At 37.5% G+C, this 54,313-nt stretch overlaps 1 protein-coding gene across 1 annotated transcript; it reads right to left on the minus strand.

The window, feature by feature from the left end:
• Positions 1 to 989: 989 nt before the first annotated feature.
• Positions 990 to 53,648, minus strand: GDPD1 (glycerophosphodiester phosphodiesterase domain containing 1). The gene is made up of 10 exons (XM_032871915.1): positions 53,252 to 53,648; positions 40,432 to 40,474; positions 24,680 to 24,815; positions 21,727 to 21,772; positions 15,055 to 15,173; positions 14,442 to 14,531; positions 8,091 to 8,224; positions 3,542 to 3,601; positions 2,117 to 2,168; positions 990 to 1,707 (listed from the first exon to the last, which is right to left on the minus strand). The coding sequence occupies exons 1-10, from the start codon at positions 53,646 to 53,648 to the stop codon at positions 1,585 to 1,587; spliced, it is 1,200 nt and encodes a 399-aa protein (XP_032727806.1). The 3' UTR covers positions 990 to 1,584.
• Between the last annotated feature and the right edge of the window lie 665 nt (positions 53,649 to 54,313).

The raw sequence follows: 54,313 nt of genomic DNA on the forward strand, positions 1-54,313 counted from the left end.
ATCATAACAAAGCAAAATTCAAAAAGAAATAACAAAAAAGAATCATATTAAAGTGATCAAAATAATCCCTAGCAACTATAACCATAAATTATAGTACATGAAAGTAAAAATGACTGATTTAATGGATCACCTGCCCAAGTTATTTGTTCAAATGCCAAGAAGCCACTTCCGGGCCATAAGAGTGTTTCCATATTTTCTTTTGCTTTTCGTACTCTAGAGAGAAATCTCAGGTGTACTTACGCACATTATCAATTTATCACCTCATTAAATTCTGCAGCCCCAAATCTATAAGGCACATTTGGAATTACAACTGCAAAAAAGCAATGAAGAAACCTTATTTTGTTCTTGTAAAACTTTATTTCAGTTTAGATAAACAAACAAACAAAAAGCAAATGTTATTTATGTCATCAAGGGATAGGTAGGTGTATGATCATCCTTCTTAGCTGTGAGCTGGCAAACTCCAAATGAGAGATGTAATCTAGGTAAAAGACCCTTATTATCCCAGAGTATATTTACCTCCCAAAGAGATCATGAAAATTAGTCAAAAAGATTAGAAAAAGATTTACATGGAGTCATATCAGAAAAGGAGAGGAAGTGATGCCTAATGCTTTGAGAAATTCTGCTTCCATTTAATAGTCAGAAGAATTAAACCTTAAAGATCAGGAATAGGTGGTTTATACCATATGTATTGGAAACAATGATATGTACTTTCGTCAGTTTCATATGATTACTAGGATTTAAGACGTTATTTATAATCTAGATGTAGGCCCAAACAGTTATTAGTCAGTGCCAAAAATTGGAAAATTTTGTTTAGAGGAAACATAATGTTTAGAGGAAACATAAATATATGACTATTTGGGTCTTGTCTTAATTTACATTTAAGAAGTCCAATTTTAATGTCTACCAGAAAGAAAGGACATGGTAACAATTTTACACCTGAAGGAGATTCCAAACAGAATGTCCCCATTAACAGCAACAACCAAGAAATCTAATTGTCTACAGTTTTTATTTCTGATCAAGTATTAGTTTCAGTTTTTATGGAGACTGCCTTCTGTTAACAAAGTTAACAGAGCCTGTCAGATTAACTGTATCACTGATTTCTAAGCTCTCCTCCCACTGTATTTTCTTTCCTTTTAAACTAAGATGTACTAGAAATAACAAGACAACTCAGCATAGCTGTAGTGGCCCTCAATAATTTGCTTTACTAATTAGTTGATCTTATTCCAGTGAAGGCTAGTATCAAATCTATTCAAAAGTCTTTGATTTTATAATTACTTATAATAGTAGAATACTGCATAATATACAGAACTCTTGATCAATAATCTTCTACTTATATCTCATAACCAGTTATCATTCTAAACAAACTATTTACACATGTAAAATATGCAATATTCTTTAAAATAAATATACAATATATAGTTTCTACATTCTCAGACAAGCTTAAAAATGAGGTAATTAAAACTTAAATGATTAAACCTTTACCATTCTGGAAATGGCTTAGGGAAATGATGGCAAACTTGTTTTGTTTTTTTTTTTCTTTAGTTCTTTTCATCTTTCTTTGAGTGCTTCTGAGTACCTCCTTTTCTAAGCTGAAAAATTATGTAAAAAGTCCTTAAGCTTTGTTGGATAGTCTGTCATTACCCCAGTTGCTCCCAAATCAAAAGCTCGTTTGTATTCTTGTTCTTCATTCAAAACCCAAATATACACCTGAAAATTAGAAGCATGAGAAGTATGAGATGAAAGGTTAAAAGTAGAAAATTATTTTTTAATAGCCTACACTATTTATACACTACAATCTCAGCATACTTAGAAACAACATTTTAAGCCTGTAATTTTAAGAAATCATTGAACCGTTTAAAATTTTTTTTACTTTACTCATTAAACATACACTGTCCCACCCTCTGGCTTCAGTTACTCTCACCTATACATATGTGGACTCCAGTTACTAAAATGCCAGTGCTTTCTTGTTAAGTTTAAGGCAGAGCTTAAGGTCTTCATAGGTGAACCAGTAAAGCAGCAGCATCAGAGCTGGAACCAAATCAAGTTCCTGCCCTTTACACTACTGTTAAACTGGTGAGCTATACTATCTCCAAAATGCGTCATTCCAGAAACTTACCTGAATGCCTCTGGCAGTGAGGTGGTCAAACAAGGCTTTTCTCATTAGTAAGCTAGAAAAGAAAAGCAGAACAGATTTAGATACTCTTACCTCTTAGTTCTTAGTCCTAATTTAGTCCATTTAGAGTTTATCCCAGTGCTTTAGCGGCAGTAAAGCAATCACCTCAAGTCATAACTGCGGTGGATATTTATGTTCTAACTGCTCAATCTCCTTTCACTGCTGGCTGCTTGCTGGTGGACCACCAGAACCTCCTTTCTATTTCTTCTGTAACTAGATCCTCAGGAGACCCAATCTTACCAAACCTGCTCTGTAGACAAGAGGCTTCCTTGCTTTCCCTGTTGACACCGTTAACAAGTGAGAAAGAGCTGAGAAGTCTGTTTCTAACTTTCCAAGTTAAAATAAGGCCATGAACTTGGGCCAGGTTCTATAATACAGTTCATTTACATCATGGATTAGTCTTTCCTGTGTTATCTTAGAAACCTAATGTCCATTAATTACACTATAAATAGGAAACCTGCGCTTTTTAAAAGTGCTAAATAATTGACTTAAAAGTGAACTCTTAGACTATAAATCACTTGAGCAGGATGGGAACGAACTCTACTGGCAAGTTAAACATATTGTTTCTATTCTGTTTATGTCTGTTAAAATGATGAAATAACAGAGACTAAAAACCACATGTACTTAATACCAATTAAAAATGCAACCCTGAAAACCAGAAATTGAATCAGGAATAAAGCAAAAAAGAATAAACAGAGAAAAGATAAAAACTAGTTTTCCAACTCTGCAAGAGGAGCTAAGTAATTTAAAAGGTTGTGATTTAGGACTATTATTTAAGCATTCCGGGTTCCATTTTAAAGCAAAATATAAAAAATAAAATAAAATAAAGCAAAATATAGCACAGCAACATCGTGGTATTTACCTAAAATTAAACACAACATGTCTGAGAAGGGAAAGTATTTTCTTTAAAGTTGATCTCCACCCTAAAGGTGGGGCTTCCTGTCTGCTGTTAAGTCTTCGTGCAGCAGATTTTTCATAGGAATATGCCACTAGTCAGTATACACTTTTACATACAGTTGTACGGTTATATACACACTTCTTTCCACCACGTCTTTGACTGTGGTTTAGTGCAGAGAGCAAATGCCATGCCACCTCTTCTACTAACTAGCTAGAGAGCCCGAAGTTAATCATCTGCCTTTGGTTGCCCCTGAAGCTGGAGGAGATTATCTCTCAAGATTCCTCTTAAGGTTTTGAGACTAGTAATTAGTGTAGTTCTAAATGATTCATATACATCCACCCATGGAGTACATGCTCATCGTGTCCTTGTTACAAACCCCATGTAGAAAGCTTGCTCTAAAATTACAAACACGGTATTTAACAGATACAGCTAAAACAATAACTCGTATATCAAGAAACTAAAATTCTTACATATCGGAAAGCCAGATGAGAAACTTTTGACTTCTGGACATTGTGTGGGGTTCTTTTAGCCTGAGGCAAAATAAAATTTGAATCATAAATCAGAAACACAGAAAGATATCAGTGTGATAAAATAAAATGAGTTCAAAAACAAACAGTTGCCTTGCATTTAGTATGTGCTCAAAAAATATTTGTTAAAAAAAAAAGTAAATTAAAACCTACTTGGGTTCTCTGACTCTATTGATTTTGAGATAACTTTTTGCTACCACTACTAAAAGGTTAAAAAAATAATCAAAGTTCTCTTTCTAGACCCTGGGTGCCTGGGGCTCGTGTCTCTTCTCTTTTTTGGTGAAGCTTCTTTCTCTCACTTTGTCTGGTATAACTTAGTAGTAGTAGATTTAGTACATTTGCTGCTGAAGTGAGCACTGGTATTTAGTAAACTTAAACATACAACCAAACTTTACTACAAATGAAAAGATATATGGGGCAAAAATGTGACTAAAAAACCTTAGAAGCATGTTTTTTCTTCTCCTTTCAATAATTGAAGACATGGGCCATGTTCTTTCTTTTTTTCTGTTCGGGTTTTTTTTTTTTTTTTTAATTCCGGTTAGTTAACATGCAGCATAATATTAGTTTCAGGTGTACAATATAGTGATTCAACAACTCCATACGTCACTCAGTGATCATCATAATAGGTGCACTCCTTAATCCCCATCACCTGTTTAACCCATCCCCACCACCCACCTTCCTTCTGGTAACCATCATAGTTGATGGTTACCAGTCTGATGGTTACCTTGACTCTAGTTAAGAGTCTGTTTTTTGGTTTGCCTCTCTTTTTCTTTTGCTCATTTTTTTGTTTTTGGAATTCCACATAGAAGTGAAATCATATAGTATTTGTCTTTCTTTGACTTAACTTTGCTTAGCATAATACTCTCTAGCTCCATCCATGTCATTGCAAATACCAAGGTTTCATTTGTTTTTATGGCTCAGTAATATTCCATAGTATATGTATATATACTATATCTTCTTTATCCATTCATCTATTGATGAACACTTGGGCTGTTTTCAATAACTTGATCATTGTAAATAATCTGTTATAAACATCGAGATGCCTATATCCCTTTGAATTAGTATTTTTATATTCTTTGGGTAAATACCTAGTAGTATGATTGCTCGATTGTAGGATGGTTCTATTTTTACCTTTTTGAGGAACCTCATTACTGTTTTCTGCAGTGGCTGCACCAGTTTTCATTCCCTCCAACAGTGCATGAGGATTCACCCATTTCTCCACATCCTTGCCAACACGTGTTGTTTCTTAAGTTGTGTTGTTTTTTTTTTAAAGATTTTATTAACTTATTTGACAGAGAGAGAGAATACAAGCAGGCAGAGAAGTAGGCAGAAGGAGAGGGAGAGGGAGAAGCAGGCTCCCAACAGAGCAGGGAGATAAATGTGGGCTCAATCCCAGGACCCTGGAATCATGACCTGAGCTGAAGGCAGCCACTTAATCATCTGAGCTTCCCAGGCACCCTCTTGAGTTATTTTAGCCATTGTGTCTTCTGCCCATTTTAAATTAGATTATTCATTTTGGGGGTACTGCATTTATAAGAACTTATATATTTTGGATACTAACCCTTTCCCAAATACCTTCTTTCATTCTGTGGGTTCCTTTTAGTTTCATTAGATTGTTTCCTTTGCTGTGTTTTTTTATTTTGATGTAGTCTCAATATTTTATTATTGATTTTGTTTCCCTTGTTTCAGGAGATGTATGTAGAAAAAAGATACTGCTTGTGTTCTCTTCTAGGATTTTTATGGTTTCAGGTCTCACATTTAGGTCTTTAATCCATTTTTAATTTATTCTTTCTGTATGGTGTAAGAAAATGGTCTAGTTTCATTCTTTTCCATGTTGCTGTCCAGTTTTCCCAACACCATTTGTTGAAGAGACATTCTTTTTCCCATTGGATATTCTTCCCTGCTTTGTCGAAGATTATTGACCATATAATGGTGGGTTCATTTCTGGATTTTCTATTCCATTCCATTAATCTGTGTGTCTGTCTTTGTGCCGGTATTACACTGTTTTGATTACTACAGCTTTGCAATATAACTTGAAGTGCAGAATTGTGATGCCTCCAGCTGTGTTTTTCTTTTTCAAGGTTGCTTTGGCTCTTTTGGGTCTTTTGTGGTTCCATACAAATTTTAGGACTGTTTGTTCAGCTCTGTGAAATATGCTGTTGGTATTTTGATAGAGACTGCATTAAATGATTGCTTTGGGCAGTATAGACATTTTCACAGTATTTGTTCTTCCAATCCATGACCATGGAATCTCTTTCCATTTCTTTGTGTCATTTTTAATTTCTTTCACCAGTGTTTTATGGTTTTCAGAGTATATTCTTTCACCTCTTTGGTTAGATTTATTCCAAGTATCTGAGTGTTTCTGGTACAATTGTAAATGGGAGTGATTCCTTAATTTCTCTTTCTGCTTCGTTATTGGTTTATAGAAATGCAACAGATTTCTATAGGTTGATTTCGTATCCTCCGACTTTGCTGAATTTATCAGTTCTAGCAGTTTTTTGGTGGAGTCTTTTTGGTTTTCTATATGTAGTATCATATGCAAATAGTTAACATTTTACTTCTTCCTTGCCTCTTTGGATGACTTTTATTTCCTTTTGTTGTCTGATTGCTGTGGCTAGGACTTCCAGTACCATGTTGAATAAAACTAGTAAGAGTAGATATCCCTGTCTTGTTCCTGATTACAGAGGAAAAGCTCTTAGTTTTTCCGCATTTAGGATATTAGCTGTGAGTTTTTCATATATGGCCTTTATTTTAATGTTGAGGGTTTTTATTATGTGTGGATGTTGTACTTTGTCTTTTCCCTATGCTTTTTTTGCATCTATTGAAATGATCATATGGTTCTTATCCTTTCTTTTATTAATGTGATATAGCATGATTGATTTGCAAATATTGAACCTAGGACCTGTTCTTTTCAATTATCTTTTCTATACTTGACCTTTGGACTTATACTGAGTTTCGTCAGTTTCCTCAGCTTCCTGGAGTAGCACAACTACCTGTATCATTAAAGTTGGATTGTACCCAGAGCATATCTCTGGTTAGCCTCTCTCTACTCTGAAAACTTTTAAGTTTAACAGCATACGGCGATTTCCATTCCCCCTGGATCTTCACTTCTTGTTTCCTTTCTAGTGCCTCTTGTCCGTACTCTTGGAATAATTCTGAGTCTCCGCACTTAAATTCCTTTTTTTCCCCTTTCTCTCTGAATTCAGTTTTTCTTCAAAGCTCTCTAAATAAAATCCTCTTTTTCCTAACTGTAGCCCAGATTGAAAATACTGGTTGCAACCTCTGGAATCTCAGGGATTTAGTGTATCAAACACTACCTCATTAAAGAAATTATTATGTTGTCTTAGGAAGTACCCACCTTCATCTATTAAAAAAAAAAGTTAAAACACACACCATATTCTACCTTGTCTTAATCCATGATTACTTTTTAGAGAAAAGATTAATCTATGAAGTTTGTTCATTTGTATTTCAGTAATACCTGCTCCTAAAAGAAACACATGGGAGATAATCTAGAGAGGACAACAGTTCATGCCAAGCCATAGGAAGCTTAAGTATTTCAGGAGTAAATGGTCAGGAATCATTTTAATCCAGCAAATGAAAATGGTTTCTTTGTAGGCAAGAAGTGATTTCTGTTTTGTCTGAGAAATAGCTACAAAGGCTGCCCATAAATATAATTGGGAATAGATAAAATAAACATGCTCATCACGAAGAAACTCAAATTGGAAAACAAGCATGAAACATAAATGCTGAATACAACGATACCGACCAAATTGTTTTTCTTACCAATATTTCCTAATGACTGCTGCACTAATGTTCAGCTTGATCTTTTAAAGTTCTGTTTGGGGATGAAAAAAGTTTCCATGCAGGTGAGATCACATTTAATGTAATTTTTTTTTTTAAAGTAATCTCTAGGCCCAACGTGGAGCTTGAACTCACAACCCTGAGATCAAGAGTTCCATGCTCTTAGCCAGCCAGGTGCCCCACAAATTTGGAGTTTAATGGAATTTCAGCTGCATATTGTGACTGAGGTATAAATAAGTTAGGGCAGTTGGAGGGCAACTGCTATTACGTGTTAGAATAAAGGAAGTATTAAGCTTCAACATTTAAGGTCAATTCTTTGTACCTGACTTCTGAGTACACAGGCACAGAAAGTCATTGTTACCTGAAATGGGTCCAGATGAAATATTTACAATATTATTCATTTTAGAAAAATGTGTCTTAATTATATCAAAAAGCATTATTAATACAGGTCAGTTAACCCAACATGTAAATAACTATAGCAATCTATTCTTTTTTTTTTTAAGATTGTATTTTTAAACCCCCATGTGGGGCTCAAACTTAAAACCCCGAGATCAAGAGTCACATGCTCTACTGACTGAGCCAGCCAGGTGCCCCTATAGCTACCTATTCTTTATCATTTACATTGATATTAGTGAGACTTGATCTTAGTCCCCCTGTAATGATAACTGATGAAAACAGAGTAACCACTTACTTCAGTATGATGGAAGGCATTGGGATTTCAAAAAACTGTTCTCGAATGGGCACAAAGGGCAAGAGGCCAGTGAAGAAAAGGCCAAGAATGAGCAGAACACGTTGTAGACTGAAGAGAATAGGAATATCTGAATTCTAAAAGACACAAGCAATATTATGTTACTTCACAACTGCTCAAATAAAGAGGATTATTTCACATCCTCAAAATTTCCAAGACTGTATCTGGACATTTGTTAAGAGTACTCCCTGAATTATCAATATCCATTTCTAAACCTACCACACTTAAAAATGGCTAGTCCCTGCCAAATGGGTCAGGATCTGTCGTGGAGCCCTATACTGTTAATTGATGATACTTGAGTTTCTGTATTCCCTATTCTCTGCTTGCTACACCACTTCTGTCTGTTGGTGATAGTGCTTATCATTAGAGAACCAAATGGAATAAGATAAGGAAATGAATAAATGAAATATTCAGTAACCTTACTCCCATTTAAAAAAATATTAACTAAAGATCGATATATATTCATATATACCATATAGAGATATATATAGGTGTTCCTATCTATAGATATAGTTATATATTAGTTAAGCAGGATATGATATTGATACATCTATAGATAAAATATAAACACTGTTGCAAATATGTCATCTTTCAACTATATTACGCATCAAATATAAATAGGATTTTGTAAGCTAGTCCAAGAATCTAGCCATCATTTTAGATTTCTATTGCAAAATGTGTTCAAGGTCCCAAAACCCTTAGAATGCAAGCCATATATATATATATATATATATATATATATACATGAACTCTCTTCATCTTGTAAAACTGAAATTCTGTGCTCAGTAAATGGCCCCTCATATCCCCATCTCCCTAGCCCCTCCTATATTTGTCTTTAAAACAAACAGAAATTATGGTAAAGTTGATTTTTCTTTTTTTTAATATTTTATTTATTTATTTGAGAAAGAGCATGAGAGAAAGAGAGATCCCGAGCAGGAGGGAGGGGCAGAGGGAGAAGCAGACTCCCTGCTGAGCAGGGGGCACTCCATTCCAGGACCCTGAGAGCATGACCTGAGCTAAAGGCAGACACTCAACAGCCTGAGCCACCCATGAGCCCTACAGTTTATTTTTTTCTACACAAAAGTAATATATTGAAAAAGTCATGCAGAAAAGTAATTTATTTTAAATATTACCTCTAAATTACCCACTTCTTTATTTAAAAAAAAAAAAAACAGAGTAAGTAAGTTTGAGGATTTCTTCTGCACCTATGTTCACATGCTGCTTTGTAACATTTTAGGCTAATTTATATACAGGTGTTTCAGCTGTAACACAGTGTACAAGTCCCTGAAAAACTTGACTTCTGCAAATTCATGCACTAAGAATAAGAGCTTATGGGAAAAACTGGGTTGGGGTCAACCCTCAAAACTTAAACAGCTTTGGACCCAGAGAACTAAAAACAGTAACCGGTACTTCCGGAAAGCCATGCCAGGCTGCCCAGGGTGGGAGAGGGCGGGCTTTGGTATGCTGACCCACCAGTGACGTAACCGGGGCCACTCCATATCTTCTAAAGTAGAACATCTGGGAATCTTGCCATTTACAACTTGGATGGACTGAGAGGGTATTATACTAACGAAATAAGGCAGACAGAGAAAGACAAATGCCATAATGATTTCCCTTATGTGTGGAATCTAAAAAGCAAAACAAACAAAAAGCAGAGACTGACCCATAAATACAGAAAACAAACTGATGGTTGCCAGATGGGAGGGGAGGGGGGTGGGGGAGGGAAGAGGGGGAGTTGGGGGAGGGGAGAGGGGGAGGGGGGAGGGGGGGTGGGTGAAGGGGAGGGAGAGACACAGGCTTCCAGGTATGGAATGAATAGGTCATGGGGGTAAAAAGGGACAGTACAGGGAATGCAGTCAATGGTATTGTAATACTGTTACATGATGACTGGTGCTAGCTCCACTCGTGAGCACAGCATAAATATAATTTGTGGAATCACTAGTATCACATCGTGTTTCAATTATACTTGAATAAATAGAATTTATGAAATGGCACCCAGGCATTTGTAGTTTTTTGAGACTTTTCAGGTGATTCTAACACACAGCCAAGGTTAAGAACTACTCCATTGAGTAAGAGTGAATTAAAAGTCATTATGTGGGACTAAGGGCCCCATGTTTTCCCCTACCCACTGTGTGCCCCATTTTTCTTTTTATACATTTTTTAAAATTTAAATTCAATTAGCCAAGTTATCTTTGTATTTTTAGTTTCTAGCATTTGGGAATTAAAGGGCTAATGTAGAATTCTTATAAATCATACTTTTAGAATTATAAAAGATGCATGACTTAATTATATGACATGTTCATTATATGAATAACAAATATGATTGAGATTTTTTTTTTAAAGATTTATTTATTTATTTGACAGAGATCACAAGTAGAGAGGCAGGCAGAGAAAGAGAGAGAGGGAGAGGGAAGCAGGCTCCCTGCTGAGCAGAGAGCCCAATGTGGGACTCAATCCCAGGACCCTGAGATCATGACCTGAGCCAAAGGCAGCAGCTTAACCCACTGAGCCACCCAGGCGCCCCTGATTGAGACATTTTTACTGCCCTGTTCAAAAATTACTGCTGGAACTTTTGGGAGTTCTTTTTTTTTTTTTTTTAAGATTTTATTTATTTGACAGACAGAGAACACAAGTAGGCAGAGAGGCAGGCAGAGAGAGAGGAAGGAAAGCAGGCTCCCTGCTGAGCAGAGAGCCCGATGTGGGGCTTGATCCCAGAACCCTGGGATCATGACCTGAGCCGAAAGCAGAGGCTTTAACCCACTGAGCCACCCAGGCGCCCCCTTTTGGGAGTTTTTAAATTCTAAAATGACAAAAAGCCAGAGTCTTCAAGAAAAACATGTGAATCAAGGGAAAAGTTCTCTGATTCTGGGTCAAAAGTGGACTTTTTATTTTGAAACACTAGAGTCACAAAAACTTGTAAAAACAGAGTCCTATGAACCCTTAACCTAAGGTTCTCCAAATGGTAACATTTGTTGTAACTGTCATACATCAAAACCAGGACTTGACACTGGTTTATCGCTGGGGTTTTTTGTTGCTGTTTTCCCCTTTCTTTTCTTCTTTTCTTTAAGTCCCTCCTGGCCCAGCATATCACTGTTAATTAGACTATAGACCTTACTCAGTTTCACTTTTAAAATCTGCATTCATTTGTGCATGTGTTTGGGTTAATGCAGTTTTTTTTATTTGAAAGAGAGTGAGAGAGGGATCAGGAGGGACAGGAAGAGGGAGAAGCAGACTCCCCACTGAGTGGAGAGCCTGATGCAGGTCTCAATCCCGGGAACCCAAGATCATGACCTGAGCCAATGGCAAATGCTTAACCAACTGAGCCACCCAGGCACCCTGGTTTAGTGCAGTTTTAACAGTGTATCAATTTCTTTAACCACCACCACAAGCAAGATACAGAACAGTTCCATCACACACAACTCCCTCCTCCTACCTTTTGGTATTTGCCCTCACTCTCTACCTGACCCTCAGTCTCTATCCCTTGGTAGCCACTTATCTGCTCTTCAATGTGTACAGTTTTGAGAATGTTACATAAATGGAATCATATAGTATGTAACCTTTTTGTTTTTTGGTTTTTCTTTGTTAAGTTTTTTTTTTCTTTTTTAAAAAATTCCACTTAGTTAACATACAGTGTTATATTAGTTTCAGGTGTATAATATAGAGATTCCAGTGTGCCTGGGTGGCTCAGTCTTTAAGCATCTGCCTTCTGCTCAGGTCATGAACCCAGGGTCCTGGGATGGAGTCCTGCATCAGGCTCCCTGTTCAGTGGGAAGCCTGCTTCTCCTTCTCCCACTCCCCTTGCTTGTGTTACTTCTCTTGCTATGTCTCTATCAAATAAATAAATAAAATCCTTAAATAATCATAATCATAATCATAATCATATAGAGATTCCAGTATGTAATCTTTTGAGGTTAATTTTTTTCACCAAGCAAAATGTCTTTGAGTATTAGGACAGCCCAAGTTGTTACAGGTATCAATAGTTCATTTCCTTTCATGACTGAATAGTATTGTATCATGTGGATATGTCAGTTTGTTTAGTCATCTACCTGTTGAAGGGCATTTTGGTTGGTTTCCAGTATTTTGCTATAATAAACAAAGCTGCTATTAACATTCATATACAGGTTTTTATGTGCATACGTTTTCATTTTTCTGAGGTAAATGCCCAAGAGTGAGACTGCTGGTTAATATGGGAAGTTTATGTTTAGTCTGGTCAGAAACCACCCAGTGAATGAAGAGAGTGGCTGTACTATTTTACATTCTCACAGGCAAGCTAGAGAGATCCGGCTTCTCCTCATCTTCTCCAGCATTTGCTGTTATCACTATTTTTTATTTTTTAAAAACATTCGAGTTATGTAAAACAACCAGCAGGCGACAAGACCTCCAGTACAGTCACTTTTAATGATACGTGAAAATACCATTAGACAACAATTAGTTAGGGAAAAGTCTTAACACTAAATTCTTAGCAATCTGAAGCCATTCATCCCAATGATCGCTGTTTTCTTCTTTTGTACACAAGCAACCTTGGAATCTCAGAGGGCCTGTGGCACATACATAAAAATTACCTGCTTTAATGAGGGCTTTAACTGTACTTTTAATTATAATGGTGCATTCTGGATCTATATTTTTACCTTCTTTGCTAGGAAGGAAGGCCTTCCCAAAAGAAATCTTTGTATTTTGAATTACTATTTGTGTCACAGTATTTCTTCTGCCCTATCACCACTATCATTTGTATTCTGAAAGAGAGTCTTTCATGCTTAAGGTTTTTTAACATTTTGAATTTCATATTCTCCTAGCTATACTTGCTATAGCATATAAGCCATACTTATAATACATATAGTATATAGCTAAACTTGCTTAGAGAGGCTTAGCATACCATGTCAAAATATATCAAATTGGGGCAACTGGGTGGCTCAGTGGTTTAAGTCTCTGCCTTCAGGTCAGGTCATGATCTCCGAATCCTAGGATCGAGCCCTGCATCAGGCTCTCTGCTCAGCGGGGAGACTGCCTCCCCCTTTCTCTCTGCCTGCCTCTCTGCCTACTTGTGATCTCTCTCTCTCTGTCAAGTGAATGGATAAAATCTTAAAAAAAAAATAGAAAAGAAAAATTCACAGAAAATTATCAGAAACTAGAATAAAAATTCATTTAAAAAAATATATCGGGATGCCTGGGTGGCTCAGACGGTTAAGTGTCTGCCTTCAGCTCAGGTCATGGTCCCAGGATTCTAGGATCGAGTCCCGCATCAGGCTCCCTGCTCAGCGGAGTCTGCTTCTCCCTCTCCCTCTGCCTCTCCCCTTGCTTGTGAGCTCTCTCTCAAATGAATAAATAAAATATCTTAAAAAAACTTTTTAAAGTATATCAAATTAATTTTTATAGATATATTTTCTTCAAACAGAAAAATTTCAGCGGGTAGATGGCCCTACTTTTATATACCACCTGATAACTATGATCCTGGCTTAATTTGATTAATTCTGATTGGGAGGTAGGGAACAGAGAAGCTTGAACTCTAGAGTCAAAGGACTAAAATCTTTTCCTCAATTTAAAATTACACAAAAATTTCTATAACCTAACAAAAAACAGACATTAAAAAACAGGAATCATATTTTGTCTCATAATGTACATAATAAAATGTTGGCAAGCAACAATATTAGCATGTGAAAATAAGAATTCTGTAAGCCAGCCCCAAGTACATTTCTTTTCTTTTCTTGTTTTTTTTTGGGGGGGGGGATTTTATCTGACAGAGAGATAACAAGCAGGGGGAGTGGCCGGCAGGGGGTAAAAGAAAAGCAGGCTCCCCGCAGAGTGGGGGGAGCCCAATGCAGGACTCGAACCCAGGACCCTGGGATCATGACCTGAGCTGAAGGCAGTTTCTTAACCAACCGAGGCCCCTAGGCACCCCTAAGTACATGATTTCTATTAAATCCATTACCTCTGGGCACCTAGGTGGCTCAGTGGGTTAAGCCTCTGCCTTCAGCTCAGGTCATGATCTCAGGGTCCTGGGATCAAGACCCGAATCGGGCTCTCTGCTCAGCAGAGAGCCTGCTTTCCCCTCTCTCTCTGCCTGCCTCTCTGCCTATTTGTGATCTCTCTCTCTGTCAAATAAGTAAATAAAATCTTAAAAAAAAAAAATCCATTACCTCTATTATTAAACTTCTGGTTAGGTGCTTCTACCCAGTACCATCTGTCTTTATATCAAGGATTTGAAATAAGATACTTTTAAAAATTATTACTGTGGTGACATTTATAGATCTACAACAGCAGCAAGAAAGATCATTCTGTATCATTTTGGAAGCTTACCTCTCTGTAGCACTTTTCTACAATTTCATAACTGGCATTACCCCACACCGTTATGTGTTCTCGTCTATATTGCTTCACCAACTCTGAAACCTGCATGTGAAAAATGCAAAAGTTTATGCATGCGCCTACTGGCAAATCCACTTACGTTGTTACTTCACTTAAAAAATGGATTACAACTGACTATCTGCCAGTGAATAATATAAACTTTGGGAAGAACTGATATATGAATTCAGATTATTTTATAAAATATAAGCAATTACATACATCTTACCATTCTGTGATTTATCTAATAGAATGCAACTATTTATTCATTTGATATAAACTAACTGCAAAGGAAGCAAATAAATTTGAAGAAGTTAATTACACCCATGCCAGAACAACTGGTTCACAGGAGCTCAGTTTTATCCATGACTGGGACAGGACAGCTTGCTCTGAAAATAGGCCTTCCAACAGTAAAGTGATATTTTCTACCAGGGCATTATTTAAAACAATACGGATCCCTAGAGTATCACATTTCCTTGAACATTATCAGTCTATGAAGTCACTTACTGTAGCCTTACTTAGTTTGTGAAATCTGATAGAACACAGCCAGAAGAGGGACTGGCTCACATACCTTTTTTATCAGCACATTGTTGTTGACCTTGATATCGATGTTAATGGGAGTGTTAGGAAAGGCCTCAAAAACTTCCTTCAGTAATGGAATTCGGTTATCTTTTCCTTCACATTGGCATGCTGAGAAAGCAAGATTTGTAAAAGTATTTTTAAAAGATAACATTCACTTTTTTGAGGATTGGGAGAAAAAAAGATCAAGTATTGTTTTCACAATAGGATGTATTTATATAGGACATGTACAAAATGATGAAAAGTAAGAAGAAGAAGAGGAAAATCATCTAAAATCCAACAACTTAGATATAACCATTGTGATCATTTAGTATACTTTCTCTAGTCTTTTTTTCCAATGCATAATTTAATACAGTTACAGTGTAGCTATAGATCTTAACCTGATCTTTTTACAAAAGTAAAAAATAAATAGTGCATGTTAATACACTTAGAATTTAGAATTAGGATTTAAAGTTTTTTTCATTAAACTTTTTGAGATTCATTTGGAGTTATAAGAAAAATACAGAGATTTATGCACCTTTTACCCAGATTCCCCGATAACCTCTTATAAAACTATAGTACAATATCATAACCATGACATTGATATTATTATAATCCACCAATCTTATTCTATAATTATTTTAAATGGTTTTAAAATGTTCCATTATGCAACAATTTAATTATTTTAATTTAACCATTCCCCCAGAAAGGTAACAGAGTTTGCCATTCCAAAATATGCCACTTTGGCATAAGGATTATTTTTAACTAAAGGCAACTGAGATGAAGCAGATACAAAAGAAGCCCTCTGCCCTTTCCCATTTGCCGAGAAACAGGACTTAAATTTGTACAGAACATAAATCACCAACTTTAGGCCCTTATTGGCACCACAGAACTCTGCATAACAAACTACTGACTAGCCTTTATCTTCCATTATTCACCCATATACTTACCTTCCCACGATTTGCTACCCTAAAAACTCAAAATCCTTATTTGTCTTGTCAATTCTCTGAAAATGTATTGGATATTTTTGTTAAGATGCTAGGAGCACCTGGGTGGCTCAGCGGGTTAAGCCGTTAAGTGTTTGCCTTCAGCTCAGGTCATGATCCCAGTGTCCTGGGACAGAGCCCCACGTCAGGCTCCCTGCTAAGCACCCCACTCCCCCTGCTTGCGCTCTCCAATCTCTCTCTCTGTCAGATAAATAAATAAAATCTTAAAAAAAAAAAAAAGATGCTCTATAAACTCAAGTTGACGCCAGACTTTGAGTTACTCATCCCTGAGTTTCTGCCATGATAAGTATATTAATAAACTTGTTTGTTTCTGTCTTGTTAATCTCTTTTGTTACAAATCCTTCCTGAGAACCTAGAGGGTAGAAGAGAAAAAAGGTCCCCTACATTCTACTAGTGGATACTGAAGTTGTTTGGGGAGTTCTACTATAATATCACCATTGAAAATTTTCAGAGATTGAGAATATGTATGTTCGGGCAAGGGAAATACATGCTAATTCAGGAATGTGTTAAAGAATTGTATCAGTGTAGCCTTTCAAAGAAAACTGAGCCAAAAAAAATTAGAAGAGGATTTTTAAACACTTTTTTACCTTTCCTAACAGTTATTTTCTTTATTCTTTCCCTAATCTCTTTTGCCTTGAATCATTTACATAATATATATGCATGCTATATAAGTATCATAAAATTTGTCCTTCCATCCAAAACTTCGATCGCATTTCTTTCTTTTTTTTTTTTTTTTAAGATTTTATTTATTTAGTTGACACACAGAGATTACAAGTAGGCAGAGAGGCAGGCAGAGAGAGAGGAGGAAGCAGGCTCCCCGCAGAGCAGAGAGCCCGATGCGGGGCTCGATCCCAGGACCCTGGGACCATGACCTGAGCTGAAGGCAGAGGCTTTAACCCACTGAGCCACCCAGGCGCCCCTCGATCGCATTTCTATATGAATAACAAAATGGTAACAGATCCTTTATTTCATTTTCATTGTACAAAGTGTATCAATGAAGTAAATTAAATCCATGTCAAAAAATTATTTTTAATAAAGGCTCATATGAAAAGGCAGCATGTAAATGAGGAAAAAAAGGAAAAATGTATTACTGTTTTGTCTGTTCTATATTCCATTCCTATTGCCCTTTTACTACTCTTTGTAATTCAGATGGGCTCTGGATCACTTTGACCAGACACTCCATCCTTTGGCTCTGTCTCCTCGGCCCCAAAGAGAACACATGGACCTTAAGCATAACACTGTGAACGTGAGAAGAGGTCTTCTGAAATCCTCAGCTGAATGCATCATGTACTTTTGATGTTGGCAGAGTCCATCTTTATGTGTAGAAGGTGTGCCTGAGAACAAAGCTAACGTAAATGAAACCAGACCAAGAAACCGAGATACAGACTAATTATTGCTTAAGCAACTGAAGGCATATGTTCTATGTCTGAAGGCATAAAACCTCTAAGCTTTTTAGTTAGGAGAACCAAATTCTTCTTCTTTTTTTTTTTTAGAACCACATTCTTTTAAAAATTTCTTTTGAACTATCTTGATGTGGATTTCTAGCACTTATAATAACTGAGTTTAGACTTATAATAGACTACCGAAATGAATGGTAAAAATTCTGTTAATATATAAAAATTTAGCTTGTATTTACCTACCCAGGACCCCTTCTTCCCTTGGAAAAATGCATCTCCTTTATTCCACGTTGTTCTGATTGGGTTCTCAAAAACAGGACCCACTCCCCCTTTATTCTCATGGGCAACAGTATGACCTAGGTCTGGTTTATCATAATAGCCTATTTCTTTGTCCACAGTGACTATCTCAAGGATGGACACATGAGCCATGCCAGGCCAATCAGTGTCTTTATCTAGAACTTTCCCCTGAAGCTCAAAGGGAGGATTGCTTTTTTTTTTTTTTTTTAAGATTTTATTTATTTATTTATTTGACAGAGATCGTAAGTAGGCAGAGAGGCAGGCAAAGAGAGAGAGGAGGAAGCAGGCTCCCTGCTGAGCAGAGAACCAGATGCAGGGCTCAATCCCAGGACCCTGGGATCATGACCTGAGCCGAAGGCAGAGGCTTTAACCCACTGAGCCACCCAGGCACCCCGAGGATTGCTTTTTTACCATTGGGTCAATGTGTGGGCAGGATATGAATGAATTGTGATTATGTTCCCTGCTACAAGGACAAAAATCCATCTACACTGGAAAAAGGTAAGACCCAAGAGAAGCAGAACCATAGAATGCCTTGAAGAGTCCCCTTTGTGCCCTTGGATTCAATAATGTTTAACATCAGATCCACCACTATTATAGACAGTTAATGATAAAATAAATCTCTGTTGTTTCTTTTTTCCCTTAAGCTGGTGTAAACTCATTTCTGTTACGATCTAAAATGTCTGAACATTATATTCTAGTCCCACACTGTTTGAGATGGTAGCCATTAGCCACATAGGGCTATTTAGATTAAAATTAAATAAAACTTTAGTCCCTGAGGTGGACTAGCCACATTTTAAGTGCTCAACAGTCACATGTGGTTATTGGCTACTGTAACTGACAGTGCAAACACAGAACATTTCTACCACCACACTCCATTTAAACAGTGCTATTTTAGTTAAGTAAAAATTTTGTTAGCTTGTTAAGTGTGGAAAACTTAATTTGGCAGTCAAAAGAATTGCCATGGGCGATAGCTATTCACACCCAGGTTAAGATGTTTGCAAGGATCAACTTAGAAAAAAGTCAAACAGATAAAACTAACTTTGGAACATTATACGAGAAGAAGAATGTTGCATCTAATAGTGGGAGAAACAAGGAAATTAAAGTTATGTTAATAACTAAGAAAAAAAAAGCCCATTCTAAAAGTGATGTTAAGATATTTACAATGGATGCCTCAGCCAGCAAGAGTGTAGAAAATGAGCTGGGGAAAGAAGTTTGTCTCCAGGGGCGCCTGGGTGGCTCAGTGGGTTAAGCCGCTGCCTTCGGCTCAGGTCATGATCTTGGGGTCCTGGGATCGAGTCCCGCGTCGGGCTCTCTGCTTGGCGGGGAGCCTGCTTCCCTCTCTCTCTCTCTCTGCCTGCCTTTCCATCTACTTGTGATCTCTCTCTGTCAAATAAATAAATAAAATCTTTAAAAAAAAAAAAAAGAAGTTTGTCTCCAGTATAGTTCTGGGCAGAAGAGAACCATCTAGGAAATACTACAGAAAGAGAGAGAGGAAAACAAGAGTGATAGGCAAAACAAAACAAAAGAAAAAAACCAAGAGTGATAGTGCCATAAGATGTGCTGGGTGATGGAATGAGTGAAATGGCCTCTAAAAACATGCTGGAACTTGAAAACCATTCTGACCAACTCTAGATTACCCAAATTATGTATCTTTCATGAAAAAAAGGCTATTTTCAAGTAAGCAGGATAGGTAATAACAAACCCTTTAATTAACACATTTTTATATTCTTTCTTTATATTTATTTTTTAATGTAGCCTGTGGCACATCAAAGCACCTTAAAAAAAAATTACTTCTTCAGTAAAATTATGAACCACAAAGAAAGCAAGAGGCCTAAAATCTGTATTCCTCTGAGAGTTGGTAGTCTCTCTCTCTCTCTCTACAGTACTTAAAACTAAGCAACAGTTCGTTCTGAGCAGGGGAATAAGACCAAACAAACAAACAAACAAAAGAGGAGGAGGGACAACTATCTGCCTGAGTCAAGTTTTTATAATACAGTATCTTAGCCTATTTCAAATGCAGTAAACTTCACATTTGAGGCAGAGTCTTAAGTTAATTGTGATTAACTGAATGCAATATGAACAAAAAATTAATTCTTTTTATAGGTGTCTAAAGCTTGAGAGTACATGGCAGTGCTATTAATAAGGCATATAAAGAGACTCTTGGGGTGCCTGGGTGGCTCAGTGGGTTAAGCCTCTGCCTTCAGCTCAGGTCATGATCCCAGGGTCCTGGGATCAAGCCCCACATCAGGCTCCTGCTCAGTGGGGAGCCTGCTTCTCCCTCTCTCTCTGCCTGCCTCTCTGCCTACTTCTGCCTATTTGTGATCTCTCTCTCTGTGTGTCAAATAAATAAATAATCTTTTAAAAAATAAATAAATAAAATAAAGAGACTCTTTAGGGGAGCCTGGCTGGCTCAGACAGTAGAGCATGTGACTCTTGATCTCAGGGTCATGAGTTCAAGCCCCATGTTGGACAAGGAGCCTACTTAATTAAAAAAAAAAAAAAAAAAGAGAGAGAGAAAAAGACTCTTCAGAAGGAGAAGCAGCATGGTACAGCTGAACACTGGCCTGGTTAGAAGGAGACCTAATTTCAAGTCCTAGCTCTGTCATTTATTTGCTGTATGACCTTAATCAAGTTAATTTATATCTTTAGGCCTCAGTTTCCTTATCTAAAACAGGAAGAGATAGAATTATATGGTCTCAAAGGTCATTGCATATTCATAAATTTTATGACTTTATGACAAAAGGTATATAAATAAAAACTTAAAAAAAAAGAAGTATAAATTCTGAAAAAAAAATTAGAATAAATTTCTTCCTCAAAGGAACTTTTAATCTTTGTGAGGCTTTGGCTTTGCTCTGCAAGGGGAAAAATTAAACAAAACAAAATGAACCCCCCCCCCAAATAAAAAAGAAGCTTGACTTATGAAGTATTTTAACTTTCACAAATCTATAATTGACATAAATATATAATAGCTTGGCAAATATAATCCTGAAAGAATGAAAAAAATGTTCCTGCAAACTAACACAGCTTAATGATACTTATCTGAAAAGTAACATCAAACAATGTTTAGATCTAAACATCCTTTAGAAATAGCTAATTTAAACAATTTTCTGATTCTTATTTGGCTTTCTTATATTTTCCAGTCAAGGAGAAATTATAGTGACCAATTTTAAACCTAGTACACAGAGCAGTTAACAGTTCTTTAGATCTTGACATTTAACCAAGGTTTTAACCATATTCAAAGCATACCACACCAAGGTCCATAACATGTAACATCTTGTAGTTTTACTAAGTTACAATTTGAATCATTTAAAACCCGAGGCTGAATTGGGACAGCGTGAGGCTCTACCCGCTTAGCAACCTGCATCTCCAGCTGGTGTATTTTCCATCCTAACATGTTTCAGTCTAACAAATCCAACAAACTGGGCCAAGGAACATGTTCCTTTGTGAGAAATATTCCCTCACAAGATAGAAAACTGCTATGCTGATGATTAAAAAGTGATGGTGACCAGGAAATGGGTGGTTTATCTGAGTAATAGAATTCTCTCTAATAATTTAAGATAGGGAGCAGTGAAATGACATAAAATCAAATGGTATAGAATCAGTAAGGATCTGAAAGGGGTTTTTTTCAGTTTCTTTTCATTTTTTTTTTTAACTTATGATGGATTATTACTACAAATTATAATAATCATCTAGAATTTGAAGCTTCAGAAATGCAAAGTAGCCCTAATAATATCTGGGTTTCTTGTAATTAGTATTCAGGCTTAAATTAACTGTACATAAATTTAGATAGAACAAGCCAGTTAAATCTCTAGCCTTCATCTCAGGGTCAAGATTTCAGATTTGTAGGTCTGAGAGAGTAAGTATTGAGGGCAGTCCTTTTAGCTGGAACTTACTATCAGAAGAAAACACACATGTATATCTAATTCTCAGTGTAAATGAATACACTTTAATGTAAATATGTAAGCTGCAAATGGGAAATATTACCTCTTTGAAATGTGACATCCAGTTTGCCAAGGTAAGGTGGGAGTTCCTTTAAAAGATATGATTAAAAAAAGTTAGCTCTCAAGAATTTAAAAATATTTTAGTGTCTTACAGTGAGACAAAGATTTTCTTCTTCAAAAAATAAAAGAAAAAAAAATACCTATGTTGACATAGGGCACACTTTAGCTAAACATCCCGAACAGCAAATTAACCAGGTAACTACTTACTTTCACAACTTATAAGAAAAGAAATCTGTACTATTTAATGTGGACCTTTTCTCAATAATAAATATTCAGTGGAGCCTGGGCGCTCAGTCATTAAGCATCTCCTTTGGCTCAGGTCATGATCCCAGGCTCCTAGTATCAAGCCCTGCATTGGGCTCCCTGCTCAGCAGGGAGCCTGCTTCTCCCTCTCCCACTCTCCCTGCTTGTGTTCCCTCTCTCACTGTGTGTGTCTCTCTCTCAAATAAATAAAATATTTAAAATAATAATAATAATAAATTTCAGTATCTCAGTAGACAAGTGTCAAGAATAGACAATTTTTAAAAATGACTAACATACAGAAAAATCTTTAAACTCACAAATAATCAAATAAATGCTAATTGAAACTTTAAATTTAGGAAATTTTTGTTATAGTTTAATACCCTATAATGGTAAGGGTACAGCAAAATGGGAATTCCTCTAACACCACATTTTAGCACTTTTTAAGAAATTTTTACTTTATTTTATCTTTAAGTAATCTCTGAGACCAATGGTGGTCTTGAACTCACAACCTTGAGGTCAAGAGTTACATGCTCTACCAACTGAGCCAGCCAGGTGCCCTAGATTTTGGAACTCTTAAACACTTTCAGAAAGCAAGCTGGCAATAACAATTTTCTTTTTTTTTTTTTTTTTTTTGTAAAGATTTTATTTATTTATTTGACAAACTGAGATCAGAAGTAGGCAGAGAGGCAGGCAGAGAGAGAGAGGGAAGCAGGCTCCCCGCTGAGCAGAGAGCCTGATGTGGGGCTCGATCCCAGGACCCAAGATCATGACTTGAGCCGAAGGCAGAGGCTTACCCACTGAGCCACCAAGGCACCCCAACAATTTTCAATATAAAGAAACTAAAATATTCCTAATCTTTTACCCAATAATTTCCCTGCTGGGAGTTTATTTAGGGAAATAATTTTAAAAACAGAGATAACTTGTGCTTGCTTTGGCACCACTTATACTAAAAAAAGAGATAATTTTATTTTTATATAGACACTTTCAATAAATAAATATACTTATATACATATCTTCATAAATATATATCTTTTAAAAACTCTATATAAAGCATATAAATATAGAGAAACCTTTATCTTTACACATGAAGGTGTTCAGTGCAGTGTTAGCTCTAATGGTGAAAACGTAAAACTATTTAAATGCCAAACAACAGAGAAAGAATGGTTAAAAATTCCTCTATATTCACTCAATGGAATAATTGCAGTCACTTGAAATGTTTATGAAAAATAAGCATGGGATCTGAAAGGGCTAAATGCCACCAATTCCAAATACATGACATTCTGGAAAAGGTAAAACTATGGAGACAATAAAAAGATCAGTGGTTTCCAGGGGTTAGGTGGGGGGGAAGGATGAACAGGCAGAACACAGGATTTTTAGGGCAGTAAAACTATTATGTATGACACTACAATAGTTGATACACATTATACGATAAAACCCACATGTCATCCTATGTTAAGAATAAACCCTAATGTTAACTATGGATTTTGAGGTGATAATGAGTGTCACTGTAGGTTCATAGATTGTACCAAATATACCACTCTGGTTCAGGATGTTGAAGGGAGAGTGGGGGGACAAGACCTGTGCAGGGTCAGAAGTTATGTGGGAACTCTGTACTTTCTGCTCAATTCCACTGTAAACCAATAACTGCTCTAAAAACTAGTCTATTTAAAAAAAAAGAAGAAGAAAAAGAAAAAGTGGGAAGCCTGGGTGGCTCAGGTGGTTGAGCATCTGATTCTTGGTTTCGGCTCAGATCATGATGTCAGGGTCCTGGGATCAAGCCCCACGTTGGATCCACAGGGAGTCTGCTTGAGGATTCACTCTCCCTCTACCCCTCCCCCTGCTTTCACTCTCTCTCACTCTCCCTCTAAAATAAATAAATCTTAAAAAAAAAAAAAAGAAAAAGAAAAAGAAAGAAAAGCCTGCGGTGTCTGGGTGGCTCAATCGTTAAGTGTCTGCCTTCACCTCAGGTCATGGTCCCGGGGTCCTGGGATTGAGCATTGCTGAGCGGGAAGGCTGTTTCTCCCTCTCCCCCTCCCCCTGCTTGTGTTCCCTCTCCTGCTGTCTCTCTCTCTGTCAAATAAATAAATAAAATCTTAAAAAAAAAAAGGTAACTTAAAAAAAATAAATTAAAAAAAAAGCATGGAAAAATGTGCATCATGCCATAATGTTAAAGTGTTCAAAAACACAATTCTCTATAATATACAGTAGGACCACAACCAGGCAAAGAATATACAGGGTACACATACAGATGGTATTCTGTTAACATAAGTTTTCTTTAGGTGGTAAAATAAAGCATTATCTTCCATCCACTTATCAGTCTCTAATATAATAGCAAGTAAACTACTAAAATCAGATTTCCTATTCTTGAAGACTAAAACTAATTCATACACTCAATCTGAACCAAATAAATTGTAGTATACTTCAAACAAGTTGAAATCCAGTAGTTTCACATTTGAGGACTTCGGTAATCTTGTTAAAATACTTATAAAAATAACTCTCCGAAGATGTATCCACAGATTTCTGTAGTGAGTATAAATCCTCCCTGGAAGTTAGAATAGTTTTTATAATTTCCTCTGGCATTCATTATTTAATCACTATCATTTACTGAAGCACTATCTGGCATTATTTGTTTTTAAAAATCCTACAGGCCCTAATATCTACTAGATATTAGCTTATCATGCATTTTTACTTACACAGTACTTGAGATCAGAGATGTTTACATTGACCCCAGTTGACCTCTTTAAATTCTCATCATGGGACACTACAACTTGCTCATCTTTTGTGATATGGCAATCCAATTCCAGCATATCAGTTCCAATTGTAACTGCACTGAAGAAATGCAGAGAAGAATAATAACATTAGAAAGTTAAGTAAACTTCATTTACATTATATGCACTAGGTATAAAAATTAGGAGTTAAATCAAATAGCAAAACATAACACTAAAATTTCTCTACATTGTCATCTATTATGATTTATTAATGTCACATTCTAGAGTAAACACAGATTAAGAGAATCATGTTGCCTCTTTCCATAACCAGCTCTCCATACCCAAAGTCTGTAACAGGGGCACTTCTTCCCAAGACCATGAGCTGAAGTGTGAAAGGGGTCCCAAACTGAACTGGGATCAAAAGATACATGGGTGCCGTGAACCCAAATTCCTTGAGTCCTCTGAGATCAAGGCCATGGCTCAGAAAAGGCCCACAGTCAATGACAAAAACCCACCCTATGGAGACCTGGCCTTCAGGGTGACCAGGTGCAGAGTCACTATGACCATCAGAGAAAAGAGATTTACCAAGAAAAGTGATGAAGCCAGGGAGATGCCCTCCACTCTGGATTTAGAGCAAGTCCCCGCTACCATGCCAGGCCCTGCAGAACCCCCCGCACTGTCTCCTTCACCCATAGAAGACTACAGAATCTAAGTGGGCTTATAGAGCACTCCAGCAAAGTTGGGATGTCTTTGAAGACTGTCTTGGAACATTTTTGTTCTTTCTTTTCTCACAATCACTGCTGAGTGGTGTTTATCCTCACTAATGCACTTAGAGAAATCATTGGTTTTTCAAGTCAAGTCTCTGAAATATGTCCACATTTGATCTTTAATTTGTGTCATTCTATAGAATGTTGTCAGTTTTATTTGAATTAAAAAAAAATTGCTGCCAACCTAATATAATGGATAGGATACTGGATCAGAAGTTAAAAAGGTCTGGATGCCAGTTCCTGCTTTGCTATCAACTTGCTGTATAACTATGGGCAAGTAAATGCCTTTCTCTAGGCCTACATTTTCATATTTATAAAATGATAGGATTAAAGAACAAGAAATTCGTGCCAGCCTTTGTCACTTTAATTCAACATAGGATTAGAAATTCCAGCCAGAAAAAATAAAATTAAATTAAAAAAAAGAAAAAGAAAAAGAAATCCCAGCCAGAGCAATTAAGTAAAAAAAAAAAGGGGGGGGGGGCTGGGCATCCAAATTGGAAAGGAAGAAGTAAAATTATCTCTGATCAATATGACCTTGTATGTAGAAATCTTAAAGATTCTACACACAAAACTGCTAGAATTAATAAACTCACTAAAGTCGCAGAATACAAAAATCAAAACATGGGGTGCCTGGGTGGCTCAGTTGGTTAGGCGTCTGCCTTTGGCTCATGTCATGATCTTGGGGTCCTGGGATTGAGCCCTACACTGGGCTCCCTCCTTAGCGGGGAGTCTGCTTCCTCCTCTCTCTCTGTCACTCACCCCAACCCCATTTGTGCTCTCTCAAATAAATAAATAAAATCTTTTTTTTTTTTAAAGATTTTATTTATTTATTTGAGAGAGAGACAGTGAGAGAGAGCATGAGCAAGGAGAAGGTCAGAGAGGGAAGCAGACTCCCCGTGGAGCTGGGAGCCCGATGCGGGACTCGATCCCGGGACTCCAGGATCATGACCTGAGCCGAAGGCAGTCGTCCAACCAACTGAGCCACCCAGGCGTCCCAATAAATAAAATCTTTAAAAAAAAAATCAACACACGGGGTGCCTGGGTGGCTCAGTGGGTTAAGCCTCTGCCTTTGGCTCAGGTCATGATCTCAGGGTCCTGGGACTGAGCCCCACATCGGGCTCTCTGCTCAGTGGGGAGCCTGCTTCCCCTCCTCTCTCTGTCTGCCTGCCTCTCTGCCTACTTGTGATCTCTCTCTGTGTCAAATAAATAAAGTCTTTAAAAAAAAATCAACACACAAAAATCAGTTACATTTCTATAAATTATCAGCAAATGATGTGAAAAGGAAATCATAAAACAATCCATTTGTAATAGCATCAAAAAGTAAAAAGACTGGGGTGCTTGCATGGTTCAGTCAGTTAAGTGTCCGACTCTTGATTTCAGCTCAGGACATGATCTTAGGGTTATGAGATTGAGCCCCACATCGGACTCTGTGTAGGGCATGGAACCTGCTTAAGATTCTCTCTTTCCCCCTCCCTCTCTGCCCCTCAAAAACAAAAACAAAAACAAAAACAAAAAAACTTAGGAATTAACCAAGGAAGTAAGAGACTTGTACAATGAAAGCTGTAAAACATTGCTGAAAGAAATTAAAGGAGATATATTTAAATGGAAAGACATCCCATGTTCATGGATTAGAACACTTAATATTAAGATACATGGATCTACACATCCAATGCAACTCTTACCAAATCCCAATGATTTTGCAAAAACGTTTTTTTGCAAAAATAGAAAATTCCATTCTAAAATGCCTGAGAGGCATTTAGCTGGCTCAGTCGGAAGAGCATGTGAGTTTTGAAAGTGGGGTTGTGAGTTTGAGCCCCATGTTACTAAAAGAAAAAACTGTAAAATGCATACGAAATCTCAGGGAAACCCAAAGAGTAAAAACAATCTTGAAAAAGAAGAGGGGTGCCTGGGTGGCTCAGTTGGTTGAGCAGAAGCCTTTGGCTCAGTACTGGGATCAAGTCTTGCATTGGGCTCCTTGCTCAGCAGGGAGCCTGCTTCTCCCTCTGCCTGCTGCTCCCACTGCTTGTGCTCTATCAAATAAATAAAATCTTTTAAAAAAAGAAGAACAGAGTTGGAAGACTCACACTTCCTGATTTCAGTACCTACTATAAAGCTACAGTAATCAAAGCAATATGGTGCTGGCATAAGACAGACATATAAATCAATGAAACAGAATCCAGAAGTAAGCCCTCTTATGTATTGTCAAATGATTTTCAACCATTCAATGGGGAAAGGGCAGTCTCTTCAACAAATGGTGCTGAGAAAACTGGATATCCACATGTAGAAGAATAAGTTGGATCCTTACCTAACACCATATCAAAAAATAAGCTCAAAATTGATCAAAGACCTAATCATAACACCTAAAATGAAAAACCTCTTAGAAGACAACATATGGGAAAAGCTTCCCTACACTGGATTTGGCATGATTTCTTGGCTATGACATCAAAAGCACTGGCAACAAAAGAAAAAGACAAATTGTACTTCATCAAAATTAAGAACTTTGTGCACCAAGGAGCACTATCAACAAAGTAAAAAGGTAGCCCACACAAACCATAAGAGACTCTTAATCATAGGAAACAAACTGAGGGTTCCTGGAGGGGTGTGGGTGAGGGGATGGGGCAAATGGGAGATGGACATTAAGGAAGGAAGGTGATGGGGCGCCTGGGTGGCTCAGTGGGTTAAAGCCTCTGCCTTTGACTCAGGTCATGATCCCAGGGTCCTGGGATTCCTGCATCAGGCTCTCTGCTCAGCACGGAACCTGCTTCACCCTCTCTCTCTGCCTGCCTCTCTGCCTACTTGTGATCTCTGTCCGTCAAATAAATAAATAAATAAATCTTAAAAAAAAAAAAAAAAAAGGAAGGCATGTGATGTAATGGACACTGGTATTATACAAGACTGATGAATCATTGAACTCTATCTCTGAAGCTAATAGTACATCATATGTTAATTAATTGAATTTAAAGTTTTTTAAAAAGTGGAAAAAAAAGTAGCCTACAGAATGGGAGAAAATACATGCAAATCATCTATGTGATAAAGGATTAATATCCACAGTATATAAAGAACTTCTAAACCTCAACAACAATGTAACCTGATTAAAAAATGGGGAAAGGACTTGAATAGACGTTTCTCCAAAGAAGACATGGAAAGATCACTAATCATTAGTGAAATCCTGTCAAAACCACAATAAGAGGGGCAACTGGCTGGCTCAGCGGGAAGAGTGTGCAACTCTTGATCTCAGGGTTGTTAAGTTTGAGCCCCACATTGGGTGTAGAGATTACTTAAATAAATAAGTAAATAAATAAACTTTTTTTTAAAAAACCACAATTTGGTTTTTTTTGGGTGGCTATTATTAAAAAGAGAGGGAAGGAAGAAAAGAGAAAAAAAATAGTATTGGCCAGGGTGTGGAGATATTGGAACCCTTGTATATTGTTGGTGGGAATATAAAATGGCAGTTCCTCAAGAAAATAAAACATTGATTTACCATATGATCCAGTAATTCCACTTCTAGGTATACACAGAAAAGATTTGAAAGAAGGGAGTTAAAGAAATATTTATACGACCATATTCATAGAAGAATTGTTCATAACAGCCAAAAGTAGAAGCAACTTAACTGTCTATCAACTAAGGAATAGGTAAACAAAATGTGGTATATACCTAAAAAGAAATATTATAATATTTCTTATATATTCCTTAAATATATTCCTTAAAAAGGAAGGAAATTCTGGGGAACCTGGCTAGCTGCCTCAGTTGGTAGAGTATGTGACTCTTGATCTCGGAGTTGTAAGTTTGAGGCCCATGTTGGGTGGAGAGATTACTTAAAAATAAAAAAATCTTTTTTTTTTTTTAAATCATCTTTTTTTTTTTTTAAGATTTTATTTATTTATGAGAGAGAGAGAGAGAGAGCGAGCACAGGCAGACAGAATGGCAGGCAGAGGCAGAGGGAGAAGCAGGCTCCCCGCAGAGCAAGGAGCCCGATGTGGGACTCGATCCCAGGACGCCGGGATCATGACCTGAGCTGAAGGCAGCTGCTTAACCAACTGAGCCACCCAGGCATCCCAAAAATAAAAAAATCTTTAAAAAAAAGAAAAAGGAAGGTAATTTTGGTAAATGCCACAACGCGAGTGAGCAAATCTTTAAAACATTATGCTAGGTGAAAAAAGCCAAAAACAAAAATATAAATATTTAATGTTTCCACACTTATATAAATGTACCTAAAATAGATTAATAGAAATAAAAGTAGAATGGTGGTCACCAGAGCCTGGTGGGGAGGGAATTAGGGAATTATTACTGAATGGGTCCAGAGTTTGGGTATGGAAAAAAAGTTCTGGAGATGAATAGTGGTGATGGTTCCATAACAACATGATTGTATTTAAGGACACTGAACTATACACTTAAAAACAGTTAAAATGGTAAATTTTATGTATATTTTATCGTGATAAAATAAAAATTTTTAATTAAAAAAAAAAGAAAAAATTGAAAGGATTAGATCAGACAATCTCTAAGCTTCCTTTCACATTCGAGGTCCTATTCGAGATTCCCTTTTACAAAGGGAATATCACAGTGGTTAAGGAGTACAAACACTGCACGAAAAAGGGTAAATATGTGAGGTGATGGGTATGTTAATTAACTTGAAGGTGAGAATCCTTTCACAATGTATACACATATCAAATCATCACATTTTATATGAAATCTATTATAATTTGTCAGTTATACCTCAAGAAAGTTGGGGGATAAAGAGCACAGACACTGGCTCTACCACTTACTTGGGCAAGTTATTTAGCTTCTTCACGCTTCAGTTTCCTTACTTGCAAAACAGTGATGATAATATCAGCTCTCTATACCTCCTCCCCACCTTGCACCTTACACCCCAAACACCCCCACACTTTCAATACTCTTCTGCCTGAAATGTCTTTTGCAAGAAAAACACTATACAGTAAAATAACAGATGCACATCTGAACAGGCACTTCACGGATGAGGATTTCCAAATGGCCAGTAAGTGTATGAATAGATGTTCAACATCAAAATTCAACAGGGAAATGTAAATTAAAACCACAATGAGATAGCACTACAGTGGCTAAAATTAAAAGGACTGAGGAGGGACTGGAATTCTATATTGCTGGTGTGAGGGTCAACTGGTACAATCATTTTGGAAGGTATAAATGTAGACCTACCCTATGATCCTGCAATTCCACTTCTGCTAAGTATATATCTGAGAGGAATGAATGCATTTGGCTATTAAAAAACAGATAACAGGGACACCTGGGTGGTTCCCTCGGTTAAGCGTCTGCCTTCAGCTCAGGTCATGATCCCAGGATCCTGGGATCAAGTCCCACATCAGGCTCCCTGCCCAGGGTAGAGTCTGCTTCTCCCTCTCCCTTTGCCTCCTGCTCCCCATGCTGATGCTCTCTTTCCCACTCACTCACCTTCTCTCTCTCAAATAAATAAATAAAATCTTTAAAAAACCTAACATTATTTCACACATCATGGATAAATCTTACAGATACAAAATGAAAGAAAAGCCAGAGACAAAAGTGTAAATACGGTATGATCACACTTACGTTATCGAGAACAAGCAAAATCAATTCAACGTAATAGAAATCAGAATAATGGCCTTCTAGGGGCAAGTAATGTGGACTGGGAAAGGTCACAAGGATACCTTCAAGAGTGGTAGAAATGTTCTACATCTTTATCTACGTGAGGGTTACAAAGGTATATACGTTATGTTTAAATTTACTGGGCTATATACGATTGTGCATTTTATGGAATGTATAGTATGGAATGTATATAACAGTAACAGGTTTTTTTTTTAAGTTTTTCTTCCCTTATCTGCTAACTCTTTTTTTTTTTAATATTTTATTTATTTATTGGCAGACAGAGATCAGAAGTAGGCAGAGAGGCAGGCAGAGAGAGAGGAGGAAGCAGGCTCCCTGCTGAGCAGAGAGCCCGATGCAGGGCTTGATCCCAGGACCCTGAGATCATGACCTGAGCTAAAGGCAGAGGCTTAACCCACTGAGCCACCCAGGCACCACTTATCTGTTAACTCTTTTTTTTTTAACTTTATTTTTTTTTAAGATTTTTTATTTATTTATTTGACAGAGATCACAAGTAGGCAGAGAGGCAGGCAGAGAGAGAGGGGGAAGCAGGCTCCCCGCTGAGCAGAGAGCCCAATGTGGGGCTCCATCCCAGGACCCTGAGACCATGACCTGAGCCGAAGGCAGAGGCTTTAACCCACTGAGCCACCCAAGCACCCCTTATCTGCTAACTCTTAATTCATCCTTCAGGTCTAAGCTTAGAAACCACTTCGGGATATCTTTCCCAATACCCCCAGATTAGATTGGGTCACTAGTTTACATACTGCTAAATTGCCAGGACTTCCTGTAGCACCCTGTGTTTACTCTGTCATAGTGTTTACCATAGTTTTGAACATATCTATTTATCTCCCCTTGCCCAGTAAGACAGGAGTTCTTTAAGTAAAGGGTTTGTGGGCTATGACTGGTTTACTCTTACATTCGTAGTTCCCAAGCACAGGACCTTGCACAGCTGATACTCCATAAATATTTGTTTAAAAAACTCTATGTAAAATGCCCACCAAACACGTTACGCACTAATCACCACGGGTGACATTTCAAGATGAAGAAAAGTAAACATGGGTGGAGCAGGGAGAAAGTTTTAGAAAGAAACAATTTTTCTTTTCAAAATTCAAGAACGGAAAGAGTAAGAGCTGTGGTGAGCAGAACAGGGTGAGAAGATACAAAAGTAGATAAATTATGTTTGTGCAATAGATTCCCATGCACTTGAATTGTTTACTGGTAGCTTTATATGAGGTCAGGTCTCTACAGTAAGATTGAATTCCTAGAGAGGAAAGGCTTATATCTGCTCCATACTTTCTAATGTTTGTGTTGTTGGGCATATATCACAGGTATACAACACATTTCTTTCTTTTTTTTTTTAAGATTTTATTTATTTATTTGACAGACAGAGATCACAAGTAGACAGAGAGGCAGGCAGAGAGAGAGAGAGGGAAGCAGGCTCCCTGCTGAGCAGAGAGCCCGATGCGGGACTGGATCCCAGGACCCTGAGATCATGACCTGAGCCTAAGGCAGAGATTTAACTCATTGAGGCACCCAGACATCCAGAATTATTTGTTGTTTTTTTTTTTTTTTCAGAATTATTTGTTTTTAGAATATAAACTTCTAAAGTGGCAAAATAAGGATATTTCCATTATTAATATATTGTATCTAAAAGACAACATTTTGGACACCAATTTACTCATCACCAACAGAATGAATTACAGCAGGAATTTAATCTACGAAAAACTGAACATCCTTTTAAATACATAAGCACTCATGATTCTTATTTTGCCTGTGATCTCCTAAGTGGGGTGAATGTATCTTCTGTTTTATACTTAAGCTTGAAACACAGAATATAAAAATGATATAAAAATGCAAATATAAATTTGTATATAAATATATCAATTAAGGAATAAAGTTTTAGCAACTGAGTAAAAGTTTCTTAATGTTTTTAAAACAAACTAACTTGGTTCCTTAATGTAATTCTTACTAAGATGTAAATAACTAACTTTATGTGTCCTCTTCTAAAGGATATCCACCTTTAAAAGAGAATATTTATTGGTCAGTGTGTGCTAGAACCACAAATGTATAAAAATAAAATGCAAAAAGAAGTAAACAAAAACAGTTTTTGGTAGATTTACTTTTCTGTATTTTTAAATTTCCTTAAATATTGTTATAGTGTTCAATTTTTTAAAAAAGAATAAGAAATGTAGAAACTGTAAACCATATATGTAGCCAGCAAACAGTTTTGAAATAAAATCCTGAAATCCTTCATATAGCTAAAAAAAAAAAATTGGTACTACTGATTTTTGGTCATGTGCATATCTTTCTTTTGTTATTATTATTTTTTTTTTTTTTATGTGTATGTGAAGGGGAGTAAGAGCAGCGGTTATCTATATTTTCCTGTATTTAAAAAAATTCTGCAGGGCACCTGGGTGGCTAAGTAGGTTAAGTGTCTGCCTTCAGTTCAGGTCATGAGAAGGGAGCCTGCTTCTCCCTCTCTCTCTGCCCCTCCACTCTGCTTATACTCTTCTCTCTCTCTCTCTTTCACTCTATCTCAAATAAATAAAGTTTTTTTTTTTAAATAAAAAATAAAATAAAGAAATTCTGCATTGAGCTCCACACCCAGTGTGGAGCCTACTTAAAATAATTGATTGATTGTTTGATTAATTAATTAATTTTAGTATATGTGCTGCTAAAGCGAGCACAATAAATAAAATTTTAGAAGTTAATTTAAAAAATTAAAAATTAAAATAAAAAATATTTATATATTTTACCTGAGAAATCTAAGTTTAAAGTTTCCCTTCAGCTGAAATGTTGGGTGTTTTTAGAAACGTTTAGGAATTATATAAAAAATATTTTCCAGGGACGCCTGGGTGGCTCAGTGGGTTAAAGGCTCTGCCTTCAGCTCAGGTCATAATCCCAGGGTCCTGGGATTGAGCCTCACATCGGGCTCCCTGCTCAGCGGGGAGCCTGCTCCCCCCCACCCACCTCTGCCTGCCTCTCTGCCTACTCATGATCTCTGTCTGTCAAATAAATAAATAAAATCTTTAAAAAAAATATTTTCTATTTACTCTATGCTTATCTCTTATCAATAAGCTAGTAAAAATTTAAAGCAATAGTAAATGAGTACATCCAGGACACTTTGTAAATTATCCTAACAAAATTATCCTAAATTTGATATACAAATAGCTAGAACATAGCTAGAAAAAGGAAATTTTTTTATCACTTTGGCCTTCAAAATTTCCCAAATATGATAAAATGCATCTACTTCAATTGAAGCACCAGATATTTTATAGCTGAATTTTTAAAAAACATTTATTTATCTTGGAGAGAGAAAGAGAATGTGAGTAAGCAGGGGAGGGGCAGAAGGAGAAGGAGGGAGAGCATTTCAAGCTTACTCTCTGCTGAGCATGGAGCCCCACTTGGGGCTCCATCTCATGACCCTGAGATCGTGACCTGAGCAAAAATCAAGAGTCCCACTCTTAACCAACTGAACCACCCATGTGCCCCCAAATAGCTGATTTTCTGACAAGCTGATTACAGACAGAAAAAGGGAAGTCAAGGCTTCAACATTACCAGAAAAGAAATAAAAATTCTAGCTCTAAAAGATGTGAAACTACTTGAAACTCCACAGGAACAATATATGAATAATTTTTTTTTTAAACACATTTTTCATTTATTAAAAAAAATCACGTGAAAAGTGGTATAGCATGTAGATAGGAGAGAGGTTGCAGGTTGCAGACAGAATAGGAAAGTGTCAAGGTATTTTTTTTTATGAAAATACATGATCTAAAGTAGAGATTCTAGTAAGAGCCACATTATATGAATAATTTAAAACAGACCCTATATACTATATATTAAACTCTATTTAGAATTTAAATAAAAATTTGGAAAAAATTAAAAATAGTAAACCCAAAAACAAAGAAATAAATAAGTAACAGACCCTATATTAAGGAATTTATTTGAATCTCATTTATTCCTCACACCCCTGAGGTTTGTTATTATTCCCATTTCATAGACGAGAAATTAATATTGTATTAATTAGATATTCTGAAAAATGTATCATGAGAACTAGGTCACTGATTAATTACTTTGACCATCTGCCAACTTACACTTCCAGCCACTGCTAAAACAATTTGTTTCTTTCTTTTACCATTCATGTTAATACCATGGGGATCAAATTGTCCTATGGGTCTTTACAAAGGCGGCCTGGTTTAATAACCTAGTTTTATTAGCTCTTAAGAGCTAGATTTTACATACTCAAGGGCTTAGTGACTCCGTGTGTGTGTGTGTGTGTGTGTGTGTGTGTGTGTAGTACAATTCCTTAGTTTCTGGTTTTCCGCTTATTATGGATGGTTTCTGTCTCCTTCATTTGTCTTCTGTTAATGTTCTTTGATCTTGAGTGCCCCATTCCACATCTCGGTTCAGTAAGCCACTAGTGAGAGTCTATTAGCATCATAATTAGGTGTTAGGGGTTAAGAGATTAATATGGAAAGATTCTTGCTCTCAAAGGAATTACAGAAGAGCCATATTCATAACCTAAGGTGTTTGTGAAAGCATTTTATAAACCATATTACCATATAAACTTTTTTTTTTAAAGATTTTATTTATTTATTTGACAGAGAAAGATCACAAGTAGACAGAGAGGCAGGCAGAGAGAGAGAGGGAAGCAGGCTCCCCGCTGAGCAGAGAGCCCGGTGCGGGACTCGATCCCAGGACCCTGAGATCATGACCTGAGCCGAAGGCAGAGGCTTAACCCACTGAGCCACCCAGGCGCCCCCATATAAACTTTTTATAAATTGTGACATACAAAAAGGAAAAAGATAAGAGAAGGAAAGGAAAGGAGAGGAGGAAGGAAGGAAGGGAAAGCGGGGGCGAGGGGAGAGGGAGAGAGAAAGGAAGGAAGGGGGAAGGAAGGAAAGAAGGAAGGAAGGAAGGAAGGAATTGTGAGATATAATAATTTCTCTTCAGTCCTAATTATCCCTTTTTTCCTAATTTTTTGTGTGTTTTTTTTTAAAGATACTATTTATTAATTTGAGAGAGAGAATATGAGCAGGGAGGGGAAGGGAGAGAGGAAGTGGGACAGGTAGAAGCAGACTCCCCATTGAGCAGGAAGCCCTATGTGAGGCTCAATCCCAGGACACCAAGATCATGACCTAAGCTGAAGGCAGAGGCATAACTGACTGAGCCACCCAGGTGCCCCAATCCTAATTACTTCTTTAGACTCACTATAATGAATTAATCTTCCATACATTCTTAAAGTCCTTTCAGTTTCCTAAATACGTCTTGTCTACATACCCTCACATCTTAATCTCAAACATTTAACATTTCTTCCCCTTCCTTTTCTTTTTTTTTTTGAGTAATCTTTACTCAATGTGTAATCAATGTGGGGCTTGAACTCACAACCCCAAGATCAAGAGTTGCATGTCCTCTGGACTGAGACAGCCAGGTGCCCCAAACATTTCACGTTTTAAAAATACTTTCTTGGGGCATCTGGGTGGCTCAGTGGGTTAAGCATCTGCCTTTGGCTCAGGTCACGATTCCAGGTCCTGGGATGGAGCCCTGAGGCAGGCTCCCTGCTCAGCAGGTGAGTCTACTTCTCCCTCTCCCTCTGCTTCTCTCCCCGGTTCGAGTTCGCTCTCTCTCAAATAAATAAAATATTAAAAAATAATAAAAATAATAAAAATAGTTTCTTTCTCTATACCAAATGCTAACTTTTCTAGTCTTGGTATCTTTTCAATTTTCTGGTTAATCTTAACCAGACTTCCCCCACCAATTATTTATACTTTCTCTACTATCTTCTTGTTTGCACTTCCATGTCATAACAAGCATGCTTTGTGAAGTGTTTACACATGCACATAAATAAGATCTAAGTTTTAGCTGCTCATTATATATTTATTTATTTATTATATATATATTTATTCTTCCTCTCTCGACTACTTATCCTATCAAAGATATACCATACTTAAGCACAGTATCTGTCTGTTGCCAAGTATGTATTATAATTCCACCTTTTTAATATACTGTACCTTGAAAAGAGTATATTTACATGATTTTTTTTTCTTGTTGCTCATGAAGCAGGTATTAAAAAACAAAAAACAAAAACCTCCTAAGCATCCCACAGTTAAAATATTCTACTAACAGAATACTTATAAGTGAAAACAAAAGTATTTATTGATAGTAAGAGCACGGATGCATAATATAAAACACAAAAACCACCACCAACAACCAATTTTTAAGAGGTTAAAATCAAGGGGCACCTGGGTGGCTCAGCTGGTGAACCGTCAGACTCTTGATTTTGGCTTGGGGTCTCAGGGTCATGAGATGGAGCTCCAACTGGGCCTTCATGCTCAGTGGAGAATCTGCTTGAGGGTCTCTCCCTCCACCACTCCCCCTATTCACACACACTTGCGAGTTGTCTCTCAAATAAATCTTAAAAAAAGCAGGGGGGGTGGTTCCTGGGTGGCTCAGTCATTAAGCATCTGCCTTTGGCTCAGCTCATGATCCCAGGATCCTGGGATCGAGCCCAGCATCTGGCTCCCCGCTCAGTGGAAGCCTGCATCTCCCTTTCCCACTCCTTCTACTTCTGTTCCCTTTCTCTCTGTCAAATAAATAAATAAAATCTGAAGATGGGAAATGTAATGTTGTATCTAGCAAGTAAAAACCATCCAAGTAAGACATTCTTTTTTTTTTTTTAAGATTTTATTTATTTATTTGACAGACACAAGTAGGCAGAGAGGCAGGCAGAGAGAGAGAAGGAAGCAGGCTCCCTGCTGAGCAGAGAGCCTGATGCGGGGCTCGATCCCAGGACCCTGGGATCATGACTTGAGCTGAAGGCAGAGGTTTTAACCCACTGAGCCACCCAGGTGCCCCAAGACATTCTTTAAATATCAAAAAGGTTTTCAGTTGATTAAATTTTTTTTTTTTAAAGATTTTATTTATTTACTTGAGAGCGAGACAGTGAGAGAGAGCATGAGCGAGGAGAAGGTCAGAGGGAGAAGCAGACTCCCCATGGAGCTGGGAGCCCGATGTGGGACTCGATCCTGGGACTCCGGGATCATGACCTGAGCTGAAGGCAGCCGTCCAACCAACTGAGCCACCCAGGCGTCCCTTTTCAGTTGATTAAAATCTTCAAAGAGGGCACCTGGATGGCTCAGTGGGTTAAAGCCTCTGCCTTCAGCTCAAGTCATGATCCCAGGGTCCTGGGATCGAGCCCCGCATCAGGCTCTCTGCTCAGCAGGGAGCCTGCTTCCTCCTCTCTCAATCTGCCTGCCTCTCTGCCTACTTGTGATCTCTGTCTGTCAAATAAATAAATAAAATCTTTAAAAAAAAAAAAATCTTCAAAGATAAAAATATTTATACCTCATCCTTAAAAATAATTTATTATACAAATGTACCATTCTAAGAAACAGTTTATTATATAATCAAGTATTTTAATTTCATAAATAAGGGTGGTTGGTAAAAATTTAGCAAAAAATATGGGGGAAACTTACAAAATAATATACCTTAAGCATAAAAAATGCTAAAATCACTCAAAGTTATAAATATTTTTTTTCCCCAGGTAATATATATCACTAAATGCCAGGGAACAAATATTTGTTAAATCATAGTATATGGGGGGGGGAGGTATGTGTATGTGTGTATGTGTCTCAGTGTAAACTGCACAAATACAATTATATATATATATATATATGCATTGTGTATGTTATATATATCTAATTATATCTAGATGTATACATTATATAGATATCTAAAGATACCTACATATATGATCTCACTAGAGAAGATAACATAAAGTAACTTACTTTAATTTATTGTATTTTATTTTGACTTAAATTAAGTTAAATTATTTTGTTTCAGAATCTGGAAAGTTTTTTTCACAGACAGGAGGAAAGTTTTTATTTTTAGGGTTTTAGAGCATCTGGTGATTATAGCCAAAGGTATTGTATTGGAGAACAGGAAGAATAAGCAATGACAAACACAGGAGGATAGGATTTAGATGAAACTAGAATATGGAGAAGCAGTACATTTGGACCTGATAACAGGAAAAATAAACTCTCAGGTGTCTTTGTTATTTTTATTTTATTTATTTTTAAGTAATCTCTATGCCCAATGTGGGGCTCGATCTTACAACCCCAAGATTAAGGGTCACATGCTCTACCAACTGAGCCATCCAGGCGCCCCTAAATTCTAAGGTACCTTTAAATGATGAGAAACAGGGCGCCTGGGTGGCTCAGTGAGTTAAGCCACTGCCTTCGGCTCAGGTCATGATCTCAGGGTCCTGGGATCGAGCCCCACATCGGGCTCTCTGCTCAGCGGGGAGCCTGCTTCCCCCTCTCTCTCTGCCTGCCTCTCTGCCTACTTGTGATCTCTGTCAAATAAAAAAAAAAAAAATGATGAGAAACAGAATAAAAACTTAAGCCAGGGGCACCTGGGTGGCTCAGTGGGTTAAAGCCTTGGCCTTTGGCTCAGGTTGTGATCCCAAGGTCCTGGGATCGAGCCCCACATCAGGCTCTCTGCTCAGCAGGGAACCTGCTTCTACCTCTCTCTCTCTGCCTACTTGTGATCTCTGTCAAATAAATAAATAAAATCTTAAAAAAAAAAAAAAAGATAGTAATATTTTTTTTAAAGCCAAATTCTGATTTCTCAGTCCCAATGTATCCATAAAAATATATAAGAAAATATGTTTCCTACTAAATATGGAAAGGTAATGTCTTCCATGGAGTTTAACTTTTTATATCCTCTGCCTTACTTTTCAGGGAAAAGAAAACTGTTTTCACTCTTAACTACAGACCAATGATGATCATTTACTCTGAGACAGACAACAAGGTATCAATCAGCTTTCATTCCTGTCTCTCCTGCTGCTTCTCTGTGTAGTGCTCTAAAAGAGACCTGAAACATTGGGAAAAAGCTAATTTACCTTTTTAAAAAAAAATAAGACCAACACTCTTAAGGCTTCAAACAAGACCAGATCACAGCTTCAGGTCTGTAGAAGAATTACAGGGCAGACACATAATCCTATTCATAAACAGCAACCAGTGTTAACAGTTGTTTCATTTTCTTCTTTTCTCTTCTCTCCAAGACTAATTAGCATTACACACAGTGTGTTCCTTGTTACAAATGCCTTCTTTCAGTGTTAGAACTATAGTATCTTTTGATTACCCACAACTCTGATCTAGTTTTTCAGTTATGCAAAAGCCAAACACTCTTTGTAACACTTCAGACTAGCTAAACCAAAAAAAAAAAAAAAAAGAAAGTGATTTTAATAAGATAGAAACAACTATCACAAGTGGATGTGACATGTATACTACCTTCACTTTGTGAATCATCATCACTTCAAAGATAAACTATAAAAGAATACCTTAAAAAAAAAAGAATACCTTTTTATATACTTACTGCTGAAAGGCTGCCATTGTATTCTCCAAATTTTCTCCAGCACCTGTGAAAACATTAAATTTAAATTTCATTTACTAGCTAATTTCAACTTTAAAAAAATTTTTAAATTTTTAAAAGATTTTATTAATTTATTTGAGAGAGCACACACATGCACAGGAGTAGGAGGGAGAAGTGGAAGGCGAGGGAGAGGGAGAAGCAGACTCCCCTCTGAGCAGGGCTCAGGGCCCAATCCCAGGACCCTGGGACTATGATCTAAATGAAGGCAGATGCTTAACCGACTAAGTCACCCAGGCTCCCCTAATTTGAACTTTTTAATTTTTCCAGAAATTAACTTTAATAAGCTACATCTAGTGAATCTCGATGTTTACATACTGTGTAGACATTACAAGTTTTTAAAAGAATGTAATGGTATTTTGAATTCTTTTTGGCTGCACCAGGAAGAATCAAAGATTAAAACAAAGCCGCAGCAACACAGAAAGGTTAGAACCTAAACATGTTTTTTAAGCTACAATATCTGCTCATCATAGGAAAGACAGAAGAGGACCTGGTATATATATATACCTCCTCAGAAACAGTTAATCTATCTCCTCTGCATCCCCAAACTCTCTTACGCATCTCTCTAGTAAGAATTTATCACATTATCGGGGCGCCTGGGTGGCTCAGTGGGGTAAGCTGCTGCCTTCGGCTCGGGTCATGATCTCAGGGTCCTGGGATCGAGCTCCGCATCGGGCTCTCTGCTCAGCAGGGAGCCTGCTTCCTCCTCTCTCTCTGCCTGCCTCTCTGCCTGCTTTGTGATCTCTCTCTGTCAAATAAATAAACAAAATCTTAAAAAAAAAAAAAAGAATTTATCACATTATAGCATAAATTATAAAACTGACTCCTCCTTTTCCTATGAATTACTGAAAATAAGTTCCTGTTTTAATCGCTTTGGCTGAAGACAACGTAGTGCAGTAGTTAAAGGTGGAGTTAGGATCTTTGCTCACAAATCTACTTGATATTTGCTTGACCTTGGGAAAGTTACAAAACCTCCCTGAGGCTGAGCTTACTTATCTGTAAGAATGAGGGATGCCTAGCCATCTTAGAGGAGTGTGAGATTCTTGATCTCAGGGTTGGGTGTTTGAGTGCCACATTGGGGGTAGAGATTACATTTAAAAAATTAGAATTAAAAAAAAATATTTTTATTAAGTCTACCCCCAAAGTAGGGCTCAACCTCATGACCCCAAGATTAAGAGTCACATGCTCTACTGACTGAGCCAGGAGCTTCCCCACAAAAATAAAATCTTAAAAAAGAAAAAAAAAAAAAGAATGAGGATAAAGGTTGGCATCTATTTCATAGGATTGGTGTAGTTAAATGAATTCACATGTCAGGTGTCCTACGTCATCAATTCGAAAAATGAGTTTTTCCCTTTTAACATCTCATAAGTTAGGATGCATTTTACAACAGATGGTGTGTAATAGTTGTTTTATTTTTTAAGACCTTAGAGAGGGTCTTTCTTTTTTTTTTTAAGATTTTTATTTATTTATTTGACAGAGATAGACACAGTGAGGGAGGGAACACAAGCAGGGATATTAGGAGAGGGAGAAGCAGGCCTAATGCTGAGCAGGGACCCAGATGCGGTGCTGGATCCCAGGACCCTGGGATTATGACCTGAGCCAAAGGCAGACACTTAACAACTGAGCCACCCAGGCGCCCCAGATGTTATGTAGTAGTTTACTTGGCAAGATTTTCTCTCTCTTAGCAGTATGTTAAATATGTGCATTTTAGGGGTGCCTGGGTGGCTCAGTCAGTTAAGTGTCCGACTCTTGCTTTTGGCTCAGGTAATGATCTCATGAGTGCAAGACTGAGCCATGTGTTGGGCTCTGTGCTGGGCTTGGGGTCTGCTTAAGATTCTTTCTCTCCCTCTCTCCCTCTGCCCCTCCCCTACCTCAAAAAGAAAAAATGTGCATTTTATAATTAATGGCATTAGAGTTAATGAAATAGTTAATATTCCGTGAAAGTAAAGGATTACTGCTATTATTATTGCTATTGCCACTGTTACAGTAACTGGTACTTGGTGGAGGTCCACTGACTGATGAGTGACAAATATTGCAATGACAAAAAGGACACATATACAAAGTATCTAATTATCTAATATTATATATACTAGGTAGAATCAATTAACATAACACGCTAGTCATAAGATTTAAAATCTTTTAAAACTAAAAGATTTCAGTATTATTAAATAATTAATGGAATGTACAGGAAAAACACTTAGGAAATACTTTTCCAAATACTTAAGAAAAACAGCCAATTTCTTTTTAGCAAAAAGAAACACTTCAAGTTTATGGCACTGTTCAAGTATTAGCATTAAAATGTACATACATACATACATACATACATACAATGCCACCTGGACATATTTGTGAGAGTATTAGAATTTTCTTCTTATAGTGTTAGATTGTGCTTCCATGGCAACCTAATTAATAATCAATAGAAACACAAAGTATGAAGAAATGAATATATTAGCTGAATGTTCTAGAGTTCCATAGTTCAGTAGAGAGAAAGGAATACTCATGTAAAAAAAGCTACTTTGATTTTAGGTTTACTTTAGTCACTACAGTTGATGCACAATAGAAAACAGATGAAGTAAATCTGAAGATTATAGCTTTTGTAAAAATAAGTGCTCTTTAAAAAAAAGTAAGTGCTCTTTCAAGGTTAAATTATGTTTTCTGTTTCTTTTTTTTTTTAAGATTTTAAAATCTTATATTTTTTATTATTTCTAATAAAAAAAATCTGAGCAGAGAGCCTGATGCGGGGCTCGAGCCCAGGACCCTGAGATCATGACCTGAACTGAAGGCAGAGGCTTAACCCACTCAGCCACCCAGGTGCCCCACTTTTTCTTAAAGATTTTTTTTTTTAAGATTTTATTTATTCATTTGACAGATAGAGATCACAAGTAGGCAGACAGGCAGGCAGAGAGAGAGGAGGAAGCAGGCTCCCTGCCGAGCAGAGAGCCCGATGCAGGGCTTGATCCCAGGACTCTGGGATCATGACCTGAGCTGAAGGCAGAGGCTTTAACCCACTGAGCCACCCAGGTGCCCCATCTTAAAGATTTTCTTAACTTTATTTATTTACTTGACAGAGAGAGAGAGAGTGCAAGGGGGGGGGGGGGTTTGCAACAGGCAGAAAGAGAGGGAGAAGTGGGCTCCCTGCAGAGTAGGGAGTCCAACTTGGGGCTTGATCCCAGGACCCCGGATCACAACCTGAGCCGAATGTGACATTTAACCAACTGAGCCACCTAAGTGTCTGGTTAAGTGACTTTAAAAAATCTAGTTGGTGTTGGGGTACCTGGGTGACTCAGTCAGTTAAGCCTCTGACTCTTGATTTCAGCTCAGGTCATGATCTCAGGGTGGTGAGATCAAGCTCCATGTTGGGCTCTGCACTGCGTGGAGTCTTCTTAGGATTCTCTCTCCTTCCCTCTGCCCCTCCTCTCTTTCTCTCTCTCTCTCTCTTAAAAAAAAAAATCTAGTTGGTATTTGTTTTAGTCAAAAACTATGGAAATACGTTATATTCAAATAATCAATATTCAAGAACAAAACACTCTATAATATGACCACAAAAGACAAGAGTGCTACTTTTTTTTGTTAACATTTTATGAAAATTAACTATCTTCCATATTTAATGAAGAGTGGCATTATTTTACATTTTTGCAAATCTCTTTAATGCTTTATAGAAGGCAGCTGCATTCTCATATCTGTTTCATTCATGTATACCAACCTTCATACAGATAGCCAGTTGGAAAGACTCTTTTTTGATACTGCACCAGAATTTAGTAAGTGGTAGTTTCTTTTTCTTTTCTTTTCTTTTTTTTTTTTTTGAAGATTTTATTTATTTATTTGACAGGCAGAGATCGCAAGTAGGCAAAGAGGCAGGCAAAGAGAGTGTGGGAAGAAGGCTCCCCACTGAGCAGAGAGCTCCATTCAGGGCTCAATCCCAGGACCCTGAGATCATGACCCTGGCAGAAGGCAGCGGCCTAACCCACTGAGCCACCCAGGGCGGCCTAACCCACTGAGCCACCTAGGCACCCAATAGTGATTATTTCTCAAAAGTTACTTGCAATGTGAAATCTGAATCATATGAATGACTTTTTCATACTCCATTATATGAAAATCCACTGCTTCATTTTGAACTTTGTTTTTTTAAATAGGCTCCAAGCCCAGAAGGGCTTAAACTCACAACCCTGAGATCAAAACCCGCGCTGAGATCAAGAATCAGCACCCGTAAGTCCATCTTGAACTTTGAATAAATCTTTCACCCAAGCATGGTTTTATATCATGCATTGGTCTTTGGAAAATACTAATTCACTGAATCATGCTGATTTTCTAAATATTGACACATTTCATTATACAATATTTTTTAAAGTCACATTTGTTAATTCCTCATCTCATCAGGAAAATCTGTAAGAAAGCTATCAAGCTCACAGTGGAGTATACAAGCTTTCCAAATTTCTAATTTTTGCTTGAAACCTCAAATGTAATCATTGGCACTGCCTTAAAATATAGCTTATTTTTCTTCTAATGACAAACTCATTTTATAATTTTCAAGACTACATCTGCTGAATACTCAAGTCTGAATAACTGCTTTCAGTTTTTTTAAATAAAAATGGTGTTCTGTGGGAAGAAAATAAGGGCTAATTCAGCTCACAATTCAGATGATTGCATAAGTGCTTTTCCTCAAAACAATCACCATCATACTCTGATATGCAACAAAAGTGTTCTGTATGTACTTCAAATTTTGTCACACAAAATATAAGAAGTTTTGTGTGAGGTATCCAGTGGCTCAGTCAGTTAAGTGTCTGCCTTTGGCTCAGGTCATGATCCCGGAGTTCCGGGATCTAGCCCCAGATCCGTTCTCCACTTGGGGAGTCTGCTTCTCTCTCTGCCCTCACCCAACGTGTGCACATGCATTTGTGCATGGCTCTCTCACTCTCTCAAATAAATAAAATTTAAAAAAATAAAAGTTATGTGTACTCAGGGTGCCTGGTTGGTTCAGTTGGTAGGGTAAGTGACTCTTGATCTCAGGGTCATGAGTTTAAGCCCCATGTTGGGTATAGAGCTTACTTAAAATTAAATTTTTTTTAAAAAGACATTCATTTTTTAAAAGTTACGTGAAAAAAAAAGTTACGGGGGCGCCTGGGTGGCTCAGTCAGCTAAGTGTCTGCCTTCGGCTCAGGTCATTTGAGCCCCACACTGGGCTTCCTGCTCTGCAGGAAGTCTGCTTCTCCCTCTCCCACTCCCCTTGCTTGTGTTTCCTTTCTCTCTGTATCTCTCTGTTGTCAAATAAATAAATAAAATACTTTTTTAAAAAGTTACATATATATAGGGCTGAAATTTAATAAAATAATTTTTATTAATACATCAAATATATCCATAAGTGAAACTGCCTTTTTAAATTTTTTAAAAGATTTTATTATTTATTTATTTGTCAGAGAGAGAGAGAGAGAGAGAGTACAAGCAGGGGGAGCGGCAGGCAGACAGAGGGAGAAGCAGGATCTTTGATGAGCAAGGAGCCCAATGTGGGACTCGATCCCAGGACCCTGGGATCATGACCTCAGCCAAAGGCACACACTTAACAACTGAGCCACCCAGGCATCCTAAAACTGCCTTTAAAAAAAAAAAAACTGTGAGTACATGACAGTAATTGTTTGTATCTGGGTGATATAGGTTCATGGAGTCTTAATACTTTTGCATATATCTGAATTGAAATGATGTTTTGGTTTGGTGAAAACAAGTTAGAAAAAATAGGATAGAGATTCAGTACTCCGAAATAAATTTTCCCACAGGTAATATAATTTTTACTAATATTTACATTCAGAGTCTGCATGTTTATCTTTTATGTTGCTTTTCATATTAATTTTGTTATTAATTTAAACCTAACAGCTTAAGCATGAAAACATTAAGATCTTTGATTTTATAAGTTTATGAAATTAATACCCAGTATTAAATAAAACAATGAAAAGACAATCAATATATTAATATTTAATAGAAGCTATACACTGTACTTAGCACCTTATATATTATTTCATTAAAACCCACACAACCAGAAAAAAGTTGGGTAGTCACATAGCCAACGAAGGGAACTACAATTCAAGCATAAACTATATACATTATTCATATTGGTCCTTATTCCCATATTCTACTTGTTTATAAAGCTTGGAGATAAATTCCACAATGATAACACCTACAAATTACCTGTTAGATTCATATGGTGAAAGCCTGGAGAGTAACCAAGGGACTAATTAAAGAGTATGCCATTCCTCTCCAAGGAATTATTTGGTGGTAGCTCTTGTCTCATGAAATTATTTGAATTCCTTTTGTTACTAGTTATATCATTTATAGACGCACACTTGCCACTAACTTTCCTTTTCCTTCGATAATCAGTTTAAACAATGCCTGGCTTTGCATATCACCATCTGACATATAAACAAATGTTTAATTTTAATTAGTTATTAAATTATGAAATGGGAAAGAGAATGAGTGTCACAGATTTTACATGCTGTCCTAATATGTTTATAATTCCTCTGCTTACATCATACTGCCTCCCTCTTCTAGTTCACATTTTTCACTTCTTTGAGAAAAATCTTCTCTGAAAAGTCCCATTTCTCTTTATTTACAGCTTCACTATATACTTCCCAAGTTTTCATTCTATATTAACTTTTTCTCTCTTTTATAGTGTTTCATAATTACTTTGTAATTAGTTTCTTTCTTTCTTTTTCTTTTTCTTTCTTTCTTTCAGAGAGAGCAGGGGAGGGGCAGAGGGAGAGAGAGTTTCAAGCAGACTCTGTGCTGAGTGCAGAGCCTGAAAAGGGGCTCAGTCTCATGATCCTGAGATCATGACCTGACCCAAAACCAAGAGTCAGACACATAATCAACTCTGCCATCCATATGCTCTGTGATCAGTTAATTTCTGATAGGACAGGAAAAGTAAAGGAAACATTCTCTTTTGGATCTTCAATTAGATTTAGATGCTGTGAAGGAAAGAAATGTCTGTTTAGTTTTCTTTTTGTCTCCCAAATGCTTTATATACCAATAAACACTGTAGAGTTGTTTTATAGATATGCTCTAACCACCATGATTAACATCTTTGTCTACATGATCAATGTGTCTGTGATGTTTAGAAAACCAATGACAAATATGACTATGCATTAGCCACATGCACACAAAGAAACCTTCAAAATTAAGTATTTTCTGATATTGGATAAGAAAGCTTAGTTCAAATAAAACATATCCTAATGTTTGAGATATGATATCATCTCAAAACGAAATTTTTCAGTAAATCAAGCGACAGAGTAAGTTCCTTCTTCATTTCTTTTTTTTTTTTTCTTAAAGATTTTATTTATTTATTTGACAGAGAGAGAGATCACAACTAGGCAGAGAGGCAGGCAGAGAGAGGAGGGAGCAGGCTCCCCACCAAGCAGAGAGCCTGATTCGGGGCTCGATCCCAGGATTCTGGGATCATGACCCGAGCCGAAGGCAGAGGCTTTAACCCACTGAGCCACCCAGGCGCCCCACACACCTTTTTTTTTTTTTTTTTTTTTTAAAGAGAGAGAGAGCACGCAAGCAGGGATGAGGCCAACGGGAGAGGGAGAGAGAATCTGAGGCTCCAAGCCCAGCACAGAGCCTAACACAGGGGCTCAATCTCACAACCCTGAGATCATGACCTGAGCTGAAATCAAGAGTCAGGACCTTAACCAACCAGATGCCCTCTTCTTTATTTCTAAATTCACTTGTTCCTTCAACATTTACAGTGTGCCCTGGAAATAGTATATGTAATTTACATAAGTGCATAAAGAGCTTGTAAGGAGTAGAAATGGTGTATACTAAGAGCATTTCTCAATATGGGTTCCCTGGAACACTGCAGACTTGGTTTTGTATCTCAAGAGAAAAAAACTGGTGAAATCTGTAGGTACAGGTATAAGAAAAAATTAAACACACTAGTAGCACAGAAGGATATTCAAACTATATTGATACACAGGCAGCATTTACCAACTAACTACCACACGTATGCTCTCTTCAATGGTAAGTGGTTTTTATTATGTATCTATCATAATTTCAGTAATTTTTCTATATGATATTTTTATATTTAATTTTTCTAAACTTGTATACAATTTAAGACATATATATTTTTTAGCCATTGCTGAAAATAAGTACATTTTAGTTTGCTTTCTTAAGCAGAAAAGCAGTATTAAATAAGTGATAAACAGGGGTACCTGGGTGGCTCAGTGGGTTAAAGCCTCTGCCTTCAGCTCAGGTCATGAACTCAGAGTCCTGGGATCGAGCCCCACATCGGGATCTCTGCTCGGCCAGGAGTCTGCTTCCTCCTCTCTCTCTGCCTGCCTGTCTGCCTACTTGTGATCTCTATCTGTCAAATGAATAAATAAAATCTTAAAAATAAATAAATAAATGATAAACAACTTCATTGCTAATAAGGTATCGGTACGAATGAGTGCACCAGTTGAGGAAATGAATGAGGAAAAAGTTCTTGTTGAAAGGGCACCTGGCTAGTTCAAATGAAGAGCATGTTACTTTTTTTTTTTTTTAATAAATATTTAATTTATTTATTTGACAGAGAGAGAGAGAGAGCACAAGCAGGGGGAGTGGCAGGCAGAGAAAGAGGGAGAAGCTGCTGAGCAGACAGCCTGACATGGGGCTCAATCCCAAGACCCCAGGATCATGACCTGAGCCAAAGGCAGATGCTTAACCATCTGAGCCACCCAGGTGCCCCGAGCATGTGACTCTTGATCTTGGGGTTGTGAATTTGAGCCCCATGTTGGATGCAGGGATTATGGAAGAAAGGAAGGAAGGAAGGAAAGAAAGAAGGAAGGAAGGAAGGGAGGAAGGGAGGGGAGGAGGGAATGAGGGAGGAAGGAAAAGAGTTCTCATTGAAAAGTGAGGAAGAGCTCTCTAAATATAGGAATGAGGGAACAAGAAGAAAAATAACTGATACCCTGACATAGAATATGTTTAAGGAGGCAACTGCAGACTGCCACTTCCAGTGATACTTTTAAGACTCAAATAGATGCTTTAATTTAGTCCTTGAACATCCAGTTAAAGTTTAGGACCCAGAAGCAGCCAGTGTCCAACAGCAAATTTACCCTCAAACTTATTACTTGCCAAAATTATTCTGTGGCAGGTTACCCAGATTGTGACAATACTCTGTCTCAAGATTGAGGGTGAAAGATTAAAAGGGAAGGTAGGGATTTCATGGGTTGGCAATTCTTATTCTTTAGCCACTGAATCCTAGTACATAGACTTTTTTTTTTTTTTTTAAGCCTGTTGCTTAATTCATTTGCTTCATGGAGATAGATTAAGGAGTATTGGAGTAACTTATTTCCATATTTCCCTATAGTCATAACTCTAGCCAATTCAGTTGGCATCTGAAATAAATGTACATACACTGTGATTCCAGGAGGTACCTGGATGCCTCAGTAGGTTAATCATCTGTCTCCAGCTTAGGTCATGATCCCAGGGTCCTGGGATAGAGCCCCACATCAGGCTCTCTACTCAGTTAGGAGCCTATTCTTGCTCAAGCTCTGTCTCTGTCTCTCTCTCTCTCTATGTGTCTTAAATAAATAAAAAATATATATACACTATGATCCAAATATCAGAAAATAGGTATTTAAAGGATATACTTCAAAATTTTAACAGAGATTTTATCCAGATAGTAAAGTTTTAAGAACTATGTTTTTCTTTTTTCATTTCTATATTTTCCAAATTTCTACAATGAACATGAATTACTTATGCAATTGGAAAGAATAATAATAAAATTCATGCTTTCATAGAGAAATTAAGAAAATGGACTTTGAGAGTATTGCTTGCTCTCCATTTGATCCAAAGGTTATATCTTTGATCTTATTGGTGTTTCCTCAATACATTGTAGTTACAAAAGGTGTCCTTTGGTCAAATAAATTTAGGAAATACATGTGAGGGACCTAGCATGCAGTAATTAGCAGACAATAATTTATTATTTTGATTATGTTAGGATCTGCACTGAAGCTAGAGACAGAAGCATTAATAAAATCTGAAACCTCCCCTTAATGAACTAAGGGAGGCAGATGTATTAACATATCCTATTAAGATATAATGTAATACAGTGTATGCTCTAAAGAGACAATAACAAAATAATCCCACAGCATTTAATTTTTAAAACATTAATTTCCTCTTTCAAAGACAACCGATCTTAGCAAAAGGCAATATGTTCATTAAAATTTTGAAAACATTAAGTATAAGGTGATCTTACTCCTTCTCAATCACCTCGAAGTTCTACTACAAAACACATATGTGGATCCCTGTATACATGCTTATATTTCTAAACAATTTTACAGTTTTCAAAGTGCATTTTATATACCTAATTCTCCTAACAACCCAAAGAGAAGCAAGGCAAACAGTCCTCATTTATAAAGAAGGAAACTAGGTCTTCTTCCCAAGACTAACTAGTGGTCCAGGAACTGACCCAGGTGATAATGCAGACATAATATAGTTATAGTAATCCTGGTATATATACTTTATGAGATATATTGATCAATGTTTCCATCTTGGAATGGTCATACATCTGGCTTACATGAAATATCAGGTATTTGAGGTTAGGGCAACAGAGAATTAGCCCATATGTTAGTAATATGCACAGAGAGACTAGTGACTGCTGTTGGCAGCGTCCAAGACAAAAATAAAAAGTAAGTAAGGAGGTGACTCCTTCCTCCACTATTATTTTCCAAGAACTTAGTATCTTGATTTACAAAGTATTTTTTAATAAATATCTCCCTATCACTCTGGATTTAATTATATTATTTGGTGCACGTACTCAACAAAAGCATATTAAGCACTAACAACATGGGAACTAACTACAGTACATTAGGACCATCATACAAGTAAATAGATTCAAGTCTGCAGATACTTAATGAGATTCGTATAACAGTTTCAGGTATATATCTTTGAATACACAAATACTGATCCCCTGTTTGCAAATAATGAATGGAAATTTTTATATAAGGGGTGAAACTGAAACAACTGAAAATGACTTTATATCTAGGGGAAAATATTTTTAAAGTATTTCTGACAGTAAGTGAGATTTGGAGATCCAGCTTATCCTGGTTTTGATACTGGCTACGTTGATCTAGCAAACATTTTTTAACCTCAACAGAGTACTGTTTTTCTCACCTGCAGAGCGTCACAAAAATTCAAAAATTAACACTTATTTCTTCCAAAAATAAAATTTAGGTCACCCACAATGACAGTTTTGATAGCTTTTTGGAGGATCTTAGTTTTGGTTTGGGTTTTTAGTAAGTACATTTCTTTTTTTTTTTTTTTTTTTTTTAATCAGTAAACAGAGGGCACCTGGCTAGCTCAGTCAGAAAAGTGTGCAACTCTTGATCTCAAGGTGATGAGTTCAGGCCCCATGTTGGGTATAGAGATTACTTAAATAAGTAAATAAACTTAAAAAAAAAGGTAACTATATATTTAATTAAACCAAATAAGCATTTACATGGCATTTAGCTGGTGACCCCTTAAAACCTTAGATGCTTTTCATAAGTAAGGAGACTAGCACAACTACTGAAGTCACTCTTTAGAACTATGTTTAACATAGAACTGTACAGATTATACAGAAGAATACTAATGTATTTCTGTCATATTTAAAACTGTATTCCTGGCCAATTCTTGTGTTACAGTACTAAATCAAGTTTTAGACTGTAAACTCCTAGAATTTGCCATTTCAAGTATTAGACTGTGAATTCCAAGCAGTTTTAACCTAGTTAAACATTCATCTGTAAAGAACAGTTAAAATTATTGACTTCATCCAATTTCACAGCATTTTATACATCATGCTTGAAATGAAATAAAAGACTCATTATTCTGAGATAATGAAGAGGCAAAGATTTGGCCTGCTCTTTGGGAAATCACAGGGTGAACTATCTAGGCTCCTTTTAGCAAGATACTTTTCCAAGAAACAACTTCTTTGTTTTCGTTAAGCAATATAGTCCTGTCATAAATTACATCGTCTTTTTGTCTTTAGAAAACCCAGGTGTTATTGCTGAGGTGCAGCTTAGGGCTTAAAAAAAAAAAAAAAAAAAAAAAGGCAGGTGAAAGGTTTGCTGCCTTGGGAACCAGGACGCTCCAATTTCTGTCCCAGTCCAGTCCAAGCTCTTTGACCTTGGGAAGTGTCCCCAGGTCAGTGACTAGGGTTCCCTCTCTTCTTAATTATCAGTATTCAGAGAGGAGGACGGGGATGGGGCGGGGGTAGGAACCAGTCCCCAGGGACTGCAGACAACCAAGCTAGCTACAGCACCGTCCAGGTTCACGCAGTTCCTCAACCCTCGAAGCTCGTCGCCCCGGATCTCCCTACAAGCTCAGCCACTGGCTCCGCTCAGAGCAGTCGGTTCCGGTTCCCCCGCCGGGTACCCGGGTTCTGCTCCGCGCTCCCCCCACCGTCTTCAGCCTCGCTGCTAGAAAGGGACCTTGCGATCATCCTTCCATCTGCCGAGAAACGCTCCATCCACCCTTAATTCTCACCCTCGTCCGTCCTCCTTCAGAGAACACCTGACACCGCTGCACTCGATAGAGCCCCACCATGGCTCTGTCTCAAGATCCCTTATCCTCCTTCAGGAGAGCTCCCCTTCACATCGCCTTCACCTCCAGGGAGTCCTCTTTCGCACACCCATTCTTCCTCAAACTCTCACGCATTTCCACCCGCCAGCCTTTTGCAGAGCTCTGAAGGACCCTCAGCTCTAGTGGTGGGGGGGAAGCCTCCCCCACCTCCGCCATCGATCTGGGGACCCCCTCTCACCTCCGCGGTGAGAGATGTGTTTACTGAGGAATCGCTGCTTCTTTCTCGGGTGCAGCAAGGTCGGGTATTTGAGCAACAAGAATGAGGTCACCAAGTACCCTCCCAGGGTGGAGAGAAGGTAAAAAGCGGTGGACGACATCTCAGCCTCCTTGTGGGAAGTCTCCCACCCCCGGGCCCTCTGAACTCCGCTGCGGCGGTCGCAACGGCTGCGGCAACGGAGGCAGCTGCTCGAGGTCTGCTCGCCCCCAGCCGGTGCCAGCGGTGCAGCGCACTTGTCGGCGCCAGCCGTCCACGCAGGCGCAGCCAGACCCCGGGCGTCTGAGCAACAAAGGGGCTGCGGTACGCAGGCGCGCTCTGGCTGCTGGGTAGGAGCCTGCAGAGGTCCGGTAGTGAGCATTTGTCACCCAGCTCTGTGGTAAAACCCGTAGCGCTTTAGAAAAGCTCCAAAGGAGGCGAAAGCTTGGAATCCTGCCAGTGCCTTCGCCATCCCTCAGGCAGAAAAGGCTTTTCAAAGATAGCCTGAATTCAGGAAGGCCTGACATAATTAGAAAATCCGCATCAAAAAAAGAGAGATTCCAGGGCACATCTGAACCCCTACTCTAGGAAGTGCAAAGAACTGTTACCAATGGAGGACTTAAGGCTTGCTAAAACAAATAATGAACCCATCCGTTTGTCTAACTAAGATAGAGTTTTCCCTATTATACATAGCATAAGACGTACTAGTTTGCTTATCAGTCAAATATTCGAGGGGCAGACTCCTCCCTCGTTTCACTGTGAAAATGGAATCCATCTCCCCACCCACCCCACCCCACCCCCTGCCTTGGATAGGAAGTCAAGAAATATTTGTTGACTTGCAAGTCTACTTACATTAAGAAAACGTTGACAAGTTTATAAGTTATTATTTAGAAGTCTTAGATGGGAAACTCAATCCCAGAAGGGCCAACTAGTTTTCCTTTTATCCATACTTCCAGGTTGACATAAGGAAAATGTGGGGAAAAGGTAGGTGGCTACATACCCGAGGAGCGCCATAAAGGTCAAGTTGATCACTGTCTTAAAAGTCAG

This window comes from Lontra canadensis, unplaced genomic scaffold, assembly GCF_010015895.1.
Source record: "Lontra canadensis isolate GAN:19392208 unplaced genomic scaffold, GSC_riverotter_1.0 scaffold43, whole genome shotgun sequence".
Taxonomy (NCBI): Eukaryota; Metazoa; Chordata; class Mammalia; order Carnivora; family Mustelidae; genus Lontra; species Lontra canadensis.

Coding starts and splice junctions, on each gene's coding strand:
- GDPD1 (XM_032871915.1), bottom strand. CDS start 53,648: ATGCTCACTACCGGACCTCTGCAGGCTCCTACCCAGCAGCCAGAGCGC. Junction 40,475..53,251: donor ACACATCTCTCACCGCGGAG/GTGAGAGGGGGT, acceptor ATGTTTTCACAG/GTGCTGGAGAAAATTTGGAG. Junction 1,708..2,116: donor TCACTGCCAGAGGCATTCAG/GTAAGTTTCTGG, acceptor TCTAATTTTCAG/GTGTATATTTGGGTTTTGAA.